The sequence below is a fragment of the Petromyzon marinus genome, chromosome 59, assembly GCF_048934315.1.
Source record: "Petromyzon marinus isolate PM22_M1 ecotype Great Lakes invasive population chromosome 59, UKy_Petmar_22M1.pri1.0, whole genome shotgun sequence".
Taxonomy (NCBI): domain Eukaryota; kingdom Metazoa; phylum Chordata; class Hyperoartia; order Petromyzontiformes; family Petromyzontidae; genus Petromyzon; species Petromyzon marinus.
This window is the reverse complement of record NC_133725.1, coordinates 9,033,289-9,105,088: the sequence shown is the minus strand read 5'-3', so window position 1 is coordinate 9,105,088 and position 71,800 is coordinate 9,033,289. Positions and strand designations below refer to the sequence as shown.

The following is a 71,800-nucleotide window of genomic DNA, read 5'->3' as shown; positions in this document are numbered from 1 at the left end:
TTGGCGGGACGACAACAAAGTGCCTCTGTTGTCTGTTCCCAGCCGCCTGCCCGCCTTGGTTCATGTGTTGCGTTTGCTTAAGTCTACACGCGTGTTGATGCCGAGATTCTAAGTCTGACAATATTGATATTCAGTTAGTTAATAGTTCCGAAGCGAATTAGTGATAACGAAATTACGAATCTGAGTGAAGTAGAAAATTAAAGTTAATAAACGGAGCAGTTAATCACCATGAAGAATGTCGAAACATGCGGTGTGGGATTACTTCACTAAAGTCGATTCTGATGCAAGCAAGGCACAGCAACCTGCTGGGTGATAATGCGGAAAAACTGTTGTTTCTTATCTACAACATTCGTTTGTTTGGATATAATTACTAAGTAAGTAACACCTAAAGATTTTATATTTAGTGACTCTTACTGCAGGCTCTGAATGATTAGTTCTAGATTTATTTTTAATTAAAGTAGCATTGCATCATGACATATTTCATAAACCTTGTGTTCGGTAACTTCGGTTATGTACCTTTCTGTTTCGGTTTCGGCCGAAAGTGAAGTTCAACTTTCGGTTTCGGCTTCGGTTTCGGCCGAAACCAGAAATTCAGTTTCGGTCGCCCTCTAATCTGCAAGCCATAAATGGTAGAGGTGACCGCATGGTTACGAGATCAAAGACTCTGAGCCAGAACCATTGCTGTTAAGGCCCCACCAAAACATATCCAAGCACCTTCCTGGGTATTTAATACGAGCAATGGGCCACTTGCAGAGACCGTGGATTTCGCATATCTGGGCAGTGTACTCATGGTAAGCTCGGGTTTGGCAGCAGAGGTTTAACTTCGAATCAATCAAGTGGCATTATCTCTGGGGCGCCATGGTGACTAGGAGATGTTAACTACCTCACCTGATATACAGGAGGTCGTGAGTTCGATCCCAACTCTCCCACCTGCTGTCTCTCATCATCATCACAGTGACTAGGAAATGGTAACTACCTCACCTGATGTACAGGATGTCGTGGGTTCGATCCCAACTCTCCCACCTGCTGTATATTTGGAGTTTGCGTGTCTCTCTCTCATCATCACAGTGGCTATGAAATGTTAACTACCTCACCTGATGTACAGGAGGTCGTTGGTTCGATGCCGACCCTGACGCCTGCTGGGTCCTCCGGTTTTTCCCTCCATATTTAGAAACACGCGTTTAAAGTATTTGGCTGTTATAAATTTTCACGTGATGATGATAAGCTAGCATTTGCGGACAGGTCGCTTCTGAAAAAGAGCTACATAGCTCAGTGGGCCTTACCTGGTAAAATAATAATAGTTCAGTTGATTTTTTTCGTGAGTAACGCTGTATGGAAGCTTCCTGGCTCTGTCGCTCCGTGCGATTCCTGAATTTCTGCCCCACGAGCCTACCCATGACCCAATCCGATTAATTGAGACCAACAACCCCAACTGGAACCCGCACATTGTGTTTCAATGATATCCCTGTTTGTTTGGATTCTGTGCAATTCTAGGTGTTGTAGCACTAATTGACCCAACCACCTTGATGTAACATTATAGTTGTCGTTCTACATTTGCATCGGCCATGCGAAGTAGCAAATACATCTCTAACTGAATGTAAAGACCTCTGGTCCAAAATATGAATTCTGCTCAACATTGAACCACACATTGAAAACATTACTTACTCTGCTAACAGCAGAGTAACTACATACGTCGCTGCTATTTAACTGATGAATGTGTAGTGGGTTCCCACGGAGACCGGAGACGTAACTTAGAGGCAACACGGCTTATTTAAATATCGTAACACAAGGCCCTTTACCCCCGCTACCTGGGAAGGTATGGCCTCCGGGCTGTCGTGCCCTACACTGGGACTACGGGCTCTGAGTCCTCTGGCTAAGGTTGACCTAGGGGAGGCTTTGCTGACCCGACCCAGCCAAGGTGCGGGTCTCGGCCACTGGCCCGCGCTCGGCCCCGGCCCCTAAAAGGACGTCGGGTCCTGGAGTCCCAGGGTGCGAGCCTCGCTGCTCTTCAGAGCACTCCTCGAGCCGTGCTGAGGTCCGTCTTTTATACCCACCTCGGGGACTCTTTGCCCCTGGTACCGCCCCCTTTCTGGAACCTTCCAGGGGGCTCTGGAATAACCCCCCAACCCCTCACTTGGGGGGGGGGGGGGGAACACGGCCTCTCAACGGTCTGGCTCTCTCTCTCCCTATCTCAGGGTGGCACCCCCTACAGACCCGTGCCCGCAACTACAGGTAAGTATACATAGGGCAGCGTGTGCCATGTTTTTCCGACGCTACATGTGCGTCTGTTTCAAGTGGTTCTTGTCGAATGCCGATTTACCTTTTACACCCCTGTCCTCAAGATGATATAAACCCCGCCCTATCACGCGTTTGGCTTCATTAGCAGACGTACTTTACAAATAATTATCTGTAAAACCGTTCGGAACATATTCTCCATCGGCCATTCTCTTCCCTCCCCAAGCCCTTCCACTCACTCCCGTCCCTCCCCCGTCGCTCTTTCCTGACCTACCCCGCCCACGCGCCTCTCTGGTTATGGACACTCATTAACTCATTATTCCTCGGCCCTCGCCCTACCCCTTGCCAACTAAATCACTCGGTTCTTGTAATCGCTTTTAAACTGTGTACAGCGCCTTGAATGGAGGCGCTCTAGAAACACGTGAAGCTGGACTCGGCCTTCTCCATCATACTCGGGACTGTAAATCGCTTCAATTGACGTCGTTTCGATATTCGTCGTCGCACCTTTCATGAACGCACCCCCAGCGTAAGCCGGGGTATCACTACATATGTATTTATTTCCGAATCGAGGTTGCCACTCAGCAGCCCCTACATCTACACAAAGCAATAGCTGTACACATTACACGCTGACTCTCCGCAGGTGAAGTTCAGCTACCCCTACATCTACACAAAGCAATAGCTGTACACATCACACGCTGACTCTCCGCAGGTGAAGTTCAGCTACCCCTACATCTACACAAAGCAATAGCTGTACACATCACACGCTGACTCTCCGCAGGTGAAGTTCAGCTACCCCTACATCTACACAAAGCAACAGCTGTACACATCACACGCTGACTCTCCGCAGGTGAAGTTCAGCTACCCCTACATCCACACAAAGCAATAGCTGTACACATCACACGCTGACTCTCCGCAGGTGAAGTTCAGCTACCCCTACATCTACACAAAGCAATAGCTGTACACATCACACGCTGACTCTCCGCAGGTGAAGTTCAGCTACCCCTACATCTACACAAAGCAATAACTGTACACACCACACGCTGACTCTCCCCAGGTGAAGTTCAGCTACATGCTGGCTTGGCGCCGCTCGTCCATGACCCCCTGCACGGACGACGACATCGCGGTCGGAGTGTACTTCTCCACGGGCAACCTGTGGCAATGCACCCAGGGCTGCAGCGAAAGCCGCACCATGAACATCGCGTGTATCGAGCAGAATAGCAACTCGGACTGGATGGTGGGCAAGGGGAGCTTCAACTTCACAGTCCCTGCCACGCAGCAGAGCATCATCAGGTGAGAGACACGTGGCTGATGATGATGATGATGACGATGTCATTGGTGACGATGATAACAATGGTCGTCACGTTGGTAGACACGTGGCTGATGATGATGACGACGATGTGCATGGCGACGATTATTACAATGGTTGTGACGTTGGGAGACACATGGCTGATGATGGTGATGACGATGTCCATGGCGACGATGATAAGCAACGGCCGTGACGTTGACAGACACGTGGCGGTGCCCTGATAAGAGAGGCGCGGGTGGAGTGGCTGTGTGAGGGTTGGGTCCCACGGGGGTTTTTTTGCAAACCCCTCGTAAAGTAGTCCAGCCCACCTGAGCTCCCAGCACAGCCATCCCACAGCACAGTCAACAACATTGAGGAACCACCAACCCTTACAAAATACACTTTAATAATCAACACAAGAACTAAACACAACGCAAAAACAATCACATGATCCGAACCACTCGCGTCACCTGAAAGCCCCCCAACCGCACAATGGAGTTGTGACTCGGGAAATTATTCTTGGCCTCAGACCCCTGGGCTAGACTCAGGAGCGGCTTGCAGCCTCAGACCCCCTGGGCTCTGATGCAGTGAAGACACGCCTCTCACCGGTTGCACCAGGGTGAATGTCTGAGAGACTCCTAGCCTCCGTACTCCGAGGCACTGTAGACGTTGAACGTCCATGGAAAGCCTGTTATTAATACACTTGGTATATTCTTGGTTCTTTCGGTAAAGTCACGTAGAAGGGAAACAATAAAATAATAAAAATATAAAACAATTAAATTCTCACGACGTTTCGACTGCAGCACAAGCAATCATCATCAGGTGTGAAAACCACAGCAAGAAAATTTGAAAAAAGTGGCGGGTTTTTTTTTTAACCGTTAGCACCACGGAGAGCGATTTGGCAGTTACTGTTAATGGAAGCCACTGTCAATGGCTTCCATTAACAGTATCGACAATGAAAAACACTCCAGTAGCAGCGTGCGACTGTGGTCATCCAGAACAGACCGTACAACGTATGACAAAGCAATGCTCCGATCCACAGATACGAAGGAGACATCACAGCGATACACTACTCCGCTGTTCCTGATGCGGTTATCTGGGCTTGACCCATCTTAATGTGAAAGTGTAGTTGTTGCTCTGCATCTACTACATCAGCAACCGTACGACAGGAAGTAGGTGGCAATGATAACAAACACCACAATGCTGATGCTATTGGTTGTTGTGGAACACGTGTCTGACCCACACGTGTCTGACCATAGCTTCGCAAGCTGTTGCTGGGTGCCCGTGACCATCGCCACTTCTCAGGGCACCTACGACCCTGGAAGCAGCTCGTTGTGGTCCATGATTGCCGTACTCAACCCGGGCACCCGGAGCGACACCGGCAGCCCCAACATCTCCCCCATGACCACCTCCAAGCCGCTCATCAAGTAAGTAGCGGGGCCAAGCGATTAGAAGACTTGTGGCAAGTTTATGTTGAGACAGGTTTATACAGGATGGCTCAAAAGTCAGGACACATAGGGTTATTATACAGGGTGGCCCAAACGTTAGGGCACATCGGGTTATTATACAGGGTGGCCCAAAAGTCAGGACACATAGGGTTATTATACAGGGTGGCCCAAACGTCAGGACACATCGGGTTATTATACAGGGTGGTCCAAACGTCAGAACACATAGGGTTATTATATAGGGTGGTTCAAAAGTCAGGCCACATAGGGTTATTATATAGGGTGGTTCAAAAGTCAGGCCACATAGGGTTATTATACAGGGTGGCCCAAAAGTCAGGACACATCGGGTTATTATACAGGGTGGTCCAAAAGTTACATTTGGTTATTTGATTTATTTTAACAAATGTTAAAATTGGCTTCCATTAACAGTAATGCACGATGCGTGATGTCTCTTTTGAAATGAATTTAGGACTTTAAAAACAACGATTACAGGGCATAATCTTTGAGCAATCAACTGCAATTATGTTTTGTGATCTCGATTTCATTCGGAGTTCTTGGTCAAGTTTTTTTAAACAAAGGATCGGAGGTGACCCCACAGAAAGAAGAAAAACAGATATTAGCAATGACAGTAGATTAATATGTTAACTTAAAGTTTCTTTAAAAACCCCATGTATCCTGCTTGTTAAAGAGGTTTGTGGTTCAAGTGTGGTGGGCACCGCTGCTTAATGCTGCACATGCATTGATCATGAAGGACGCCACGGTGGCTAGGAGATGTTAACTACCTCGCCCGGTATACAGGAGGTCGTGGGTTCGAACCTGACGCCTGCTCAATGTTTGGCCTCTGCACGTTCTCCCTGGAGTCGCATGGATTTTTCTCCAGGTCCTCCAAGTTTTCCCCTCCACATTTAGAATCACGCGTTTAGACTATTTGGCTTCTATAAATTTCCACAGAAGCCACTTCATTGAGCTTTCATTTGCGATAGCAAGGTCGCTTCTGAAAAATAACGACGTAGCTCACTGGGCCTTACCTGGTTAATTAACAAAAGTCAAGATGCATCATTTGCTTCACAGTGGACGTTATGTATCTCGTGGCGTCATTTAAAAAAATAGTAGCCCGTGTGTGTTGATGTCACGGTCCAAATCGATCAGCTGGAGAAAAAATAAATACTCAAGGTTTCTTAATTTGGAATAACAAATTAAATCAATACCCCACCCCGCCCCCAGGAGGTCTCCTGTGACTATCATAGAACAGGAAAACACTTCCCCCAACTTCCAGCAAACTGCCCACTTGCAGGCCCATCTGCGTACACCTTGTGCCCCACAGAGACAGCTGTCAGTGTGCCGGTTCCCTTGATTAGACAGGGGCAAGGCACTGGCACGGTTGACACGAGATGTTGACGCGAGGCGACGTGAGCCGCCGAAGCGTGCGAGCGCCCCGCAGAATTAAACACCGGCGGACGTGACGAACGTCCCGCAGGCTCAAAGTGGGGTGCACCACGGTGTGGAGCATCCCTGTGCTGGACACCGACAGAGATGTGGTGAAGTGTCGCTACGCCAACAAGAACAGCCTTGACGAGTGCGGGAGCATCTGCGGAGTCGCGCCCTTCGGAACTCTGAACGGGGTGCGTCCTGTCGCATCCATTACCCCTTTTCCCACTGGCACAATCCGAGCCGTGCCCGCGTGGGTACTCTCACGGTACAGGTGATGTTTCCACTTATTACTACTGAGCCAAGCTGCGACCCAAATGCTATTTAATGGTTTCACAAGGCATCGATCTGAATGCAGTCTGGGGCAGGGCTGCAGACGCATTTGTTACAGGTGACGTCATGTCAATACACCGACACACAGAATCACCTTGCCATCTACTGTACGTGCTTCTCGTCTCATTCATTGGGTGTGACATCGGTGGCATGGCTTGGCTGGTGCTGTGGAAAACCGATACATGTCACAGGTAACCGGATGGATCATAGTTCATTTAGTTCATAGTTCATTTATTTGGTATAGCCCTGTGAGCCATTCGGCTCTTGAATCGGGTGCAACCGCAACAAACAAAAAACATGAACAAGAAAACGTCTTAAAGTGATTATGTGACTGTGCAAACAGAAAATACAGGAAAAAAATATCAAAATATTCCTGAAATAGCACCGTACACCAACGCTGTGTGCAAAAATCCCAGTGGGATGCAAGTCAAATAACAACAACCACAAGACAACTAAGATTAAGGCCATCAGTCAACTCTGTACTACAATAAACAAAAACATGGCCAAAACAAAAAAAACTTTTCGAATCACCAAAATAAAAGCCATAAATCCAATCTAACAGTGATCATAGGGACTGTGACCGAATTTTTTACAATAAACTACATAAATTAATTATAACACCAAAATCTAGAGTCATATTTTAGGCCACTGAATAGCAGTGGCAGCTAGGGTTAGATCTTGACTTGCTCTATTTGATAATTATTCAAGGAATGTAATTGGGGAAAAATAACTTCCTGCTTTTATCCCGGAGAGAAGCATAGCACCTTGGTTTTGGAGGTATTCAGGACTAGTTTAAGAGAAACTAGCTGATGTAGTTTGGATGAGAGTTCAGAGCACTGAACTCAGATTCCCGGATTCAAATTCCGGTTTCAATCATGCATGATTGAAATAGGATCTCAAGTATAGCAAGCTGATGGTCTCGGTACGGTCACCGGTAATCGACGGGTTTCATAGACTGCATAGAGACCCATTGACACACAGTGGCCTATAGACGCATTTAGGTGGAGTTGACTTTTATCCAGGTTCACAAGTTTAGCAAGTTGATGGTCCCAGACCAGTCACCAAAGACTACAAAACATAACCTCGTAATATTGATTACACAGTCTAGATTTGAAGTTTTCGTGACTGCAGGGTAGGTATATAAAATAAATTAAATCACGACATTTCGATTGCAACACAAGCAATCATCATCAGGTGGGGAAACCACAGCAAGAAATGTTTTTTGCTGAAGTGCAATCGAAACGTCGTGATTTAATTTATTTAACTTTATACCAACGTGACTTTACCGAAGGAACCAAAGAGTATGCTTACACAGTCTTGATGTATAGCAGCAGAATGCACAATCACCCAGCGTTCGCCGTTATAACACAGAACGTTCACCGTTATAACACAGAACGTTCACCGTTATAACGCAGAACGTTCACTATTATAACACAGAACGTGCATCGTTATAACACAGACCGTTCCCTATTATAACACAGAACGTGCATCGTTATAACACAGAACGTTCACCGTTATAACGCAGAACGTTCACCGTTATAACGCAGAACGTTCACCGTTATAACACAGAATGTTCACCGTTATAACACAGAACGTTCACCGTTATAACGCAGAACGTGCACCGTTATAACACAGAACGTGCACCGTTATAACACAGAACGTGCATCGTTATAACACGGAACGTTCACCGTTATAACGCAGAACGTTCACCGTTATAACGCAGAACGTTCACCGTTATAACGCAGAACGTTCACCGTTATAACACAGAACGTTCGCCGTTATAACACAGAACGTTCACTATTATAACACAGAACGTGCATCGTTATAACACAGAACGTTCACCATTATAACACAGAACGTTCACAGTTATAACGCAGAACGTTCACCGTTATAACACAGAACGTTCTGTGTTATAACGGTGAACGTTCTGCGTTATAACGGTGAACGTTCTGCGTTATAACTTCACCGTTATAACGCAGAACGTTCACCGTTATAACACAGAACGTGCACCGTTATAACGCAGAACGTTCACCGTTATAACGCATAACGTGCATCGTTATAACACAGAACGTTCACCGTTATAACACAGAACGTTCACCGTTATAACAGAGAACGTTCACCGTTATAACACAGAACGTGCACTATTATAACAAAGAACGTTCACCGTTATAATACAGAACGTGCACCGTTATAACGCAGAACGTTCACCGTTATAACACAGAACGTTCACTGTTATAACGCAGAACGTTCACCGTTATAACACAGAACGTTCACCGTTATAACACAGAACGTTCACCGTTATAACACAGAACGAGCACCGTTATAACGCAGAACGTTCACCGTTATAACACAGAACGTTCACCGTTATAACACAGAACGTTCACCGTTATAACACAGAATGTTCACCGTTATAACACAGAACGTTCACCGTTATAACGCAGAACGTGCACCGTTATAACACAGAACGTGCACCGTTATAACACAGAACGTGCATCGTTATAACACAGAACGTTCACCGTTATAACGCGGAACGTTCACCGTTATAACACAGAACGTTCATCGTTATAACACAGAACGTTCACCGTTATAACGCAGAACGTTCACCGTTATAACGCAGAACGTGCATCGTTATAACACAGAACGTTCACCGTTATAACACAGAACGTTCACCGTTATAACACAGAACGTTCACCATTATAACGCAGAACGTTCACCGTTATAACACAGAACGTGCACCGTTATAACGCAGAACGTTCACCGTTATAACACAGAACGTTCACCGTTATAACACAGAACGTGCATCGTTATAACACAGAACGTTCACTGTTATACCACAGAACGTTCACCGTTATAACACAGAACGTTCACCGTTATAACGCAGAACGTTCACCGTTATAACACAGAACGTTCACCGTTATAACACATAACGTCCACCGTTATAACACAGAACGTTCACCGTTATAACGCAGAACGTTCACCGTTATAACACAGAACGTTCACCGTTATAACGCAGAACGTTCACCGTTATAACGCAGAACGTTCACCGTTATAACACAGGACGTTCACCGTTATAACACAGAACGTTCACCGTTATAACACAGAACGTTCACCGTTATAACGCAGAACGTTCACCGTTATAACACAGAACGTTCACCGTTATAACACAGAACGTTCACCGTTATAACGCAGAACGTTCACCGTTATAACACAGAACGTTCACCGTTATAACGCGGAACGTGCACCGTTATAACGCAGAACGTTCACCGCTATAACACAGAACGTTCACCGTTATAACGCAGAACGTTCACCGTTATAACGCAGAACGTGCATCGTTATAACAGAACGTTCACCGTTATAACACAGAATGTTCACCGTTATAACACAGAACGTTCACCGTTATAACGCAGAACGTTCACCGTTATAACGCAGAACGTTCACCGTTATAACGCAGAACGTTCACCGTTATAACACAGAACGTTCACCGTTATAACACAGAACGTGCACCGTTATAACACAGAACGTTCACCGTTATGACGCAGAACGTTCACCGTTATAACGCAGAACGTTCACCGTTATAACGCAGAACGTGCACCGTTATAACGCAGAACGTTCACCGTTATAACGCAGAACGTTCACCGTTATAACACAGAACGTGCACCGTTATAACGCAGAACGTGCACCATCATAACGCAGAACGTTCACCGTTATAACACAGAACGTTCACCGTTATAACACAGAACGTTCACCGCTATAACACAGAACGTTCACCGTTATAACACAGAACGTGCACCGTTATAACGCAGAACGTGCACCATCATAACGCAGAACGTTCACCGTTATAACACAGAACGTTCACCGTTATAACACAGAACGTGCACCGTTATAACACAGAACGTTCACCGCTATAACACAGAACGTTCACCGTTATAACGCAGAACGTTCACTATTATAACACAGAACGTTCACCGTTATAACGCAGAACGTTCACCGTTATAACACAGAACGTGCATCGTTATAACGCAGAACGTGCACCGTTATAACACATAACGTGCACCGTCATAACACAGAACTTTCACCGTTATAACGCAGAACGTTCACCATTATAACGCAGAACGTTCACCATTATAAAACAGAACGTGCATCGTTATAACACAGAACGTTCACCGTTATAACGCAGAACGTTCACCGCTATAACGCGGGTTCTGAGCGGTAGACGACAAACTACTTTGAGCTGCACGGCTGAGCGGTACAGCGATACAGTACGAGGAATGATACAGTAACACAGTGGCGGGATACCATCTCACTGGTGTGTGTGTGTGTGCTACATCACATCTCGTCAAACTTCATCAGGACATTATTTATGGGCGGGAAATTCCTTTCGCGAAACGCGTTTTTCGCTCAACACGGAACCTTTCAAGAATGCATCTACTACTACTACTACTACCGCGTTAAACGAGGACTTGCTATACTGCAGAGTATCCCAGAGTCCAGGGAACATAAATGTAAAAGTGTTGCATGAGAGCAGTTGATTTGAGCTAGGCTTGGCGCAAGTTCATTTAGTGCCTTGTAGGTTAATAGCAGAATGTTAAAATTTGAACAAAGAATGGCGTGGGGGAGGGCGGGGGAGGGGTCGATGGTGTGTTGGAGGAGTTGCTCGGAATAAGGAACAGCTGTCACTGGCCTGGAAAAAGACAATGATCAATCCGCCAAATAAGCGTGATTCAGAGATGTGGGAACACGACGGACACGTGGGGAAGGTAGCCAGAACTGGCGCCAACATTTGGCCATTTCTGAGAAGTTTGACCGACCGCACGTGTCAGCGAACGAACGAATGTGCGTCGCATTGTGGCGCAGGACGCATGCACTGTCACGTTCACGGTGCCCACCAACGCCTCGGGCCTCTGGGCCCTGGCGCTGATGATCGAGGACTTCCCACGCAGCAGCATCACCATGGACTCCGCCTCGTACTCCCCCAGCAGCCCGCTCTCCAGCATCCCGCTGCAAGTCCTCTTCGAGAGTGAGTGGGTTGCACACCCGTCAGGCGCATCGTCACGTCACGAAGGGGCCGTCCATAAATGACGTCACGCGATTTTTCGACGATTTTTGACCACGCCCCCCCCCTCGTCACACGGCGTCACAAGAATTCAGACCCCACCCCCCCCCCCCCTCAAATATGACGTCACAACGCTCTGTGCCCCCCCCCCCCCAAAAAAAAACAACATATTTCCATTTTGAAAATAAAACATGCTTCAAATCGCTTTAAACTATTGTCATTGTAGTGCGTGTTTAATGTGGCGCTGCACTCTGATGTTGTAGGATAAAACATTTATTAAAAAGTCTATTGAATTAAGTAGAACGTGTTGTCTATATTTATTTAAAGTTGCGCATTTTGATGTGACGTCACATTTCTCAAATTCCCCCCCCCCTCCCCTCGTCACACATCGTCACAAATGTCTGACCCCCACCCCAGGTGTGTGACGTCATTTATGGACGGCCCATAAGTGATGTGCTCCATAATTTTCAGATTAGTCAAAAAATATATATTATATATAATAAGTCTGAAATCGGGGCTAGATGTGAAATTTAGAATGATCCGATATTTTGTGGTTTATGATACAAGGTATGACATCACATTTCACGTAAAAAAACGTTTCCACCAATTGTGGCATCGGGTAATGTCACTACTTTTAGCAGAAAAAAAAACATCTCATGTTTCTTATTGTTCGGCTTTCATATGACACTGATATGTGATGTAAGGCAGTTAAAAATGCTGAGCCGTTTAAGTGCCCTGTACATAAAAAAGATTATTGGGTGTTTTGAAAACGCGTTATGATGCTAAGTTGATGCGTGCCATGTGCAGTCTTCTTTTCAGTTGTGCTCCTTGATTTGGTTGGTGCTTCAGCACTTGTTTTATACTTGTGTAAACAATAGTTGGTGATTCCTGTACTTCTGCCCAAGCTGACGGCAAGCTCTGAAGATGGGGATGTACTTCTCCAATGAATGTGACTGAATGAGTGAGGCTTTGCCCTCCACTTTTCACGACAAAAAGATACAAATCGTATCACCGGGGCTCGTCTTCATTTTTACCAAACCAATCTAAATTCCAGCAAAAGCAAGCAAAATGAATTGCAAAAGAGTTAATGCGTTTCTCATCATCATTACAATTCTCCGTCTATACTCTTTGGTTCTTTCGGTAAAAGTCACGAAGGTAGAAAAAATAATAGATCACGACGCTTCGTTCGCAACACAAGCCACCGTCTTCAGGTGAAGGCGGTGACTTTCCCGAAAGAACCAAAGAGTATGGATTCCTGAAGTCGCGAAAGCTTCAAATCAATCCTCTGTCTTGTGCCAATATGCTCAAGTGGTGCCACATCTTTCTGGCACCAATTTGTTTATATGGTCGCCAAGCCAACGCACTTTTACTTTTCTTGGTGTTGTCCATCCCACAACATGTGGTGTCCGAACAATGTCAGTTTCCTTCTCATCACCGTCAACATCGTCTGGTCTTCTTCTATGTGCTATCTTTGTCTTGCTTCTACGTTCGTCACTCTTTGGGTACAGTTTAGACACCATATCCTCCTGTAGCAATTCATTTCGAGTGCAAAAATATTGTCTGTCAGTCATTTTTTAAATGTCCAAGTCTCGCAGGCATACAAAGCTGCACTGGACACGCATGTTCTTAAGATGTTCAGTTTGGTATTCTAGCTGATTTGATTGCTTCTCCAGATGTTATTGAATCCTGCCATGACTCATTTTGCCTTTGCGATCCTCGCTCTGATGTCTTTCGTGCAGTCATCATCTTATGTTTGTAGACTTCCAAAGTATGCAGATTCCTTTAAATTCACAATCTTGCTGCTTTCTATTATAACTTTTTCTCTCAATGTCCTCCCTTCTGATTACCATTGCCCACATTAATCCTCAGCCCTGACTTATTCAGCGGACAAACACTTTCCTGCAGTACTATGAAGCTTTCTTCCATCAGATCTACATCGTCCACAAATCTCAGGTTGTTTATTATTTATCCTCGCACAAATATATCCCTGTGCCTTTGTCCTGAACGGCATCCATCACTCTTTCTAAGCATGTGACGAAGTTGTTTGGTGATAGTGGATCTCCCCATCTCATTTCTATTGTTGTTGGGAATCATTCTCCTGTTTCCTGTCCAAACGTGTACTGCTGACTTTGACCTTTCACCTATATATCCTGCAGAATCTGCGTCAGTCGTTTTCCCTACTCCGTGTGATCCTAATGTTTCCCACGTGATGTTGTTGTTTCGGAATTTGGATGCATTTGCTTCCTGATGGCGTCATAGCTGCTGCTCGATTGGGGACGCAGACCTTGTTGATCTGGGTGACGTCCGAGCTGGTGTCCTTTAATATTAGTGTACATTTCTAAAAGCTCGTAAAAGCTCGTAAGATTTTCCGGTGTCAGAGGTCGTTTTGCGTGATGTCCTAATGTTTTGCTCCTCCACGTGCTGGAAGCTTCTTCAGCACGTGGAGAAGAAAAACCATCGGGCATCACGGGCAACCATAAAAACCAGGCCAGGGAGCCGCAAAGCACTGGAGCACCATGAAAACCTTCGCACGTCTGTGGTTTGTGGTCGTGTTGTTTTTCTCTGGCAGTCGAGACTGGAAGTTCTTGCTCGGGTCCATTCTTCACGGGAGTGACGCCCCTGAACGGAAAAACGTTCCAAGCTACGCAGGGCGTCCTATTTGAGCTGGAGGTCGACATTTCCCTGCCCAGCGACGCGGCGGCAGGGTGAGTGGGGCTTCAGTCACCGAGTCAGTCCCATATCGGTGACGTGGAAGATCAGTCCCAAAGCCTCTTGCATCCTGCACGTTTCACAATTGTTTGTTTGGAACATTCAGGAGCCAAGTTTCGGGACAAAACCTCTACTAGCCGTCTAGACCAGGGACCCGTTGTCAGGCCTGACCCTTGCAATGTCCTGTGACGGCAAGCAAGGGGCCATCCTCCGTTGGAGTTTTTGCACGTGACACATTAACAAAACAGAACTATTTTTTTTTATTTTACCAGGTAAAGCCCACTGAGCTGTGTAGCTCTTTTTCCAGAAGCGACCTGGCCATCACAAATGATAGCTCGACGAAGTGGCTTATCATGTGGAAATTTATAGCAGCCAAATATTTTAATAGCACGTTGATTCTAAATGTGGAAGGACAAACTGGAGGACCCGGAGAAAAATCGACGCGACCACAGGGAGAAAACACGCAAACTCCAAATATACAGGCATCGGGGTCGGGATCGAACCCACGACCTCCTGTATACCAAGTGGGGTAGTTAACATCTCAAAATCGACATGGTCAGGGAGTGATCAGCTGGGCATCCGTCGTGGGCTTCGCTCCCAGAGAAGGGCAGGTGTAGAATAGATTAAAAAAAGTATGTAATAGGCAGATAAATAATAATATATCACGACGTTTCGATCGACACACAAGCAACCGTCTTCAGGTGAGAGAGAGAGAGAGACAGGCTGCTGAAACAAGTCCTTATATATAAAGGTGAGCTACTCAATAAGGTGAGCCTTCTTGTCTCGCAGTCTGTTAAAAGATTTAACAGTTGTGTGAAAACCCTCCCCGTAGAGACGGTTCAATCTTGATTTGAAGCTTTCGTGACTGTAGGAATCCATACCCTCCTCTTCTTACAGGGGGAGGGTTTTCACACAACTGTTAGATATTTTAACAGACTACGAGACAAGAAGGCTCACCTTATCGAGTAGCTCACCTTTATATATAAGGACTTGTTTCAGCAGCCTCTCTCTCTCACCTGAAGACGGTTGCTTGCATGGCAATCGAAACGTCGTGATCTATTATGATTTTTCTTCTACCTACGTGACTTTACCGAAAGAACCAAAGAGTATGGATTCCTGCAGTCACGAAAGCTTCAAATCAAGATTATATAATAGGCAAACATTTACATATGCAAAATAAGAAAAATATTGAAAGGTTAAACGGATTTTTAAACTGTAAAAAACTTTCCACAAAAAAGGGAACATTTTAAATCACAGCTAAAACAATGAAATATAAGGACTCTTCTACTTACGAACATTCGACTTACGAACTTTCAGAGATACGAACAAACCTGTCCGTATGTACAATTCCCTATTTGGACCGAGAGTCGTAAGTTGAACCGCCACGCAATAGATGGCGGTGGTGGCATCTACATGAAGAACCAGTCGCATCTACATCCACAGGAGATTATACAACTTTTAATTCCATTCCCAGTGTTTAGTGTACATGCCGTAGAACATGTTTGGAATCGACAGAAGCAAAGTTGAACTTTTGAACAAATCGACTTACGAACAATCCTCTGGAACCTAACTCGTTCGTAAGTAGGGGAGTCTCTGTACGAACACGATAAATTAACTGTAATAAAAAAATAAGAAGCAAAATTCAAGGTAAGAGATTTAGCATTTTAGCCATAAAACTACGCGCACCGAGAGGCATGCCAGCATCCTCTCCCACGTGTGATGAGCCAGAAACATCGTTCCAGAAAACATCAGCCGTGAAAGAAACCCCCTTGACCTCATGACCTGGACCTGCTGCTGCTGCTGTGTGTCTCTGCACAGCATGACGATCGTGCGCCTGGGAACCATCGCGCCCGTCGGGGTGCAGAAGGGTGCCGTCAAGGCTGATGCCGGAGACCCGAAGCTCTTCCACACGGCGCTGAGCTGGACCCCTGGCCGGGCGGACGTGCAGAGCCACCAGATCTGCTTCTACGCGTCCGACAGCAACGCGTGAGTAGCCGCTGCATGCCAATAGCGAGTCCGGTAGCATAACTGGCACTGTTTGAAAGGAGCAATGAGATGAGCGTGAATTACATTGCAAGTGCATCGACCAATGGTGTGCACTTGTCTGCATCACAAGTGGGACGTTGCAGGTCACGTGGCAATCTGCGACACAAAAAGAGGGCCAAGTGCGCCGATCTCGCGGCCACAAGTTGATGACTTGCTCGCAAATATCTTTGGGTTGGAGGACAAAATAAGCACACCCCTGCTTGCAGGCTCATGTCCCATTGATCAGAGAGGCGCTGTGTACACCTCACGCCGGAAAGGGTCAGCTACCACTTGGGGGGACCTCTTGGGTTACATTGCAGCCGGTCGTTAGTATGGTCGAGATGAGATTCGATGCAAATCGCAACAGGTCTGTGTTTAGTATAAGATTGGAGCTGTTTGCTGTTCGGGTTACGATTCCTTCAACTTGTGGGGCTCCCCATTGGTCCGTGTACAGCAAGTCCTCGTTTAGCGTGCTGGATGTGTTCCTAAAGAGTTGTGCTGCGTTAAAACGAAAAACCCGTTCGGCGAAAGCTGTACTACTGCGCGGACGCCGTGAGACGGAAGGACAAATAATTGAGTGTACGTCGCCGCTCAAGAAAGTAGTTCGTGATCGACAACTCATAAACCGCGTTATAACGGCGTGCGCGTTCCGCGTTGCAACGCGTTAGCTTACCCGCACGCGTTAACTCACCAAATGTGTGCCGTGTGTGAGCAGCCAGGAGACGGAGCTGCGCTGCGTCAATGTCGTCGTTGAAGGTGACCCAATCGCATCGCTCAACGCCCACGTGCACATTGATCCTCATCACAACTGGGACCCTGAAATTTGTTTAATCAATTGATTGATCCACCAATGATCGATCGATTCCTTTACTCCACCAAGTGTGTGTTGTTGTTGTTGTCGTTTTTGTAACTCGCTGACCCGCTTTCTTCTGGACATCTGTGAAGAGCTTCATAGCTCAACGGATTCCCGCAGGATAAAATATAGATTCCGATTCTGAACTCGACGGTAACGTAGAAAATAGCGGAAAGAGCTGCCACCTCTGTCCCTTTCAGATTGTTTAACTATCCGATTGGTGGAGCCATTGCCAGCATAGAAATAGGGGGGTTTGGGAACAAGTCTCACTTCTGTTCTCACGTGTACCGCTGGATGGGGGGTAATGGACGGGGCTTCAATGACTTAATTGGAGTCACGCTTGGTATTGTTATTGTTGTTGTTTAGGGGGTTTCCTGCCCTCAGGTGACTACGTGTGTCAACGATGCGCTGCCAAAAAAAGTAGTCGTCCAGGTCTCTCGAACCCTGAACTATTGCAGAAGTCGGATTATTGTTGTTGTCGCTGTTGTTGTATTGGCTCCTAAGACGTGGTGGCTTAAAAACGATCACCACTCGTGGATGACTCTCTCTGTAGATGTATCCGATAGTACGGTGAGAGGACACTGCCACGTGTAAGAAAGACTGATGTTACCTTACCCCTCCCCCAACAATAGAAGACTGGCATGTGGTAGTTGGGCATTTGCGATAGCGTAAATATAAATGTGTCGTTAAATCCGCCACCACCACTCGACACAGCCAATCACCTTCTCACCCACCCACTCACCTACTTAGTGGTCCATCGGCGTGGAAGTCACCCACCCACTAGCTCACCTACTCACCCACCTACTCACCTACTCATCCACCCACTCACCTATTCATCCACCCACTCACCCATCCACTCACCTACTCAGCAGTCCATGGGCCCAGAACTCACAACCGCTGCATCGTGTTTGAGACTCTTCACAGACATTTAACCAGTCCAGTTGACAATGCAGGAGAGAACAGTTTAATAATGCTTACAGTATATCAAAGCCCCGTCCGATACTGTGCATTAAGTTATAGGAGTTGCGCGTGAATAAATTTGCTTACTTGCCCAGGGCTGATAAAGTGTAAATGAAAAGTTCACTGCCTCAGGAGACATGTCCGAGTGTGTCGTGTGTCTTCTTTCGTCTCCACTCTAGGCACCGGCGGACCCATCGCATTCTCCTACGACAGCATCACCACCAACGACTGCCCCATCGAGTGGACGATCACCTTCAGTGACGAGGTGAGGAAAGGTCCGACGACGTTGCTGAACGTTAAATCGTTTCTCCCGGACACTGATCGAGGCTACAACTGCACAGGTTTTCGCGGTTGTGCCACACGGTTCTCTGATTTCTCAGGTTGTACCACGTGTTTTTCCGACGTTTCGAGCCATGTGCCGAGAGCTTCTTTAGTTTCTGTTCAGTTCCTGAAGAAGCTCCCAGCACACGGAGCGAGATATCAGATAACAGGGGACCGTTTCTAATTCATGGGTCTCTGTGTATGTCTTTGGGGTTTTGTGTGATGAGTCTATGGATCTCTGTGTGATGAGTCTATGGGTGTCTAATTTTCCGACCAGTGCTGCCTTCTCATTATACTTCATAGAGACAGCTGACACTTGCAGTCCCCTTGTCTCGACTGCGGCAGGGCATTAGAATGGTTGAAATGTAATTGTCCTTGATATCGGGTCAGTTCTGCAACCAAATTACTTTCGAAATCACACAAATTAATCGAACAAAATTCAAATCTGAATGTGTAAAGCAACATTCACACAAGGCGTCACAGCCGCTTTACTTAATATAACCCAACTCTGCTTCATCACCAACAGCTGCTTTGTCTACATCTGGGCGAGTCGTTGCGGAACAAGGAAAATGGACCAGCGTATAATTCAGGATCGTAACAAGCAATCACTGTTGGCCAATGTGCAGCACGTGATGATTAACCACGTCGCTACAAATCGCAGTGCAGATCGATGTTTACAATTCGAGTCCGTCTCTACAGCTGCTTGTCAACGTTTGCACAGACGTCCACACATAAGTGATTCAGTTTCATGCACGCAACCAGGCTGTGGCAACCAATCTCTCAGCTAGGTGTGGACCTGACTAAGGCACTTCGAGTTAAACTATTTATATTTTCTCAGGTTAGGCTCACTGAGCTATTTTGCTCTTTTTTAAATAGTTTCCTTGCCGCAAATGATATCCCAACGAAGTGGCTTATTACGTGGTAATGTATGGCAGCCAAATACTCTAAACGTGTGATGTTGGTTAGAAAAGTTAAGGGAAAAACCAGAGGACCCGGAGGAAAATCCACGCGACCACGGGGGAGAAACACGCAAACTCCAAATATACAGCAGGCGTCGGGGTCGGGATCGAACCTATGACCTCCTGCGTACCAGGCGAGGTAGTTAAGCGAGCGCCCTACATACACGCCTTGCTCACTCTGCCGCGCTCCCTACTCCACCCCCCCCCCCCCGCAGATCGCCCTGCCCACCGTGTCGAGGTACTTCCGCTTCTGGGAGCTGCGCAGCGGCCGTGAGGTGTACCGCGTGGACGGCACCACGGTCACGCTGCTGCCCAACGGCACGGCGGTCCGCTTCACCACGCCGCCGTCCGTGTTCGGCGGCGGCGTCCCGCTCTACGTCACCGTGGACGAGGGCGCCGCCATGATGGTCGTCAACGGCTCCGTCGTCACCAGGAGCAACGCGCGCAGCCGCAAAGACTGGGTGTTCACGGTGCGCAAGAAGGTCTACGGTGAGCAGCGCCAATCGCTCGAGTGGCGGCGCGGCACAGGGCGTGGTGGTGAATCGGTCGATCGATCGTTGATCGATGACACTTTATTGACTACAGCGCCGTTTGCAATAAAATTGCCGCGGATCACTTCACAAGTAAACGTGACGTCACAATGATTGACTGGACCAAGTTTCAGTCCCCTCCCATGGCTATCTCCCCCGTTCTTTTTCCGATCAGAGCCACTGTTGTTGAAATAAGTTTGGAATTGATGGCAGGTGGGTTATAAACGTTCAGAAACGTTTTGTTGTATTCCGTGCACTTTACCCACGAGAATATATTTATGCTGGTTTCCAGCCTCCTGAAATACAATAAAAAATGTTCAAACACCAAATAATTACCTTTTACAAGGCATCAAGTCTGCATTAACCACACACACTTGTGGAAAAACATGCAAACAAACATGCTATTTTGTGTTTGAACATCTTAACAGCTGTTTTATTGCCATAAAGGGTAAGGGCCTATTCTTATTTTTCATCATTCTTGATATTTGCAAAGAGGTCACCATAGATACAAAAACAAATATTGACCGGGATAGTCATAACCCTGCTACCCGAAGTATATACGGCATTGTATACCTGCCCCAACCCTGGTTGAGAAAGTGGCTGTCTCTTGAAAAAAACGCCATTTAAGATGGGTGGACTGTTTCTTTATGTGGGTGATTCAGGCCATTGACATTTAAAGAGATGATCCTTGCGGGGGGAGGAGGGGTGTCGCAGATATTGAAAGTGAGGGGGCGACTCGGGTCCATTGCATCAGGAATTACTGCCGGGAACACAGCCGGGCCAAAGGGAAGTATCCAAGCTGTCCCGATTGGGACACAACAGCTGTGACGCACTAGAGAAAAATGTGGAAAGAAAACCCCACTTCACAAAACTTAGGAGGGGAACATACAAATAGATGCCACTGGGCTCAAAGCCGAGCCCAAACGTAGTCAACCATGGACTCCCGATGACACCAACGTGCAGCGCTCAAGGCCGGACCCTATTACCAAACGCGACCCGTAACAAGAGAAAGTTTAGTTTACCATTCAACACAACAAAATAACCACCTGCAACCAGATTTTAACAGTCAGGAGAGAGAATGGGAGACGGCCTAGAGAGAGAGAAGAGGGAGAAGCCGAAGGGGGAAGAAGCCGTAGCGCCAGACCCGACCGAGAATGTGAGCGGGGGAGCGGGAGAGGCTGGAGGACCGCATGGCCGCCTCCCGTTACACGCCACCATCCGAAGACTTCACAACGCTGCCCGGGCACCGATGTCGTAGCTCCGGGTTGTCCCACGCAGCCGAAGGCCAAAAGGTCCCCGTCTTAAGCATTCCAACTCAGGATCGGCCTCCAATCCCATTCACACCTTGCAGAATCTGCTGCACTTCTTTAATCCCCGTTGCTTCATCCACCATCAGAAAATTCATCCTTCTTTCCGCAACATGGATTCGTAGCTTTGCCGGGTAAAGCAGCTGGGAGCGTATCCCGGCTCTCCCCACCAAGTCCCTGTGCAAGGGCAGGGGAAGATTCCTCTTCTTGGCATCTGCCGGGGTGATAAAAACACGGTTGGCCCTCCAGAAGGATGCCCATGCCTTTTGCCGTCCAAGCTGCCTTCAAAGCTTCAGAGGTGCCTTGGCAGATCGCAAACAGGATCAGCAGGGGACGAGGCCTCACGTTATTCGACTCCATCAGGTCCCTCCCAACCGGTATTCCTGTACTATCCCCTCCGACTTCACAGGCTGTGCGCCAGGAGATTCCAAACTTCTTCGAGCTTCGGGCAGGTGCTGCTGAATGGAGGCGAGAGCACCTTGACTCCCTCGGGGAGGCCGTGGGCTTTAAGTTGGCACCCACGCCACTTAGCATCCAGCCTTGTTGTTAAGCATCCTCAAGCTTCCATCAGCGTGGCTTCGTGGGTCCTGCCCATCTCACTCTGCTCCTCCAGTGTTTTTTTTTTATCACGGCGGCCTCCTGCCTCTCCATCCTCTCCCAGACTTCACTTATCTTCTCGTTGAGAACCTAGAGAAGGGCTGTATTCCCCTCCGTCTTTTCCAGGAGGGCTTGTAGAAACTCCCTGCGTTCCTCCACACCGGAGTCTCTGATCTCGCCTTGATCGGGGAGGCCAGTGGGGACGAAGCTTTGGATTATTTCCCCTGGGGACCTGTCCGCCATGAAGCACGAGGATAGGGGGAGAAGTCCCCCTAACATAGTCACAGGATCAGGCTCGAGCTGCCCACAAAAGGCCCTAGGCCTCGATGGTCTGTGAATTGCCCTGGGAGGCTAAATAAAGGAAGGAAATCTACAAATCTAGGGCCCCTTCCGGGCACATGAAGCTAGGAAAAAAATATAGAAAACTATGAAACAAAGAAACAGGTGGTTTAGTGGACAAGACGGGTCGCTTTCTAAAGTAGGGGTTGTAGTGGCCCGTTCAGCGCTGCCCACTGAGCCATGAAGTCAACGGATATCCAGAATCAGAATCTTTATTTAGACTGCAGGAATCATATGAGCTACGAAGCTCATTTTCACAGATGTCCAGTAAACTCGCAGTCAAGAGGTCGCCAGTTCACTTCGATCTCCTGGCATGGCAGTTGAAAACCCCCCCACAATGTAATGTATGTTGAACCTTCTTTCACACCGTACGTAGCCAACCATTCTAATTGGAGGTGCTCATATACAGTAAGCGGGTAAACCATAGTTAAAGGGTCTCTGCTCCCGACGAAGGATAGATTTTCCTGTGTTTGGCCCCTGTCCGAAACGTGCGGAACAACTTTTACCACCTTTTCTCACCTCTGGCTGGCCTTTCCCACTGCAAAGGCGTCTTGCAGTGCAGTTTTCATCCAACCACAGTTAGTCACTCAGCAGACCATGTGTGGCGAGGGTACAGTGTGGATAATTTTCACCTCCTCCAAGACGTCTGGCCAGCATTGAGGAGTAGACCAAAGTACTCTCGGGATGGGCTCCCCCATAGTGGAAGTCCCCTTTCTGCCAGTGGCGGTTTGGGCAAAAAAAATATCGGGGCTGTGCCTCCTTTACCTTTTCAACATCGCACGCTCTCTCTCTCTCTCGGGTTTCGCTCCCCACCCTCCCCCCCCACAGCCGAGTGCTATGCTGTCGGCGACCCCCACTACAGCTCGTTTGACGGGCGCCTCTTCGACTACATGGGCACCCACACCTTCGTGTTGGCGTCCAACTGCCTGGGCTGGCAGCAGCAGCCGACAGCTTGGCGAGTGCTCGCCAGGAACGAGCACCGGGGCCGCGCGGACGTGGCGTGGACGCGCGAGGTGCACACCGAGGTCTACGGCCACACCGTCTCCTTCCTGAAGAGCGGCGCCGTCCGGGTGAGTGTGCGAGAATGCGACAGCGTGAGAGGGAATTGAGATCACGGTGCGTCTGTGAGATATGCAGACGCGCATCCGCCCAGATCATAGCAGATGCACGAATGGAAAATTAAAAAAAAACTGTCCAGTAGTGTGCGGCTGTGGTCATTCAGAACAGACCGTGCAACGTATAATGAAGACGTAAAGACCGATACACAAATACGACGGAGACATCACAGTGATACACTCCACTACTAACTCGGTTATCTGGCTTGGCGACCTGAATGTTAAATTGTTGTTGTTGCTCTGCATCTACAGCAGCCATACGATGAAAGGAAAAAATCTGTTCTGTCTGTACGGGGAGTGGTAGCGTAGCGCTGCAATACAAACCTAGCAGAGACCCGAGTTCGATTCCCACTCACAGTGATTATCTGAACTGGTCCTGGGCTTCCCCTAGGTCGACTCAGCCTCAAATGAGTATCTGGTGTGATATGTAAACATCGCCACTTGGGAGACAAAGGCAGCCAAGCAGGCGTGGTCCTGGCCACCCACCTCCTCGTGTGCCGCTCTAGCCTTCGTCAGTGCTGCTACATGCCCCGACAGTCTGTTCAGGCTATAAAGGAGATCTTTATCTTTGCGCATCGCAGCTCGACGGGCAAGCCATCAACCTGCCGTACTACGAGCCCAGGGAGAGGTTCCGCATCACCAGCTCTGGGGGCTACGCGCGTCTCACCACCGACGCCTTCTTCAGTGTCGAATACGATGGTGAGGAGGTTCGGACCGCGTTTGTCTACTCCAGGGATTTTTAACCTGGTATGACTTGGCGTGGAGTTTTTGTTATTCCCACGGATTTTGACTAATTAAACCGCGTGACATACGGCTGGCAAAACGAAAAACACATCGGCAAGTGACTTTTCGACGGTTTCTACTTTGAGTGAGCAAACCGGGATCCGATTTATGACGATGCAATTCATGACCCACGGTGGGGTTCCGGCAATGCGTTGTGATGTTGTACGAGTGCGAACCCCCGGTACTCCCCTCCTGACGTCGCGAGGTTCCCGTTTATGTCGGCGCTGCCAGCGTACGGGAACTACTTTGTGGGGTAGAGGAGTCGCGCGTGGCGGGGCAAAGTGGCGCCATCCCAGCATCGCTTGCGTCCCAGCTCAGTCTTCATTCCATTGCGCCAGAGTTGTTCCACGTGGGAAACCAAAATTTCGACAACGTGAACCAAGTGTCGTGCTTTTGTGGTGCAATTATTCTGAACCGTGCATGAAAAATGGCCAGCAAGTGAAAAATGGTGGATCTGATAGGAAGTGTTATCTTCTTAAAATTTATATTCTTTGATGAGTATTTATATTTATTGCAATGTATTTGTATTTCTTTTATATTATGTTCCTGTATTTTTTCAACTCGTAATGGGTTTTTTTTTGTCTGGTAAAAAAAAATGCCCACTGGAACGTAACCTGCGACTTTACATGATTTCTTATGGGTAAAATAGGTTCACTTAACGTCGCTTCGCATAAAGTCACATTTTTCAGGAACGCGGCTAAAAGACATTAAGTGAGGACTCCCTGTGCTGGGCTAGCCCACCGGTGAGTTTAACAATTATCCGGCGCAGGGCAGTGTGGAACGAGTTCTTTTGTATTTGGTGTGGGGGAGTAAAAATGGTAAACATGGAAAGATGTAACGTGGTTGACTCCCAGAAATTCGGTAGCTTTAGATTCGCCTTTATATTATGGTGAAGTTTCTGATTTTAAGATTTATTTCCAAAATACAAAACCTAAGTCCAGCTATTATAATTTCGATGATCTGGAAAAAATGTTTTGGCTCGTATTGACCAGAAAAAACGACAATTTCCAAAATTTCCCCATGAAATATGATGTCACTTCACGTTGGACGGCGCCACTGTTTTTTGCGTAAATACATTTTTAATCAGTAATACAAATCTAAAGTTGCCCTTGAGAATCTTAAACCTGAAACGAATCCATAATTTTCCGTACAGATACGGCAGGGCTGTGATTGTAAGCTGTATGTCCCCCATGCCTCACCCCCCACCACAGGCCGGGACAGGGTGGTGGTGTCTCTGCTGAACCGCGACGTGTACCGGAACGGCACGTGTGGCGTGTGCGGGTTGTGGAACGGTGACCAGAGCGACGACTTCACGATGCCCGATCACTCCCAGGCTCCCAACGCGGCCACGTTCGGCAACAGCTGGGAGGTTCCCGAGAAGAAGAATACGGAGAGGTGCCATGTGGAGACTCACAAAGACAGCGGTCCCCTTAACAGGCTGGATAGCATGAACGGGCCACGTGGCCGTAACGGGCTGCATGGCCGTAAGGGGCTGCTTATCATTAACGGGCTGTTGGGGCAAGTGCTGTTAGCGAGTAGCACCTATGAAGGTCGGCATGGCACCCGAGGGAGTAAGTGGCCACTGCCATGGCCTGGCCGCCTTTGTCTCCCTCGTGGCGACGTTTGCACATCTAGGGGAGGTCCAGGAATGGTTCAAATACTCGTCACTGGTGTCATGGGACCTTTTTTGCCAGTATCAAATAATGAAAAATAAGAATAGTTTTTTTCTGGCAATAAAACCGTGTTAAGATGTTCAAACACCAAACAGATACCCTTTGCAAGGAATCAAGTCTGCAGTTATCACAATAACTTGTGGTGAACATGCAAACAAACCAGCGAAACGTCGTGCTAAAATTTTAAATGATGTTGATTCACTCTTCAACACACCGGTGGGCTAAAGTAGTGAACTATTTGTCTTTTGTAAACGTGACACATTTTTTACTGTTTGGCCGTGTCGGGTGGTGGAGGGTTACGACACATTTATAAATAACGCGATCTAACCCAAAAACCTTTATTATGAAAACATGTTCTCATATTATATGCATTGTCTTTGAAGCTGATTGGCCTGCATCAGAGACAGCCTAGGCATTTGAAGTGGGACAACTTCTTAAGTTCAGCCACCTCTGTGCTCCCAGCAGTTACGAATGGATGCAACTCAATGAGGCGATCGACGGGTTGCGGTGTAGTGGGACAAAGCGTGGGTGCTCTTTTGTCGTGGTGGCGAGACGTTGACTACCTCGCCTGGTATGCGGGAGGTCGTGGGTTTGCATGTTCTCCCCGAGGTCGTGTGGATTTTTCTCCGAGTCCTCCGGTTTTTCCCTCCACATGTAGAATCAACATCATGCGTTTGCAGTATTTGCCTGCTATAAATTGCCACGCCATGATTAGCCACTTTGTTGAGCTGTCATTTGAGATGGCCAGGTCGCGTCTGTATAAAAGCGATAGAGCTCAGTGGGCCTTACCTGGAAACATAAAAAATTGTTTAGTTTCTCCAAGACGTTCTGGTCAGTGTCGAGGAGTTTGCCTACATAATAAACCAGAGGGGGCTCTCAATCTTTGCTGTCTCTCTCTCTCTCTGTTCCTCCTTCCCCTTGTGCTCAATCCACACTGTCGGTCTTTCTCTTTTTTCGCTCCCTCCCTTCACTGGAACACTTCCCCCTCCACATTGGGCAGTCAGTCACTTTCACTCACTAGTTTCCGCTCCTCACTCAAAATTCACTCTTATTGTTCCCGAGCTCACCCCAGGAACCCCCCTTAATCTCCCCCTCATAACGACCACCACCGTTAGTTCCCTCTTTACATTCTCATTACATGGCTATCACTCATTCCGCATTCATTAAATCCATCATCATCATTTACTGTCATAAAATTTCTTTCACGGAATTCACACATCATGGATTCACTTCCACTGCTTATCTTTCATCTATTGTATTAGTCTCATCTCCACCATTACATTCACACACACAGGGATTATACTGTTCTTAATTCTCGGCAAAGAGCCATGGTTTAGGCGCTATATACATTCCTTTAAAATCTCCTCTGTCGTGGGGGACACTTCCACCACCAGTTGTGTAAATCAGCAAATGCAAGGCTTGCTCCTGTAGCCATTATATATACTGTCCAAGGACTACGCGACTTACGAATGAGGTAGGTTCCAGAGGTCTGTTTGTAAGTAGATTTGTTCGTAAGTCCAGCTTTACTCTTGTCGATTCCAAACATGTTGTACGGCATGCACACTAAACACGGGGAATAGCTTAAAAATGGTATAATCTCCTGTAGACCTAGATGCCACTGGTTCTTTACGTTCTGCAGACGTAGATGCCAGCACCGTCATCTATTGCGCGGCGGTTGAACTTACGACTCTAGGTCCGATCAGGCAACTGGAACACACAGACAGGCTTGTTCCTATACTCTTTGGTTCTATTCAGTAAAGTCACGTAGGTAAAAAAGTTAAAACAACAAAAATCACGACTTTTCGGCCACAACACAAGCGGCCTTCATCAGATGAAGGGACCAACCTGTCCAACGGACAGCGTTGGAGTGAAGAAAGCCAAGCGGTTGGTCGCCTCCCTTTAAGCTGTGAGGGGGCAAACAGCAAACGCCCTGACAAAGGGAATTAGCATGAAACGCACCACTGACAAAGCTTGGAATTAGCACAAGATGATAATATACCACCCTGGAAGTTTGGAATACGACTACTAGAATAAATATACTGTATCATTGAAATTTAGATTTGAAGCTTTCGTGCCTGCAAGGATCCATACTCATTGGTTCTATTAGGTAAAGTCACGTAGGTAAATAATAAAATAACAAAATCACGACCTTGGAAATTTGGAGTGCTACTATTTGAAATAAATATACTGTACCATTGAAATTAGTTTAATGTTTGGTTCGATTTAGAACATCTTTCCAATGGTTGCTTAATTTGAAACCATCTTCTCGGTTGAAATTGTGTTTGTGTTTGTAAATCTGAATTGCCTCGTGGACAAATCTCTGATGATAACCTGTCGGTTTGCAAAGGACCTTGGTATCGGAGAAAATTATATCGTGATCACCCACAGCGTTGAAACAATGATCAGCTACGGCAGAAGAATTCGTTCTGCCGTGTTTCAAATCTGATTTGTGCTCGCGAATTCGGTCAGAGACATGTCGTTTCGTCTCCCCGATATAGCAATCACCACAAGTGCAGCTGAATTTGTAAACCCCGGGGTACTGTAAATCAGGAATGACATTCTTCACGGATGGGATCAGGTCACGGATTTTGTGTACTGTATTGAACCGGACCAGGATCTTGTGTTTGTTTAGAATTTTGGAGATCTTTTTCGTAACGCCTGCTATATATGGTAGTGTGATGGTTTTGACCGGAGTATCAAGTGGTTGTTTCTGTATGGAGGGAGAAACAGCTTGGCGGATGGTATGGTCAGAGTATCCATTTCTCTTGAGGGCCAGATGTACGTGTTTTAATTCACTGGCCAGGTGGTGTTGGTCCGAAATGCAATGAGCCCTGTGGTATAACGTTTTGATGAGAGAATTCTTTTGAGTCGGGTGGTGATGGGAATCAGGTTTCAAGTAGGAATCTGTGTGGGTGGGTTTCCTGTAGACAGAATGTCCCAATGAGCCATCAGGTCTCCTCTCAAACAGAACATCCAAGAACGGCAACTTGCCATCTTTCTCCACTTCCATGGTGAATTTGATGGCGGGATGTCTGGAATTGATGTGGTGTAGGAAGAGGTTCAAAGCTGGGAGGCCATGTGGCCAAATGACGAAAGTGTCGTCTACATATCTCTTCCACAGGGAAGGTCTGAGGGTGGAAGTCTGGATGGCGTCTGATTCAAATTTCTCCATGAAAACATTGGCTATCACTGGTGATAAGGGAGAACCCATGGGGGTACCCTCATTTTGTTTGTAGAAGGTGCCATTCCAAGTAAAGTAGGTATTGGTGAGGCAGTGTCTAACCAGCGCAGGTGTATCGGGGTCTAGTCCATGTTGTACCAAATTTTCAATTATTTCAATGGTATCAGGTACTGAGACCTTGGTGAACAGAGAGACCACATCGAAGCTGACAAGGATATCGTCGGGGGACAGTACAACGTCTTTGACCATAGAGACCAATTGGGCAGAGTTAAGTACTGCTGAGGCGGTCTTGCCAGTGAAAGGTAGCAAGGTATCTGACAGAAAACGTGCTAGCTTATAGGTAGGGGAGTTGATCATGGATACGATGGGTCGTAGTGGGGTGCCTTCTTTATGAATCTTGGGGAGACCATAAAATCTAGGGGGTCTTGCAGCAGAAGGTTTTAGGGAGGGACGTTTAGTTGGTTCGATTAGGGAGGTCGAACTTGTGATGATCTTGTTGGTTTTTATAGTTAGGCTATTAGTAGGGTCATTTTAAATTTTTGAGTAACTTCCATCGTTGAGTAGGTTCTGGATTTTGTTGTTGTACGAATCTTTATCCATAATTACAGTGGCGTTGTCTTTGTCGGCTGAGAGGATGACTATATAATTTCTATTTTTTTTAATTCGCGAGTTCAGAGCGTTCATTTTTTGCTGATGTTGCTAATGCATTTCTTAGCATTCTTGAGAATAGTGGCTATTTCAGCTCTCGCAACGTCTGCTTGGATGTGCCCAATGCCTTTGAGAGCTACATCGACCTGAGAGATGATATCATCTACAGGGATATGTTTCGGGGTGACAGCAAAATGTAGCCCTCTAGCCTGTACTGTTTTCAGATTGTCCGAAATTGGGGTGTTACTCTGATTAATGACGGTTTTGTTGACGTCTAGTTTTGTTATATGAGGGACTGGGTTCTTTAAATCAAAATTTAGAAATCAGGTTAGCTTTGCATTTGACTGATAGTGAATCGGCAGAAGAAGCAGTCATGTTGTCTACGTGGTTCCAATCAGAAGGCGACATTTTTTGTGTTACCGTTAAATGTGCTTGTAGGAGAGTCCTGTCTAAAGTATCGAGTTCAAAACGGAGTAGCCTTATCCTCTCTGAGATTAAAGAAAGGCTAGTCTTAAACAGAATCTGTTTAGAATTTGGTGAGGACACAGCAGCAGAAGTGAGTGTGAAGGCGATGGGTATTACCTTGTGGTCGCGGCATCTTTTGAGGAAGGTTAGCGTCTCGATGAGCTGTGACTTCTTGTCTCGTTGTCTGTTAAAAGCTCTAACAGATAGGTGAAAACCCTCCCCGTAGAGGCTATCAATTCTAGATTTGAAGCTTTCGTGGCTGCAAGGATCCATACTCTTTGGTTCTATTCGGTAAAGTCACGTAGGTAAAAAATTAAAACAACAAAAATCACGTCGTTTCGGCCACAACACAAGCGGCCTTCATCAGGTGAAGGGACCAACCTGTCCTGCGGACAGCGTTGGAGTGAAGAAAGCCAAGCGCTGGTCGCCTCCCTTTAAGCTGTGAGGGGGCAAACAGCAAACGCCCTGACAAAGGAAATTATCATGAAACGCACCACTGACAAAGCTTGGAATTAGCACAAGATGATAATACACCACCCTGGGAGTTTGGCATACCACTACTAGAATAAATATACTGTACCATTGAAATTTAGATTTGAAGCTTTCGTGCCTGCAAGGATCCATACTCTCTGGTTCTATTAGGTAAAGTCACGTTAAGCTGCGAGGCTTGTTCCCATCTCTGAAAGGCCGTAAGTCGAATGTTTGTAAGTAGAGGAGTCCCTCTATGTATGTTCTGGTTCTGTTCGTCACCATGAACGTTACCAACCACCGCCCCCCCCCCCCCCCCAAACAGTGGGAACAGCGACACGGGAGCCTTGTCCGGTGCTATCCTGGACGCCGGCAAGATGACGATCGCGTCCGGCCCACAGAACTGCGGGCTGCTTCGTGGCATGGCCGGCACGCTGGCCCCGTGCTTCACGTCCGTCGACCCCGCGCCGTACTTCGCCGACTGCGTCTTCGACATGGTGCTGTCTGGCCTGGATGCGGCGGTGCTGTGCCGGTCGCTGGAGGCATACGCGGCGGCCTGCAACGCGGCCGGCTTCTCGTTCGCCAACTCGTGGAGGAACGGCACCGGCTGCGGTAACTTTTGCCGAATAAAACGAACATTTTTAAAACATTTAAGCAGATGGGGCGCCACTCAGCCGTGTTGCTCTTTTTCAGAAGGGACCTGGCCACAAACGATAGCTCAACGAAGAGGACTATCGTGTGGAAATTTATAGCAGTGTTTCTAAATGTTTAGGGAAAAACCGGAGCACCCGGAGAAAAATCAATGCAAACTCCAAATATACAGCAGCAGGCATCAGGGTCGGGATCGAACCCACGACCTCCTGCATATCAAACAAGGGAGATAACATCTCACCACCGTAGCGCCGAGTAGGGAGGGGGGGGGGCATTGCAATTCCAGTGTCGTCTGTCTAATCGTAGACTGGCATTTGGAACATGGTGCCGACCTTTGAACGTTGAGCTGCGCAAAATTAACTGTCCCCTGGGCTTTGTATTGCGATGCACTAGCTGCTACACCGCTGCTCTGCCCATTAAAAAAAAAACACGCAAGCGTATGAATGCACACGTATATTTTATAAAGACACAAGAGAATAAAAATATTCCCCATATATCATTATTAGACTGTTGGGGAAAGTGCGGTTTGCGAGTGGCAGCGCCTATAAGGGCTGGCACGGTACACAAGGGGGTGGGTGGACAGCTACCACGCCCGGCCCCCTTTGCGGCGATTGTTGACTACACACCGCACTCCGTACTCATCAGCCAACGGGAATCGAACTCAGATTGGCGGGTTCGTAGCGCAGTGCGCTACCCACGTGCACTGTATAAAGCAACAACCGCCGTTCGCCACAAAGTGGCGTTGAAGTCACCACGGCGCTTGTGCAACGCTAGGTGCACTGTGAGGCCGACTCGGCCTCAAATTAGTACCCGGTAGGCGATGCGTAAACAACGTCGCCGCTCAGGAGACAAAGGCGGGCAGGGCACCTAACCCCACTCGGGTGCCGTCAGGCGCCACCGCCACTCGCTAACAGCACTCGCCCCAACAGAACATTGAGGCTAACCGGGTGGGGGGCGGGGGGGGCGTGGAATCTTCTTCTCTTTTGTAGAGGCGAACTGTGGTGCTGGCACGCGCTTCAGCTCGTGCGTCACCACGTGTCCGGCCACGTGCTACGATCCCGCGGCCCCGGCGGGGTGCGCGGACCCCTGCGTGGAGGGCTGCGAGTGCACCGACAGCACGCAGCGGTGGGACGGCGATCGCTGCGTGCCGCCGGCCCAGTGCGGGTGCCGTGACGCGGACGGCCGCTACTACAAGGTGAGTGGGCGGCCGCCGCCGCTTCACTCGCATCATGGACTCCTACACTCCTCTCGCACTCAAAGCCATTAGAGACCACGTGTCTGGGAGGCTCAACTGGAACACAGAAGGTCGATACTACTAGGGGAGTGCCACCTCTGCTTCACTCCCACCCGAAACTGCCACACTCCTCCGAGACTCACTGCCAAAAAGTGACCACGTTTCTGGGAGGCTCAATCGATACACAGACTGCCGCTACTAGCAGGGGAGTGGTGGTGCCCTCCTGCACTTAGGCAATCACGGACTCGGTCAGTTAGTCCTTGCCCCCCCCCCTCCCACGACCTCCCAATGCGCACACACTATCACGAACATTGCCAACAACAACAACTGCCATCTGCCACTGAGTGATGGTGACATCACCCCAGCGCTTGTGCCATGCCTGTTTAACCCCTTATATGCAAAAACAACCCCCTACCTCCTCGTGGTGCCGGACAGGCAACGCTGTCGTGTGCAGTGCTGTGGGGGGAGGGCCAATTCCGATTGGCCTTTTCCCTCATGGCGTTTGTGATCACCACAGCGGCCAAATGGGGGCTCTGGACGGGTGCAAGGGGCTAGTAACTCCCCCATCTTCAATTATTTACCACTAAACCAAAACGGAAAAATGTACTTTATAAGCTCGTGCCGGGGGCCCAGGGGGGACAGGCGTCTATGACGTCTCCTGGCCAAACCCTATTTGGTGGAGCCAGGAGACTGAATCCTTACCCTCGGGGCTCCTCCAGAAACAACAAAAAACCACCACGTGTGGCCACATCCACACAACATCATGGATGCATGCTGGGTCCAAGCAAGAACATCTGCTGGACTACATAGTGATGGAAGAGCGGATGCAGGTCCATGTCCTTGACACCAGGACCTACTGTGGAGCTGATCTGCCCACTGACCATCGACTTGTCATCTGTAAGATGCGCCTGCCATTCTTCCACTCCAGTGGTGGGTGTACACCCAGGACCCCATTCAAACCCTTAGTGGCATGGTCTCATCTAGCTGATGAAAGTTGCAAGCGAGAATTTAATCATCGCTTGTGGCTGGGGTTGGCATCGTGCCCCACTCCTGATGTCGAGGGTAAATGGGTGAGGTTTAGGACTGTGGCTCATGCCGCCGCAATGGCTGCTTTGGGTACGCGGTCCAGACCTCCCCAGAGACCCTGGCTGACAGAGGAGGTGTTCAAGCTGCCTGAGAAAAAGCGACAGGCCCACTCTCGTCGGCTACAGCATCCCACGTCGGAGAATGAGGAGGCTTACGGCAGCCTTCGCTCGGAGGTTTGGAGAGCCGTGAGGCGCTGCAAGGATGGGTGGTGGTTGCAGGTTGCTGAGGAGATGGAGTCTCTCTCAATGGCCCGCGATCACAAATTGATCTCTAATTCCATACAAAAAGTAACCTGCAGCTCCACACCTATTACCATCATTAGGGGAAAGAACGCTGATTCATTCTCCGACCCTCAGGAACAGGTTTGCAGATTTGATGAGCATTTCTGTGAGGTCCTGGGGGAGAGGACATCCCTCAGACTGGATAATGTGGGACAAAGTGGGGATGACCCTGCCGAGGCTGCGGTGCCTTAAATATTGGAAGAAGTCACCCCCTGTGAGTGGCTGGCTGAGGTGCCATCTGTTGAGGAAGTACTGGAGGCGATCCAGAGGGAGGGTGGCGTTGGTGCACAGACTGCCCTACATGAAATCATAACAACAGTCTGGACCACTGGACGGGTTCCGCAGGATTGGAAGGAAGCCCTGGTGGCCCCTCTCTTTAAGAAGGGGAACTGCACAGACTGTCACAACTACAGGGGCATCTCACTCCTCAGTTTTCCGGGAAAGGTCCTGGCAAGGATTATTCAACATCACCTTGCTAGGCACGCTGAGGAGAGACTTGCGGAGCCCCAATGCGGTTTCAGGAAAGGGCGGTCCTGGACAGATGCCATAATTTCTGTCCGTCTGCTATAGCAGAGGTGTAGGGAATTCCAACAAGACCTACATCTCTGCTTTATTGATCTGGTCAAGGCCTATGATACCATCAGTAGGCCTGGCCTCTGGGTTGTTCTTCATGCTTTCGGAGTCCCTGACCCTCTGCTCACGATCATTAAGGACCTCCATGATGGTGAGCAGGCCTGGGTAAAACTACGTGGCAAGGGAGTCGGAGCCATTCCCTGTACACCTTGGGGTGCGACAGGGATGACCTCTGGCTCCCACATTATTTAACATCTATTTTGACCACGTAGTTCGTGAATCCTTCAATAGCTGTACCGGAGGAATTTCCATCTGGTACAGATACAATGGGAGGCTGATCTATGCCCGGGTGCGGTCAAGGGATGGCTCCCTATTGCTCAACCATGTTATGTATGTTGATGATCTGGTAATTGCTATTCACTCAGAGGAGGAGTTGAAGGCGCTGCTGCTGAACCTGCCACTAAGAGGTGAGGCCTTGCCATCAGCCCCACCAAAACTAACCACCTGCCTGGGTATTTTGTACCATCGGACACTCCACCCCCACAACTCCCAATTGGTGATAGGGCAGTTATGGAGAGAGTGGAGAGTTTCCCATACCTGGGCAGTGTGCTCATGACCGGCTCCGGTTTAACAGCAAAGGTATCACTCCGAATCAGTCGAGCGGCATTATCTTTTCATCGGTTGCGTAACGCTCTGTGGAAGCTACCTGGTCTGTCGCTCCGCACAAAGCTTCAGGTATTCCCAGCCACAGTCATTCTCTCCCTTCTCTATGCTTGCGAAACGTGGACCCCCCCAATTGAACATCTTGATCGGTTAGAAACATTTAGGCTGGCCTGCCTACGACCCATCCTGGGTTTAACCAGGCTGGATTGTGTGAGGAGCTCACAAATCCTTGAAAGATCTGGACAGAGTCCCATCGGCGAGCTCCTCTGGCAGGCAAGACTGCATTGGCTGGGTCATGGAGACCGCATGCCCAGCCACTGCATGTCTAAGCAGCTTTTGTTCGGCCGGATCAAAAGGGCTAAATGGACATGGCACGGGCTAGAGAAGAGCTGGCGTAATGTGGTACAGGAGAATGTGGAGCTGAGTTGAAGGCAGTCACCCTGCAAAAACAACGGAGGGCCGAGGAGCGAGACTCACAATAAGAGGCGGAGCGCCGGGTGGCTAAAGCACAACAAGTTGGCACAGTAGGGGGCACAGGTGGTGTATCAGTCAGTTGTCTCAGTCAGTCGACCCGTGGCACCTGGGTCTGCCCCGTGGACCTCCTGCCAGCGGGCTTTCCACACTTCACGTGCCCATAGCCTGGCACAAGCGTCGTGGTGACGTCACCGCCACTTAGTGGCGAATGGCGGTTGTTGTTATTATGCAAATATAAGATGAAAATTATGGGTTAGGGTTATGAGTTAGGGTTGTGGTTCAGGTTATAGATTCATGATTAGGGGTTATGGGATTAGGGGGTCGGGTTTATAGGGGTTAGGTCATGGTTTTGGGTTATGGGTGAGGGATTCAAATTTAGTTTAGGCATAGGTTTAGGATAGGGTTAAGAGTTAGGTTTTGTGGACATGAGTTAGCATTAGGGTGTATGAAATACGGTTTAAGGTAAGGCTTAAGGACAGTCATAACCTAAGGCCGCTCTTCTCGCCCCACCCAACTCCCTTCTCCACTGCCCTCCGCCCGCGTGCAACCCCACCTTGTGCAGCTAAACGAGGCGTTCTGGCAGCCCGGGTGTGCTGTGCAGTGCAGGTGCGCTTCCCCCGGCAGCATTCAGTGCCAGCCAAGCTCCTGCCCCCTCACCTTAAACTTCTGTGGCACGGACAACGAAGGGGTGCACGGGTGTCACCGCAAGAGCCGTGAGTTCCCGTGTGGTTTTTTTTTCTTCAAAAAATGTTCTTCATTATCTCACGGTCCATCGTCACCCGGCACCGAAATACTGAGCTGGGCGTCGTTGAGCCACGGGTGTGAACCTCGGTCAAATTCGTGTGTGCGTGCGTGTGCGTGCGCGTGCGTGTGTGTGCGCGTGTGTGCGTGCGTGTGTGTGGGGAGCGGTGATGTAGCGGTTAGCGCGCTGCGCTACGAACCTGGCGACCCGGGTTCGATTCCCGCTCCTACATCTCTGCTCCAAAGCTTTATCAACCCGAACTGACCAGTGTGGCAGATTACGGTTAAACAACCCCCACAATCAACACAGCGTGGGGAGATTGACACAAGCGCTGTGCATGTACATCCCATGGTTAGTGTACTGCATATTCCGCTACTTTAATGGTAAATATTGTGGCACAAAGAAGTGCATTATTTCTTTAACGTTTTGTAATGTTATCGTTGTTGATGTTGTTAATGTTATTGTCATAGTTAACACCATCGCTGTTAATCGCATTGATGACGATTGGTATTTTTCTCGATGTGATTGTTGCGGTGGCTCAAGTGGAGTGCACCGCCTGGGGTGACCCACACTACGTCACGTTCGACGGCCGCACCTTCGACTTCATGGGCACCTACACCTACGTCTTCACGCAGGTGCGCGAGCCTCGCCCCGTGACCTATCCAGGCCTTTACTTGAGTGCCTGGAGAGGGAGCTCGCCATTCACAGCCTCACACTCAGCAGACGAAGTCTTATCAGGCTGGTGGGTAACTCATCTTGTTTCTAGATTGACCACTGGAGTACAACGGGGCTCTGTACTCGGACCCCCCCCACGCTCTTTTCTGATTACGTTTCGCCAACCGGCCACCTCATTGAGAGCTTCAGTAGCAATTTGCCGCACCCATGAATGACGATTCCCAGCTCTCTTCAGCCATAGCTCCTGCTAGGCACATGCGGAACCTGGGACGTTGCATCTCTATTCTGGAGCACTCGTTCTAGTTGAACGATTTTCTTCTAAACTCATCTAAGTCTGGACACCAGGCAACTATTCGATCCAACCACAATGTTTGCGCATTTTTGTTAAAAAACGCATATGCGAAACAGAATCAGAATATTTATTTTCCTGGAGGAATCTGATGAGCTATAAAGCTCTTCTTCACAGATGTCCAGTCGGGGCACGGGGTAAGATCGTCACAACAATAAAACAGCACAACAACAACACGATAGTAGTGCACAGTACAAGAGAGGTAAACAAATCACACAAACAAATACAATACTAAACCATCCCCATCCAAGGCAAAGCCAATTGAGATATTAACTTATTTTTCAAAAGCGACCTGGCCACAAATGATAGCTCATCAAAGTGGCTCATCATTCGGACATGTATAGCAGCAAAATTATCTAAATAATAAACTCATAAGGAAATGTGTTCTCTCATTCATCGGCGGCGTATATGCGAAGCAACGCATAATGCGATTCCTCTGTAGCCCTTCGACAATGACCAAAGCAATAAATGCTGACTAAAATTAAACCCGCCGTACGTGTATGTACACGCACGCACACGCAGCCGTGTTCTGGAGGCGGCTGGAGCGTGCAGGTGAAGAACGAGTTCATCGCTGGCAGCTGGTCCATCGCCTACACCCGCGACGTCTTCATCGAACTCTACGACCACCGCGTGCACTTCGGCCTCGGCTGGAGGGTCTACGTGAGTCTGGGCCTCATCCCGACCGCCGGCCAGGCTAATTTTTTTTTATACCTGCTTAGCTTCCGAGCTGCGCGTAAAAGTGGCGTGCGGGGTGGGGCGCCCTCACTCGGGGACGCTGGCCAAGTCGCTCAAAATGAGCGAGGTGGCCAGGAGACAGCAGGCTCGCGATGGATTATTGAACCCATCTGTACGGCGTTTTTATTGTCATCTCCCCGAATGCCCCGGTGGGTTTTGTCCGCGCGCCTTTCAGCTTCCACCCACGGCAACGCCAAACTCTCATTCGTGGAATGGAGGGGTGCTGCCATGGTTTAATGGTTAGCACACCGGACTTGCAATCCAGCGGTCGCCGGTTGGGTTCGGGGTAAAGCTTAGGTACTTCCACCTTTTTTTAGAGGTCTGGCTAGCATGGAAGTGTAGATCTAAATACCCTCAAGAGCGGCTCTCTAGAGCTTCCTGCAGTGACTTACCGTTTTTTTTTATAGCAGTGGCCGAACAAGCAATTACAGGCCTGCACCTTTTTTTTTTTACTTACGTACAATGTGGCGACGATAATTAAAATTAAAGGATGAAGCAAATAATGGGCACCGCTTTGCGTCCGTAACGAAAGCAACAATGCCTGGGAACGTTTTACAAGTAGGGTGACGCTGAGTGTGCGCGTGTGTGTGAGCGGTAGCGTCATGATTAGCCACACTGAGCTAGGAAGACGCTGAGTGTACGCGTGTGTGTGAGCGGTAGCGTCGCGATTAGCCACACTGAGCTAGGAAGACGCTGAGTGTACGCGTGTGTGTGAGCGGTAGCGTCGCGATTAGCCACACTGAGCTAGGAAGACGGCGATCCAAGTTCGATTGCCGCTCACAGTCACCAGTGACTAAGGCCGTAGCCATGGAGTCAACATTGCTCTGTTTCAACTTTTTTTTTACCATTTCTTGTTTCGTTGTATGTAATGGCAGAGATTAGGGATTAATAAAGTACAAACATAACCACAATCGTATAAACAGAAATCTACGCATTGATTTATATGAGGACAAGTCCAGATATTGTGGCCAAAGTTTAGCAAATTGTTGTTTTTATTTACATAGCATAGCAATTATTTTGTTTATAGCAATATATTGGGGGGGGACATTTTGAGCATATTTTAATATTGACGATTATGTTCCTAAGCCCTGGGCATCCCTTAGTACGGGTGCTGGCCTCGTGTGCCATGCCGGCCTTCGTAGGTGCCATTCGCTAACAGCCCTTGCCCCACCAGTCTTCTCTTTCTGTGAGATTACCATTGTTGCAATTGCCGTGCCAAAGAGAACTTCCGCAATGTCCACGGTAGCAGCGGTGGCACCGACAAAACCTTGTTTGCCACAGCTGGACGGAGTCGAGATCAACGTGCCGTACTACTACTCCAACGGCAGCGCGGGGTTCTCCGTCATTCGCTCGGGGAACTTCATGCGCCTGTGGAGCTACTTCGAGCTGGAGGTTCTGTACGACGGGGGCAGCCACGCCGTGGCACGCCTCCCCACCTCCTTCGCCAATGCGCTGTGCGGCCTCTGCTCCAACATGAACGGGAACCCCGGCGACGACTTCGTGATGAGGGACGGCACCCGCGCCACGTCGGCCTCCGACTTCGGCAACAGTTGGAAGATAACGGAAGTCGGCTCTCCCGAGACGTGAGAGAGAGTGTGTGTGTGTGTGTGTGAGAGATGACATCCTGCCTTGAGGAATGGTGGGGAGCGGTGGTGCAGCGGTTAGCGTGTTGCGCTACGAACCCCGGCGACCCGGGGTTTGATTCCCGCTCATGGCCAACACCAGTGACGATTATCTAAACCGTTCCTGGGCCTCCCCTCAGGGGCCGTCCATAAATGACGTCACACTCCTAGGGGGGGGGGGGTCAGACATTTGTGACGATGTGTGACGAGGGGGGGGTTGAGAAATGTGACGTCACATCAAAATACGCAACTTTAAATAAACATAGACAACACGTTCTACTTAATTAAATAGACATTTTAATAAAATGTTTTCTCCTACAATATCAGAGTGCAGCGCCACATTAAATACGCAAATATGGTTTTGGGGTGGGAGGGGGCAGAGCTTTGTGACGTCATATTTGAGAGGGGGGTCTGACTTTTTGTGACGCTGTGTGACGGGGGGGGGGGGTAAAAAATCGTACAAAATCGCGTGACGTCATTTATGGACGGTCCCTAAGTCGGCTCAGCCTCAAACGAGTACCTTGTGCGGTGTGTAAACATTGCAATTGGGGAGACAAAGGCGGTCGGGCGTGGTACTAGCCACCCCCTCGTGTACCGTTCCGGCCTTCATAGGTGCTTGCTAACAGCACTTGCCCCTGTGGTCAGCTAAGGCTACACGGGGGATCTTTGTCTTGAGGAATGTTCCACCCCTTATGGTGAATGGAGTCAACATTCGTCCACTGGAGCACAGGGATCCTCCTCCACAGCCAGAATTTAGTCATTCCACGTGGCCAGCCACAGTGGTCTGTTGTCTCTGGAGGAACACTGATGGGGGGTGGGGGGTAAGGGAGTTCAGTCTACTTCATGACATCAGACAACAGGGAGTGGCTCTTCTTTTCTTCAAAAGCATGAAGGGGGGGGGGGGGGATAGGTGCAAGTCCCAGGCTTTTGTGGGCTCAATACCCTGTCAACAAAAGGTGGGTTAACGGTGTGGTTATGTATGATCCCACTAAAGATGAACATATGTGGAAAGGATGCAGGAAAGGATAATGAATGGGATGTCTTCTACGTCCTTCCTGCCCGAGGTGCTGGCTAAAGTGCCCCTCCCCCCCGGGGTGGAGTCATCTTATTGACGCCAAGAGTCGGGCAGTGGTGAGTCTATGTGCAGCATGGGCGAGATTGGTTCAATGACAACGGTGTGAGGCTGCTCGGCTTCCGTGCAGCCCATGGGCACGTAATCCACCAGCACGACGTTTCGGCACCAGCGCATCCGCGCGACGTCACGGATGCACTCCGGGATCTGCCGCCTGCCAATTGTCTCCCCCGCGGTTTTTGCTGTTCCCAACAAAAAAAAAATAATTCTCACAGCGGCTCCGACGACGCAGGCGACGGCAAGGCCCCGGGCCCGACCGACGTGGCCGCGGCGTTTGGTAACGACAGGTGCGGCGTGCTGAATGACTCCACGGGCCCCTTCGCCGCCTGCGCCGGCGCCGTCGACCCACGGCCCTACGTGGACGGCTGCGTGTTCGACCTGGCGCTGCAGGCCTCCGCCGGCACCGCCCCGCTGTGCCGCGCCCTCTCCGCATACCACGCTGCCTGCGTCGAGGCCGGCGTCGCCCCGGGCGGCTGGAGGAACGAGACGCTCTGCCGTGAGTCGCCCGGCATCGTATCGACCGTCCGGCATTGCACCCTGAAGCAGTCGGGGGCCAAGGGGTCCCCCCAGGTGGCGGCTGCCCCTATGTGGCATCAGGTGCACTCACGGTAACTTCGTGGTGTATTTGTTACCGCGCTGACGGGATTCGATTTGATCTCCTGGCTCGGTAAGTGAAACTGTGGTGCAGGTTTCTGATTCAAATTTGATCTCCTGGCTCGGTAAGTGAAACTGTGGTGCAGGTTTCTGATTCAAATTTGATCTCCTGGCTCCGTAAGTGAAACTGTGGTGCAGGTTTCTGATTCGATTTGATCTCCTGGCTCGGTAAGTGAAACTGTGGTGCAGGTTTCTGATTCGATTTGATCTCCTGGCTCGGTAAGTGAAACTGTGGTGCAGGTTTCTGGAATCAGCACCGCCAGCGGTATGAACGGGTACAGCACAGCCAATCGACTGGTCACGTGTAGGGAAAGTGTGCGAACTTCCGCCTCTTTTTTAAGACATCTTGCATCATGAGAGTAGGCCAAAATAACTTATAGAAGGCTTCCTAGAGCCCTTACAACAGCAGTGGTATGAGAAAGTAAACTAAAATGAAAACTTTTTTTTTATTTTACCAGGTAAGGCCCACTGAGCTACATAGCTGTTTTTCAGAAGTAACCTGGTCACAAGTGACGCAGTGGCTTATCACTTGGAAATCTATTGCAGCCAACTACTTTAAGCACACATTTCTAAATGTGGACGGAAACACCGGAGGACCCAGAGAAAAATCCACGCAACCATGGGGAGAGAGACATGCAAACTCCAAATATACAACAGGCATCAGGGTTGTTATCGAACCCACGACCTCTTGTATACCAGGTGAGGTATTTAAGATCTCCTAGGAACCGTCACTCCCCAGTGTTGGTTCTATAGGCAGTGTTAGTCTCTGTGCATTGTTGAGTGTGTGGGCAGTTTCGAGTGTATGGGCAGTGTTGAGTCTATGCGTAGTGTTGAATCTACGCGTAGTGTTGAGTCTATGGGCAGTGTTGAGTCTATGGGCAGTGTTGAGTCTATGGGCAGTGTTGAGTCTATGAGTAGTGTTGAGTCTATGGGCAGTGTTGAGTCTGTGGGTAGTGTTGAGTTTATGGGCAGTGTTGAGTCTATGGGCAGTGTTGAGTCTATGGGTAGTGTTGAGTCTATGGGCAGTGTTGCGTCTATGGGTAATAGACTCAATACTCTTGGGCAATAGAGAAGAGGTGAGCTTCAACATCCCGGCCACCGCGGTGCCCAATTTCCGGCAGGGCTGCCTTCTTGACTTTCACCCCCACCCCACTCCTCCCACCCAGCCTCCCCAGCGTGCCCCGGCAGCGGCTCGTACTCGCACTGCGCCTCCCCGTGCCCCGCGACGTGCGCGCGGGGTCCGGGCGAGGGTCAGTGCGCGGGAGGCTGCGTGGAGGGCTGCGTCTGTGACGCGGGCTACCTGCTGGAGCACGACCGGTGTGTGCGCGCGGACCAGTGCGGGTGCATCAACAACGGCAAGTACTACAAGGTGAGACGTGTGTTTGCGTGTGTGCGTTTGTGTGTGTACCAAGGCCGTAATTATAATATTGGGGGGGGGGATGTGTCCCCCCCAATATTAAAATATGCTCAAAATGCCCCCCCCCCCAATATATTGCTATAAATTTGATTTCTGTTTATATGATTGTGGTTATTCTTGTACTTTGTTTATCCCTAATCTCTGCCATTACATACAATGAAACAAGAAAAGGTTAAAACGTTAAAACAGAGCAATGTAAATACAATACACTATTAGACATTATTGTAAAAAAATACATAAAAAGTCAATCCTATGTGTTTGTGATTTTTTTAATCTTTTAGGCAGGAAATTCGTTTTCAAATGTAGATTTTTTTCTGGGGGGGGGGGGACCCCCAGACCCCCTTAAAGATTTGGTCCCCCCCCAATGTTGACTCTATGGCTACGGCCTTGGTGTGTACATGTACCAGATGGTACAGATACAATGGGATGCTGATCGATGCCCGGCTGCGATCGAGGGATGGCTCCCTTTTGGTCAACCATGTTATGTATGCCGATGATCTGGTGATTGCTGCTTACTCAGAGGGGGAGTTGAAGGCGCTGCTGCCGAACCTGGAGCGTGCCACTAAGAGGTGGGGTCTTACCGTCAGCCCCACCAAAACTAAGCACCTGCCTGGGTATTTTATGCCACCAAACACTTCACCCCTGCAGTTCACCATTGCTGATGGAGCAGTTGTGGAGAGAGTGGAGAGTTTCCCATACCTTGGACAGTGTGCTTACGACCCGCTCCGGTTTGACAGCAGAGTTTTCACTCTGAGTCAGGCGGCTTCGTAACGCTGTGTGGAAGCTACCTGGTCTATCGCTCCGCAAGAAGCTTCGGGTCTTCTCGGCCGCAGTCATGCCCTCCCTTCTCTATGCTTGTGAAACGTGGACCCCTCTAATGGAACATCTGCGCCAGTTAGAAACATTCAGGATGGCCTGCCTACGATCCATCCTGGGTTTAATCAGGCTGGATTGTGTGAGAAGCTCACAAATCCTTGAAATATCTTGACACATTCCCATCAGTGAGCTCCTCCGACAGGCAAGACTGCATTGGCTGGGTCATATAGCCCAAGCAGCTTCTGTTTGGCCGCATTGAGGAGGCTAAACGGGCACGACATCGGCTGGAGAAAAGATGGAGTGATGTGGTACCGGAGGATGTGGAGCTGAGCGGACTTGCCGATGACCGGTACCAGCGGTGTCAATATTGGCCTCTATGGAGGAGGCTCGTGAAGGACTCTGCTACTGGGCAGTTGGAGGCAGTCGCCCTCCGACAACAACTGAGGGCAGAGGAGCGATGCTCACAACAACGAGCGGAGTGCCGGGCAGATACAATGCAGCAAGTTGGCACAGTAGGGGGTACAGCTGGTGCATCTACCAATCCATGGCACCTGGGTCTGTCCCGTGACCTCCTGTCAGCGAGCCTTCAACACTTCACTTGGCCTCAAAGTGCACATGGCCTGGCACAAGCGTCGTGGTGACGTCACCGCCACTTAGTGGCGAATTGCGGGTATTGTGTAGCGGTTAGCGCGCTGCGCTATGAACCTGGCGACCCGGGTTCGATTCCCGCTCACGGCCAACATCAGTGACGATTATCTGAACCGGTCCTGGGCCTCCCCTAGGTCGACTCAGCCTCAAATGAGTACCTGGTGGGGTGGGTAAACATCGCCACTGGGGAGACAAAGGCGGTCGGGCGTGGTGCCGGCCACCCATCCCCTCGTGTACCGTTCCGGCCTTCATAGGTGCTCGCTAACAGCACTTGCCCCTACAGTCTGTTAAGGCTATATGGGGGATCTTTGTACGTGTGTGTTGTGGGGAGCAGTGGCGTAGCGGTTAGCACGCTGCACTATGATCTTGACGACCTGAGTTCGATTCCCGCGCATGGCCAACACCAGTGACGATTATCTGTTCAGGCTACACGGGGGTTCTTTCTCTTTGTTTTTGTTGTTGACGTGCGAAAAACAACCCCAGAAGTTCCTGGAGGCTAGGAAAAGAGGGTGCAGTGGTGGCTAGGAGATGTTGACAGCCTCGCCTGGTATACAGGAGGTCGTGGATTTGATCCCGACCCTGACGCCTGCTGCTGTATATTTGGAGTATGCGGTGTCTCTCTCCACATTTTGAATCAACGTCACGCGTTTAGAGTCTTTGGCTGCTGCTATAAATTTCCATACGATGATGGCCCACTTTCACCGAGCTATCATTTGCGATGGCCAGGTCGCTTATGAAAAAAACAGCTCCATAGCTCAGTGGGGCTTTACCTGGTGAAATATTTTAGTTTAGTTTAAGGCCTCCTTATTCATTATCTTAAGGAAAATAAATAAATGGAGTGCCGCTGTGGGACCCCCTCCTCCTACCTGTGAGGTTCGACGCAAATTATCCACGGCACAAAAAACACGCAAGGCACACAACGTGTGTCACGTGGGGTGCACGTGCAGCTCGGGATTTCTCCTTATTCTTCCATATACAATTCCTTAACACGGTCCGTTCTCCTGTGACGCCGCATGTAGTTTTCATAACGCGAATTGGATATAACGAGATGAATCTATTATGGGGAACACGCTTTTATAAAACGCGGATGCGAATTGTACATATAACGCGATCGAGCGAACGGAGCTACGTCACAGGGCGAGTAGGAGTAAGCGGTCGTACGGATGCCTCGGCGTAGCATCGTGACGCAAGGCAGTGGGATGCTGCTGGATGCTTCTAGATGCTACCCCACGCTCCTCGGTCTTTGTTCGGCCTGCGTACGCATCTCACGTGTTATCGCGTACTGTGCTTTACTCCCTACATTATATATTGATGATTAACGCGGTGTTCTTCGAGAATGCAACTATCACCGCTACGTTATAGGAGACCACATACTTGATTGTATTGATAATGCACCTCCCATCACCTCTCCCACGCAGCCTACAGCAGTCTAGCCAAGGTGGACTCACAGTCGCGGCTGTCCCACAAGGTGGTTATGGGTAATGTTGATGACGATGACATTGATGAGGATGATAAAGCAAATGTAAACGATGATATTACGTTGGTGATGACTCGAATGCTGATTATACTTCTGCTCTTGATGATGATGTTGTTGATGATTCCGTGTGTGTATGTGTGCGTGTCTGCGTGCGTGCGTGTATGTGTGCGTGTGTGCGTGCGTGGGCGTGTACATGCTTGTGAGCTTGTGTGTGCGCGGTGTGTGCGCCCGTGTGTTTGCTTGTGTGTGTGCGGTGTGTGAGCGTGTGTGCACGCATGTGTGTGCGTGCATGCGTGTGTGCGCCAGCTGGGAGATGAGTTCATCTCGGATGACTGCAGGAGTCGGTGCGTGTGCGAGGCCGGCGAACTGGAATGCGACGCCTTCTCCTGCCCTGCCCTCCACACGTGCGGACTCACGGACGACGGCAAGATCGGCTGCAACGCCCTGGAGGGTGAGGTCATCGTCGTCACATTGATCATCGTCAACATCCTCACTCACATCTCCAACGTTACAATCAATAAAAACAACATCATCATCATTACAACCATTCTGTACGTGGGCATGAGTCTGGCAGGAGGGGGAAAGTGTTGCCCTGTGGCTTTTCACAATTAAGTTTTTTTTTGTTTAAATTGGCAGCTGTTTACCGGTTCGGTCTTCTTCCTCCATGTGTAACCACCCTCCCCCACTCAACCCATGCCCCCTTCCACCACCCCCGGACCTCCAGGCCACTGCCAGGCGTCCGGCGACCCTCACTACGTGACGTTCGACGGGGCCTACTTCGACTTCATGGGCACGTGCGCGTACACGCTGGCCGCCCCGTCCGCGCGTTACGCCGGCTCGCGGCTCGACGGCGCGTGGCGCGTGCTGGTGGAGAACGAGGCGATGGGCTCTCGAGCTGCTGTGTCGTACACGCGCGCCGTCGAGGTGCAGCTCGGCAACCACACCAGGGTTAGACTCTTGCCCGGGGGCGCCGTCCAGGTAAGGGTTTTTGGCTTGGCAGTTTGTTTGCATAAATAAAACACACACACACAGACAATTTCAACGAACCGAGTCGACAAAAAATTCCAGACACGGATGTGCTTGTTTTGAATCGCAGATGCGTGGTCATTTATGTTGAACTTCTTTCGCACCGCCGTACGTTGTCAACCGTGCTCATCGGAGGTGCGTGGTAACTGAAGCATATTCAAAGTAAAAAATATATATCAATGTCATTGATACTCTTTGGTTCTATTTGGTAAAGTCATGTAGGTAAAAAACAAATTAGAAATAAAAGAAAAGAAACAATTAAAACACGACGTTTCGGAGGCAACACAAGCTTCCTTCATCAGGTGGGACCAGTCACAGCCAAAATCACTGCAGCGAGTGATTTTGGCTGTGACTGGTCCCACCTGATGAAGGAAGCTTGCGTCGCCTCCGAAACGTCGTGTTTTAATTGTTTCTTTTCTTTTATTTTGTATTTGTTTTTTACCTACGTGACTTTACCGAATAGAACCAAAGAGTATGAATTCTTGCAGTCACGAAAGCTTCAAATCTAGAATGTCATTGATGCCACCAAATCTAGCTGTGGATGTGGTTGGTATAGGGAATAGACCAGAAGAAAGCCACTCATTCGCAGTGTTGCCATGGGCCATCCTTGAGGTTTTTCTGCCACCCTAAGACGTGGGAAAGCAGTGGTATCCCAAACGAGAACCTTGATGAAGAGCCGATTAATGGAACAGCCCTGGTTTCTCTCTGCTGCCCCGGAAAAAGTGGGGATCGCTCTCAACCAGTGTCTCCACAACATCACGTGAAAGATATTTCCTCCTTAAATACAACTATCGAGGACCCCACCAAATTGTGATTCTGGTGAGGTGCTATACCGCAAGGCGTGTCAATGATCACTGCCCCGAAATAACCACGCTGTATTCTGGTGGAGTAAGTGGACCCTTCCACTCAGCTACCGGCACTTGCCCTCCCGGATTACCATGGAATGGCTCACAACGTTCAATGCATACTTGTAGCCCGTTGCCTTTTATGTACAAACGCCATGTGAAAGAAGGAGTAATGAACAGATTACCCACGCTCCCACTAGCCCTGTGGTGGCTGACTGTTCGGGCCAACTTTTCAGAACGGTCTTCCAGAAGACAGCTTTCCACAGATTCATTACCCCCCAGAGGACAGAAGGACCACCACCAGCTGTTTCAAATACATTTCCGGAAGACATTTTTAAGTTGCGCGTTCATAAACGCCTCATTAAAGATGAATCTTGGGAGCACCATATTACCTTGATCATTAAACACGATGAACAATTTTTTCAAAATTACCCCAAAGTTTGGCGTGCGGCTTGCTTTCTGGAGTTTCTTAAAATCCAGAGAATATGTTAAACATGAAGCGATTATAACGACGAATTACCATCGCCCCCCCCCCCCCGGCAGCTGAACGGCGAGACGGTGAGCTTGCCGGCGCTGCTGCCCGGCGCCACGGTAGTGCAGCTGGGGAGCCTGGCGGTGCTGTCGGCGCCGGCGGCCGGCCTCACCGTCAGGTTCGACGGCGTCGCCTACGTGGACGTGGGGCTCAAGGCCGACTTCGCGGGCGCCGTCGAGGGGCTGTGCGGCAATTACGACGGGGACGCCGGCAACGACTTCACGGGGCCCGGCGGCGAGCGTCACAGCACGCCGAGCACGTTCGGCAACGCCTGGCAGAGCGAGGCGTCCGCCAGTAAAGCAGCGTGAGCGCTCGCACGCACAAAGACGAAGATCCCCCCCGTTTGGCGTGTAACAAATTGTTTGGGGGCAAGTGCTGTTCGCGAGTAGCAGCACCTATGAAGGCCGGCGCAGCACGCGAGAGGGCGGGTGGCCAGAACCACCCCCAGTGGCGATGTTTACTACACACCGCACCAGGTACTCGTTTGAGGCTGAGTCGACCTAGGGGAGGAGGCCCAGGACCGGTTCAGATAATCGTCACTGGTGTTGGCCGCGAGCGGGAATTAAACTCGGGTCGTCGGGTTCGTAGTGCAGTGTGCTGGCCGCTAAACTACCGCTGCCCATGCGCTCGCACACACATGGACACACTTTCCCATTTACAGGATTAGTCTGGCAATCGGGCCTGGATATTGAAACTGTTTGGATTGTCCGGAAAAGAAAACTATTGTTTCAGATTAATCCAAAGATGTAACGTTAATGTCAGGCCATCGCAGGGTAGCGATGTCACCTCCATGATGTCACGGGGAGTGACGCCACCGTCATGACGTCACACCAATGCTATTCCCGTTAAAAGTGGTGTGTAACGCGTGGCATCGGCTGACGTGATTTTTGTTGGCACAAATTACACGTTACATTATCACGCAATCTAAGATCCGAAATTGTGCTTGAAAATTCGAAAATTTTACTTAAAAAAAAAAGTCAAACGCATTCATAACGCACGCAGCTGTCGCGTCCCCATGGGCACGGGGAGAGCAGGCTGGACCTGTTCTAGCCACTGGGTCATTTGTGCCCCGGCCAAGATTATTCCAACCAAGCGGTTGTCTCATATTTGGCGAGCGTTGTGGCTCACTTTGGGGCCATCTATAAATGACGTCACGCGATTTTTGACGATTTTTTGACCCCCCCTTCGTCACACGACGTCACAAAAAGTCAGACCCCCCCCTCCTCAAATATGACGTCACAAAGCTCTGCCCCCCCCCCAAAAAAATATAAAACATGCTTCAAATCACTTTAAACTATTGCCATTTTAGTGCATATTTAATGTGGCGCTGCACTCTGATGTTGTAGGAGAAAACATTAAAAAGTCTATTTATTAAGTATGACGTATTGTCTATATTTATTTAAAGTTACACATTTAATGTGACGTCACATTTCTCAACCCCCCCCCCTCGTCACACATCGTCACAAATGTCTGATCCCCCTCCCCCCCCAGGTGCGTGACGTCATTTATGGACAGCCCCTTTGCCAAGAGCAGCCGTTGCACTATCCCGCCAGTCCACGCTACGATAACAGTGTTAACGTCACAAGGCCTCAGATGGTTTATTTGGGACCCCTGTGCTCCCCCTTTCGATCCGCCCACTTTCTACCCCCAACCCCAACGAAAACATCTCCTTCTTTCTCTCTCTACAATGATTGCAGCTGTGGGCCAGGCAACAGCCACGCGGTGATGCCCGGCGACGCGGAAAAGGCGTCGGCCGAGGCTCTGTGCGACTACCTGCGCAGCGGGCAGTCGCCCTTCGCCCCGTGCTTCGCAACGGTGCCGCCCCGGCCGCACTTCGCCAACTGCGTGTTTGACCTGGCCGCCGTGACGGACACGGCGCTGCGCTGCTCGCACCTGCAGGGGTACTTCGCCACGTGCCTGGCGCGTGGGGTGCTGTTCGCGGAGTGGAGGGCGGCCGCCAACTGCAGTGAGCGACATTTTTCCGTCTCACCAGCGTCGTCGTCACCACCACTACCAACGTCGGCACCACTGCCACTATCCGCAGCCATTACCGGCGTCATCAATTGGCACTGGCGTGGCCGAACGGTAGCGCATTTGTCACTTGCGGCAGAGGTTCGCGGGTAGAGCCCAGCGGCAGTGTTGGTTCAGAGTATTTGGCTACTGCTATGCATTTCCACGTGATGATAAGCCACTTCGTTGAGCTATCGTTAGTGGCAAGGTCGTTTCTGAAAAAAAAGTGCTATATAGCTCCGTGTGGCTTACCTGGTAAAATACAAATAAAGCATGTTTTAAATAGTTGAAATACTGATAGGTATTAAAGATCCCGTGACGTTTTTCGGAAAAAAATAGATCATGTATGCAGGCATCACAGTCAAAACTTCCTCGTTTGATAAATTACTCTAAAATCACCTAATTTGGAGAAAAACCAGAGCAACATCACCCCGTGTTGGCAGACTCATGCCCATGTTGTGGCGTTCTCCTTACACTTGCCAGCTGGCACCTTGGATCCCCCTTGGCTAGACTCTAGCGGATACCTCGAGATGCATGGGAGGGAGTGGAATACAAATGAGGTGATCATCATGATCGTGTTCGATGCAAGAAAGTTCGTATTGCAGGCCACTCATTATTCATTATCGGCTCTTCCATTGCGGCAGATACTGGCGAAGCCTGGTGTGAGTGTAACCTTAGTGAAAGGGTTATCTCCGTTAGCTCACAATCTGTGTGTGTGTGTGAATGCTGCTCGTAAATGACAGCACGTACTGTGTGTTAGTTTGTATGTGCGGGGAGCGATGGAGTAGCAGTTAGCGTGCTCCGCTGTGTACCCGGCGACCCGAGTTCGATTCCCACTCAAGGCCGATACCAGTACTGATTATCTGAACCGGTCCTGGGCCTACCCCTAGGTGGGCTCAGCCTCAAATGAGTACCTGGTGCGGTGTGTAAACTTAATCACTGGGGAGACAAAGGCGATTGGGCGTGGGACCGACCTCGTGTATCGCGCCGGCTTTCAAAGGTGCTCGCTAACAGCACTTGCCCAAACGACCTGTGGAAAAAAAGCGCTTTCACGGGTTACCTTTAATGTTCGCGCGCGCGCGTGTCTTTGTGTGCACAGCGCTGACGTGCCCGGCCCGCAGCGCGTACACCGCGTGCGCCCCACCCTGCCCGCCGTCGTGCGGCGTGCCCGCGGCCGCGTGCCCGCGGGGCCGCGTCTGTGCCGAGGGCTGCGTGTGCGACGCCGGCTTCTTCCTGCAGGGCGGCACGTGCGTGGCGGCGGCGGACTGTGGGTGCACGCACGGCGGCGTCTACAGAGACGTGAGCTCAACACGGTCACACTGAGATTAACTTTGAGCCATTCGCTCGCCCTACGTTCACCGCGAGCACGGTCCCAACTGCATGCATGACGGAGTCTACAGAGACGTGAGCTCAACACCAACATGGTTACACTGAGATTAACACTCACCCTATCACGAATCATTGCTGGGACATAAATACGATTGTACTGCATCGCCAGTGGGACACTGCAAGTGGACGCAGGAAAGTAAAACGACACTAACGCTATATCTGGGACACTTTTTCCAGTATCAAGATTTTTAATGATAATTTTTTTTAAACCAATTTTGGCATGAATACACGAGGTGTTAACATGCAAAAGCGAGACACCTTTTAACTATTACAAGGCATCAAATTCGTATGCCTTGTAATAGGTATATATGGTTAATGCGGTATGTGTGGTTAATGCAAACTCGATGCCATTTGTGTATTAGGTATCTGCATGCATCATGGCAGATAAGGATACCTGATGCACAAATGGAAAATTTAAAGCTCTCCAGTGGCAGTGTGCGACTGTGGTCATCCAGATCAGACCGTACAACGTCTAATGACGCAATGACACAATGACGCAAATGCAACACGGGTTCTATCTTTCAAGATGGCCACCATTTTTTCCGCTCATGTACATTTAGACACGGAAATTGATTTGAGTGATCTTAGTGTCTGAATACTACACTGAATCACATCTGTGTTCCGCTAAAACTAAATCCGCGATAAGTAAATTACTCCAGTGTACTTTTGATGTCTATTAGACTTGTGTATATCTCATTATCAGCCTTGCATCAGTCATATAGACCAAATGATTAGAAAATTACAGATACAATCACTGGGTATAGTAAATCTACCACATTTACCTAACTTCATCAAATGAGGTTCTTTGGTGTGGCACAAGTTTAAATGTGCACATGCAGTTTTATTATTTTTCTCTCAATAGTGTAAGTTCGTAATGTTTTTACAAGGTCCTTATTTGCTCTAGGTTTCAACGATACGTATATGTACACGGTCGGAATCAATATTTGATTCCGGTCAGTGAGTGGCTGGCCGGGCTCTTGAGTTACCTTGTTTGCACATGAGCTGCGTAGATAATGGAGGTCTGCTAGAGGCCTGCTCAGCGTGACATAGTTACATTTTACAGGTAAGGGACCTACATTTGTGAAAGGTAATTCCAAATAGGTTAATAACTTTCGACGACAAAATGCATAGGTGATTAGTTTGAACACAGAATTGTATTGCTAACTTCATGTATTTAGTATGTGTGTAAAGAAGCTCCTTCGCAGGTTCCATTTTCAAGGGGAAATTGTCTTTATTTCCCAAGAACGTATATACAAGGTTAGAATATGACGATCACATTTCACAAAGGCTATGAATATCTGCAGCCCTGGTAGTTTCCACTCGATTAATCTTGATTTGAAGCTTTCGTGACTGCAGGAATCCATACTATTTGGTTCTTTCGCTAAAGTCACGTAGGTAGAAAAAATAAAATTATAATAAGTCACGACGTTAGCCGCTAATTTCGAAATTAGCTGCTATTTTCGCCTGAGGACGACCGCTTGTGTTGCGATCGAAACGTCGTGATTTATTTTAATTTTATTTTTTCTACCTACGTGACTTTACTGAAAGAGCCAAAGAGTGTGGTTTAATCTTGAACAGTCTTTCTTGATGGTGTCCACCATTTAGATCTCGAACAGTTGGCTCCGATGTCGTCCACCTCTAGTCGCCGATCAGTCCCCGAGCAAGCGCCCCGAGCGTGGGCCTCGCTCCCCCTTTGATATTCGTTTGGGCCCACCCCTCACTGCCCTTGGTCTCCCTGCAGCTTGTAGCACTGTGACAGGACCTTCCAGCCACCTGTCTTTGGCCATCTCCACTCGCCCTTCCAGAGGCTTCCCTCCTACAGTACCTTGCGCCTGTTGTCAGCCATCACCCCACTCGAACCCTACATGTGTATTTAGCAGGGTATATACTGTATTGAACACTGTATTGGTTGAGACATCATTTACATGGTGCTGTACACTCTGTTCTCCTATAATGTGGTTGTTGCATTCCTGAAGAAAACCGCTTTATGGAAAAATCGCGTTATAATAAATAATATTGGGTAAAGCACCGCCCGCGATAGCATGCGAGATGCATACCCAGGCTGAACAAAAACTGAGGCGTGTGGGTAGCATCTAAAAGCATCCAGCAGCATCCCAATGCCTTGTGCAATGCTACGCCGAGGCAGCCGTACCACCCCTCATTCCTACTCGCACAACGCAGTTCGATTCACTCGATTGCGTTATATATCCAACTTGTGTCCGCGTTTTAAAATAATGCGTTCCCTAAATACATTAATCGCGTTATATGCAATTCGCGTTGCGAAAACCACACGTAGCAGGAGACCTGACTATGTCATTACTTAATTGTGTGTCCCGTCTGTGCGTGTCGTGCGGACTCCCAGGTGGGAAAGTCGTGGTATAGCCACGACTGCTCGCGTCGCTACAGGTGCCGCTCCCAGGGGGTGGTCGTGGAGGAGGCAGGCGGATGCCACGGGGGAGAGGCGTGCTTCCTCAAGGAGGGCCGCTTGGGCTGCCACCCAGGTACGCCCTATCCCACCCCCCCCATCCCACTCTCTTGCCAGGGCCACCCACACAGGGACGCCTTCACTCATAACCCCCTTCTCGACTGGCGCATACAAGCTGAGCTAATGCCGGGGCCACTCAGGGTGTAGGTGTTTTTTTTTTTTTTTCCCGCTGGCACAATCAAGCCACGCAGGCAGGGCGTGGTGCTGCCTATGAGGTGCCAGGTGTTTTTTTTTTTCCACTGCAGAAGCTGAGCCATGCTGCCAATGTCACAAGCCATGAACGGGTCAGGACGCGTGTAGACGACGCAGCGATGTGCTGCGTTCCTCGCAGTGTGCCGACTGACGTCCCCTCTTTCTCCTTCTCTTCCCCCGTAGCGGAGGTGGCGTTGTCGTGCGAGGGAGAGCGCATGTCGGCGCGAATCCCGCGCGTGCTGGTGCTCAACTACACGGCGAGTGACACGCAGCTCAACGACCCCACGCCGCCCGGCTGCTCCCTCGTGGACGACGGAGACTTCATCACCTTCGACATCGGAGTCGCCGACTGCGGCGCCGTCTGCCAGGTGACGGAAGATCACATTCAGCACGTCCATTGATTGACCGATCGTCGATGGATCCACGAATTGACTGACTGACCAACGATTATTTTTTAATTGACAAATAGATAGACTGGTTGACAAACGTGTGGACCAACCGACGAGGTGGAGGAATGAAATGAGCTCTTGTGCAGTTGCTACCTGGATTGTTGCATCGCGAGGACTGCGATGCCTTGAGGAGACCTTTATCTAAAAGTGGATTAATCATGGCTAACCATGGTGATGTGTTTTTATCTCTCCCGCACCATGCCCCTTCTTATTTCTCCTTTGCCCTGTGATCCTTCAGGAAGTGGACAAGTCAATAATTTTTTCCCAGACGGTGATGCTCAAGGCAAACAACAGAAGCCAAGTGATCACGCGCAACTTCCATGACATCCAGGTTCTCATCAAGTACGTGCGTTTGTTTGTGTAATATTTGCTAGCTAACAGCACTTGACCAAGCTGCCTCTGTAAGTTACACGGGAGATATTTGTGTTTGTGTGTGGGCATTAGTCTGTGTGGGCTTTACCTCCTCGGTGGTTTCAGACGGTATAGCTGTGGTGGATGCAATCAATGCCTTGGAGGGAAAGCCAATTCAATCGGCTGATCCCCTCATGGGGCTTGTAGCCATCACAGTGGCCAACGGGGGCTCTGTATTAGTGCGAGAGGCACGTGCCAGATCAGCTCAATAACAATGCAGCCCATGGGCTTGTAATCACCAACGCGCTGTTCCGGCATCGGCACATCCACATAACATCGTGGTTGCACTCCAGGTCCAAGCAAGAACATCTGCTGGACTATATAGTGTTGGAACAGCGGATGCGGGCCCATGTCCTTGACACCAGGACCTCCTGAAGAGATGATCTACCCACTGACCACCGGCTTGTCATCTATAAGATGCACCTGCTATTCTTCCACTCCGGTGGTGGGTGTCCATCTAGGACCCCATTCAAACCCACAATGGCCTGGTTTCAGCTAGCTGATGAAAGTTATAAGTGAGAATTTCATCATCGCCTGCAGCTGGGTTGGCATCGCCCCCACTCCTCCTGATGCCGAGGGGAAATGGGTAAGGTTTAGGACTGTGGCTCAATCAGCTGCTTTGGGTACGTGGTCCAAACCTACCTAGTGACCCTGGTTGATGGAGGAGGTGTTACGACTGGCTGAGAAAAAGCGACAGGCCTACTCCCACCATCTACAGCATCATACGTCGTAGAACGAGGAGGCTTACTGTAGTTTTTGCGCGGAGGTTCGGAGAGCCGTGCGGTGCTGTAAGGATGGGTGGTGGTCATGGGTTGCTAAGGAGATGGAATCCGCCTCAGTAGACAGGGATCACAATTCACTTTTTTATTCCATCAAAAAGTAACTTGCAGGGCTACACCTATCACCATCATTAAGATTAAGAACAGTGATCCAATCTCCGACCCCCAGGAACAGGCTTGCAGGTTTTCTGAGCATTTCTGTAAGGTATTGGGAGAGGAAAAATCCCTGAGCCCAGAAAACATCATGGAGCAAAGTGGGGATGACCCCGCTGAGGCTGCTGTGTCTCAAATGTTGGAAGAAGTAGTTACCCCCTCTGAGTGGCTGGCTGAAGTACAGAAGGCGATCCAGAGTAAAGCTAGGCAAAGCACCGGGCAGAGATGATTTCCCAAGCGAATTGCTGAGGGAGGGTGGCGTTTGTGTGCAGACTGCCCAAAAATGACATCATAATAACAGTCTGGACCACTGCACGGGTTCTGAATGATTGAAAGGATGCCCTGGTGGTCCCCATCTTTAAGAAGGGGACCCACACATACTATAATGACTACAAGGGCATCTCCCTCCTCAGTGTGCCGGGAAAGGTCCTGGAAAGGATTATTCAGGTCTTATCAAGCATAGCCATGCCTTACCTTTTCTATGCTTGCAAAATGTGGATCCCTTCAAATGTGAGGTCACAAATCCGTGAAAGATCTGGACACAGTTTCATCGGTGAGCTCCTCCCGCAGACAAGGCTGCGTTGGCTGGGTCATGTTGCCCGCATATCCAGCCACCGCATGCCCAAACAGCTTTTGTTCGGCCGGATAGAGGAGGCTAAAAAGGCGCGGCACACGCTAGAGAAGAGATGGAAATGTGGTACGAGAGAATATGGAGCTGACTGGTACCAGAGGTGTCAAGATTGGCCTTTGCTGAGGAGGCTAGTGAAGGACGCTACTGGGCAGTTGGAGGCAGGCGCCCTCCGGCAACAACGGAGGGCAGAGAAGCGATGCTCAGAACAAAGAGCGGAGCGCCGGGTGGCTAAAACACAGCAGGTTGGCACAGTAGGAGGCACAGGTGGTGCATCTGCCGGTCATCTCAGTCAGTCAACCCATGGCACCTGGGTCTGTCCCATTACCTCCTGCCAAGAGGTGTTTGACACTTCACGTGGCCTTAAAGTGCACATAGCCTGTCACAAGTATAGTGTTTATAGCGCTGTGGTGGGTTGCGAATGGCGGTTGTAGTGTGTGCATGTGTACACTGTACAGTATTTTCTTTTAATTACCTGTCTCGTTATTGTTCTCCATATTAACGGATGAAAATATCTAAGTTGTGTTGAAAAGTGTTATTTTAGTAGGATTTGGATGATAAAATATTTTCTTAGGACCGCATCTTGGGTTGAGTAATGGGACCTTATAGAAAAATATATTTCAACATACAGTAAAACCTTGGATTGCGAGCATAATTCGTTCCGGAAACGTGTTTGTAATCCAAAGCACTCGTATATCAAAGCACTCGTATGTCAGTTGTGATCACGTGACGCTCTGCAGACAAAGTGTACTACACGTGCTGCTCGTATTGCAAGACCCTCGCTCGTTTATCAAATTAATATTTATTTAACATTTTCGCTCGTCTTGCAAAACACTCACACACCAAGTTACTCGCATTCCAAGTTTTTACTGTACATTACAATTTTTCACTGTAAGTTCAGGTTTTCAGCCCAAACATATATCGAGGTAGGCCCATACAGCCAAGAATAAAAATGTGCAACAATTACCTTATGGGAAACTAATATCGCGGTAACCGCTATATATCATGAAAATTATTATTGTACCATTAAAAATTCTATCTCGGCAACCCTCACAACCTGTCTCCCTCTGCCCTCCCTCCCTCGACCACCCCTCCGATCAACACGGTTGGCTACGAACGGTGCGAAAGAAATTCAACATTCATACACCGCACATACTTTCCCTACCCCTTCACTCAGATGTGTGTATGACAAGCGCAAGGGTCTGGCCGTCAGCTTCACTCCGGACACGAACAGCATCTTCATCAGAGAGGAGGGCCTCGGAGAGTTCGTCTTCACCATCGACATCTTCACGACGGACGCCTTCGCGCTTGCCTACAGGCAGGGCTCCTCACCGCTCATTCTGACACCTTCCCGCTGGTAGACCCGAGTAGAGGTGGCACCTGACGAACGGTAGCCACAGTCACGACGAGGGAGACGTACAGGATGTGGCGTGCCGGCTGCGGAATGATCTCTACTGAATCATTGACCCGGACAGGTAAAGCTGCAGCCCTGCAATTTCCTGCTCGTGTCACTGCTGGCAGAACGGCCTCCACTTAGGGGGAGCACTCGCGAGCCCCCCTGAAGGATATTTGTTTGACCAACTGGCTTGACTTCTGGGAATAGGTGGGAGTACGCACACTGTACCCAAACACATGAGATCTGCCCATCGATTAACTATGGTGCACCCATTATTACTGCAAGTCCAGGGCGCTTATCGTGACACCATAGACAGAGCCGGCTGAAGTGAACCCCCGTGTCTGTAGGAGGAACGACTTCCCGGTGCACTACAACGAGAGCCAGGAGATTTATCTGCAACTCGCCGTCAACTCCACCCTGAGCATCGCCCTCTTCGCCGAGAATTGCTACGCGACCCCCAGCGGTGACCCCCGTGACCCCATCCGATACGACCTCCTGAAGGATGGGTGAGTGAGAGGGGGGCCATGCCTTGGCGTTCCGCAAGCTTGAGAGTCCGGGATGCTCATCCGGGAGACGTGGTGGTGGTGAGATAGTGATGTGGGGGAAGGACAACACACTAAACACAAAAAAAGCAATTCTAAAGAAATTAGTTTTCAATCTAGATTTAAAAGTGCATAGCTCCAATGGCTTGCTAACATCGGCAGGAAGAGCATTTCAGACGGCCGCAGCAGCACATCTAAAAGCGTTAAATGCAGTGACGGTCTTTGTTCGATGGTTAATCAATAGCTGCTGCGAGCATGATGCTGATTTATTCTCCTTGACGAAATCAGCAGTGTATTGTGGTTCATTTGTGGCAAGTACTTTGTGTGTAATGAGTGCGACTTTAAAATGTATTGTTCGGCAACCAAAAGACAATGCAGCTTAGCGAGCATTGGACAAACATGGTCGGACCTTTCAGTACCCGTCACGAGATGTGCCAAAGAATGTTGTACACGCTGTAGCTTGGCAATGTTTTTGCCAGACGTCCCGTAGAATAGTAAGTTTCAATATCGAGTCTTGTCGATACGATGCTACACGCCGCCGTGTTGGCTGTTTCACGACTCAATAGTGGTTGAATGTATCGTAGAGCTCTGATTTGGAAATTGCAGGAGCTGACACGATTTTGCACGTGGTGATCAAACGTCATATTCGAGGCTCTCCATATCACTGCGGTGTACAATTGTGTATCATCAGCATGAAGACACATCTATGTGGAGGAGCACTCACGTGACACTCGGACCTTGGCTCTGCACCCGACCTTGTTCAATGTAGTCGGTGTGAGCTTACCTGTGATGAATCACACGGAAAAGTATTGTGCTCTCTCGGACGTGTTGCTGTAATTACTGTGGAGAGCCAGGTGGACGATCAGAGATAAGGACACCGAGCCTCACATGCATTGCAGGCCATGCCCAGCAGTGTGTAGATCGTTCAGAGTGCGGGGCACACCCAGCAGTGTGTAGATCAGGGGTGGGCAAATTTTTTGACTCGCGGGCCACAATGGGTTCTAAAATTTGACAGAGGGGCCGGGCCAGGAACAGATGGATGGAGTGGAGTGTTTGTGTGAACTAATATAAATGACGTGTAAAAATCATTACATGAAAGGATTTGGCCTTTAACAGGTAGCAAAGCATTTATTTGCAAGGCAATTTAGCAAATTGCACGAACATGAACAATACAAAAACATGTCGTAACGTGACTGATCAAACATCATGAAAACATCTGAGGCCTGCGCCCAAACCAACTATCTCACTTGAACTTCTTTATTATCTACATTAACAGGTTACAGCGGCCACACAGGCTGTGTGTCGGCGATTTGGCTCCAACCTCGCTGCAGCAACACATCATCACTTTCAGTTTCAGCTGTAACAGTGTTGTTGATCTCCCATTTTTGCCAGTGCATCCAAGTCTGGAGTTATTTTGGTTGTGGCAATTCTCGGGATAGATCTGAGGTGCTGATACGTTAACTTTGATCTGTGACGGCCCACAATGCATTGCGAGATGATGTGCCCTTTCGAGCCCTATACACCACACTCCCGGTCAAAGTGCGCCATCTAATTGGGAAATGGGGGCATTACACGAGAAAGGTAAATTTAATTTAATTTAATAATAATATTTGGACAAGTTCGGCGGGCCGGATTAAAAAGCCCAACGGGCCGTATGCAGCCCAGGGGCCGTACATTGCCCATGGCTGGTGTAGATCGTTCAGAGTACGGGGCACCCGCCCCCAATTTAGATTCGGGTGGACTCCGTACTGAGGGACTGAGCCGAGGTGTTGTGTAACATGGAGGATGGTATAGCGGTGTGTCTGGTAATTTTTTCAGGCACGCAAATGCTCCTCAGAAGAGCACTTTGAAGTAGAGTATCGCCTTTTCGCAAACCTCTGGTGCTCATCGGTTGTGGCGTCGCCCACTTCTCAGGAGGACAGAACACAACACAGAATATCTACTCCTCGTCTACGAACTTTATTATTTCATTGTCTATTTAGCCGACCTATCCCCTGGTTAGGATTCATGGGAGGAGAGGGACAGGGTGGGCCGGCTACAACTTAGCAACTCACTGCATGAAATCCTGATAATAATGATGATGATGCTAAAGGTGATGATACTGACGCTGCTGATTTCTGTCTCCCAACAGCTGCCCCATCGACCCCACGTGGAGGAGCTACAGGAACTTCCTGAAGAAGAATCAGTTCAGCTTCATGGTGTTCAACTTCATCGGCAACTTCCACCAGGTCTGCCCGCCCAAGACACGGCCATTATGAGCCACCTGAGAGAGGGGTTACATAAAGCAAAGCATTGAAAAAAAAATAAACGAAATGATGAACGAAGTAAAGTTCTGACTACACCGAGCATCTTCTTGTTTCCTCTGATCGTGAAAAAAGAGAGAGAATGAGGCTTCTGAAAAGCACCGTAGTGTAGCCTGCCCATCCTGTCTCTCTCTCCTGCCATAATTGTAACGAGATAACAGGCCAGCTGATGAAACGCATTCGCGTTGGGTTGTCATCACTGTGAGCCAATCAGATGTGAAGACCAGAGGAGGGGGTGGGGGGGGGGTCAATATAGTCATATACATTACAATGTGTCTCTTTTATTAGTTGGGTTATTCACAGTAAATCAACATACATAATGTATGTACATTAGTTAATGCATTAGCTCTGTCCAGCAGAGTATATCTGTATGTACATTCTGGGCTCCACGGTGGCTAGGAGATGTTAACTACCTCGCCTGGTGTACAGGAGGTCGTGGGTTTGATCCTGACCCTGACACCTGCGGTATATTTGGAGTTTGCATGTCTCTATCCTTGGTTTTGTGGATTTTTCTCCGGTTCTCCCTCCACATTTAGAATTTAGAATTAACATGCGTTGACAGTATTTAGCTGCGATAGATTTTGACACGATGAGCCACTCGGTCGGTGTGTGACCAGCAGCCTGAGCACCAGGCGCCATGGTGGCGAGATGGTAGCTACCTCGCCTGCCACGCAAGAGGTCATGGTTTCGATCCCGATCCTGATTCGTGAATGTTTGGAGTTTCATGTCTCTCTACCCGTGGTCGCATGGATTTTTCCCTGGGTCCTTCAGTTTTTCCCTCCACAGTTGGAAACGTGCGTATTTGGCTGCTATAAATTTCTGCGTGTTAAACCACTTCGTCGAGCTATCATTTGTGATGGCCAGGTCGCTTCCGATAAAAGAGCTACACAGCTCAATGGGCTTTACCTGGTAAAAAAAAAAAAATAGTTAATAGTATGTATATTACCAACCGTTGGGCCCACATATCGTTTGTGTATTAGTCTCTTCCCGCCCCCTGTTAACCCACCGCCGTCCCGCTCGGCCGGCAGGTGTTTGTCCACTGCGACGTGATCGTGTGCAAGGTGGACGAGCCCAACACCCGCTGCCAGCAGGGCTGCCTGCGCACCGTGGGGGGCTCTGCCAGGCGCAGGAGGAGCGCGCTGGAGGACGCGGTGCAGTCGGAGGTTCACACCGTCTCACGGGGCCCGCTGGTCTACGGGGAATCGGCGAAGCGATCGCCTGGAGGTACCCACCACCCGCCCAGAGATAGACAACAATACAACAGAACCAACGTGATGCCGCCGCCGCCGCCATACCATCGGGCAACCTCTGTTGACTTGCCGCACGGTGGTAGCTCGTCTTACCAGCTGTACGCATGGATTGTGTCATGTTATCCCAACGTGCGTTGGGTTCCCAGAAGTATTAAATTAGTTATCGTAATGGTGGCGTCCATAAGCCCCCGATCAGACAAAAAGGGCTTGGATAACGACTGCTGGAGCGAGTGCGATTCAGTTAACCGGCCTGGAATGCCAAGGCGAGACACTTTGGCACTGGTTTGTTTTTCCCCAAGTTTGGGCGACTGTTTGATCATGGAAAGTCCCCAATAGTACCAGAGCTCTATACTAAAGTTGTGCGCAGTGAGACAAATGGACAGAGCTGATGCATTAACTAAAGTTGGAAAGCTTTAAACTGCATATCTATTAAAATGTCAAGTTGACATTGGAAGTGATGAGTGGCTTAGATTCGCGCAGTCAAACCGTGAAGACGATCTCGTGATGCCGTGCCGCCTCCTCTTCTCCCACCACCATCTCGCCCTTGACCCCAACCCCGCAGTGAATTTGACCCAGCTGCTGACCCCGCTGGCCCTGGTGTTTGCCGCTCTCTTCGTGGGCGGATCCTTGATTTACCACCGCAGGCAGCAAGGACGCAGCGGCGGGTACAGCCGCCTGCCGCTGGAAGTCTCCGGGTGAACGGAGAAAGGAGTGGAGGAGACACGGAGAGAGGGAGGAGACACGGGGAGAGAGAGGAGACATGGGCAGAGAGGGAGAAGGGATGGATGGGAGATGGTGAACGTTAGTCCCTGAGCCAAGATCATATAATATACGTGTCAATGCAAATCGAGGGGACGTAACTTTATTGGCTCAACATTCCGTACGTGGCCATGAACATGTATCAATATTTTAAATGAATGAGTTATAAAATAATCCACTTTTATTCAACTGTTTTACTTCATTTGACTCCTGTGTCGTGGTCAAATCTTGTAATCTACATTTCGTCCACTTCCCGTTGTCCAATCTATCCCTAATTGTGCACACGTACTCAGATCCTGTGACAATGCATGCCTGTATAAAAATCGGCATCAAATAATCAATTAATTGGCTCCTTGAAAACAATAAACTTTTTGTATGGACGACGTATTAATTATATATATATTTGTGGTGGTCAAAAACGCCGTCGGCCCTAAACTCTGGAATCGCCTCGCCTAAGAAGCAGGCGCCAAGCGTTGATGTGGGAGCATCATTCACGTACTTCTCGATGGTGAGTTAAACGAAGTTGTGAAAAAAAGTGATTAAACTTCATTCCTCTGTATGCCGTGGTAAAATCTTGTAATCAAAATGTCGTCCAGTTCCCCTTGTCCACTCGACTTATTAAACTTCATCCCTCTGTCTGTCGTCAAATCTTGTTATCAAGATGTCGTCCACTTCCCGTTGTCCAATCGAGTTATTTACATTTTAGTGCACTTTTAAATACAACCGTTGTTTAAAAAACATTTTTAAGGAGTTTATTTTCCATAAATGCATAACAGATACTGTTTTGCTACATTGGCCGGGCCATCCGACCGATGGATCAGGGACACTTGAATCTACGATGGTGGCTGCACAGGGGTGATTTTGAGCTGTTGTGATGCTCTGCTGTAATAATGATTGTGGTGTTCACATTGCACGTGATTTACGTATTATCCTCAATGTACCTGTGTGGTGGCGGTGTTCTATTTAAGCAGGCGCTGTATTCTTTAGATTTTGAGATTTATTTTAATCTGGTGGGTGTGTGTCCAGCAGCCTGAGCACCAGGCGCCATGGTGGCGAGGTAGCTAACACCATGCAAGAGGTCGTGGTTTCGATCCCGATCCTGATTCGTTAATATTTGGCATTTTCATGTCTCTCTACCCGTGGTCGCATGGATTTTTCCCCGGGTGCTCCAGTTTTTCCCTCCACATTTAGAAACGTGCGTATTTGGCTGCTATAAATTTCCGCGTGATAAACCACTTCGTTGAGCTATCATTTGTGATGGCCAGGTCGCTTCTGAAAACGAGGTATAAGCTGAGTGAGCCTTTCCTGGTAAAATACAAAGTTATTTTGTTTTTACTTGTGCAGTTATAGAAATTAAGTAGGCTGAGACTTGCCCTGACCCAGATTCTATAGGGGATTTACACAAGAGAAATCACGTAAGTTACAAGAGAGCTTAGGGGTTGTTGAGGCCACCTGACTCACGTCCTCGCACAAAGACAAAGATCCCCCGTATAAACATAACAGACTGCTGGGGCAAGTGCTGTGAGCGAGTAGCAGTTATCAAGGTCGGTAGGGCGCACGAAGGGGTGGGTGGCCAGCACCACACATGCAAGCAGACGTCCCCACACAAAATAACACACTCGAACAATTATGTGCATGCACTCTCATACACTCGTTTAAATGTACGCAAAATCAAACACGCATTACTTGGCTAAAAACAACAAATATCCAACTGACCTCGGCCACAGAACCGCTTAACACAGGGGTCGGGAACCTTTTTGACTAAGAGAGCCATGAAAGCAAAAAATTTGGAAATTTATTTCAGTGAGAGCCATATAATATATTTTAAAAGTGAATTCAACTAAATGTCAGTATAATAAGCCTCTGAATTTATTCTTTTAAATAATGTTGTTATAACACTCACCATTAATGCGACTTCTGGTGCTGCATGGATTTGCTGATGTCTTTGTAGTCGGGTTGGTACTTGGTGAGGTTAAGCTTCATGCAAGCGTTGAGGCTTTCATCCGTTAAACGTGATCGTAGGTTGGACTTGATGTTTTTAAGATGTGAGAATGACTGCTCACATGCATACGTAGATCCAAACATGGTCAATACAGCAATACTCACACGCTGCAGTGTGTGGTATGTGACAGGAAGCGCGTTCCAAGTTTTGAGAATCAGCTGGTCTTCGGGTTGGAGTTTTTTCATTTCTGTCCACATGTGCTTGCTCGCCAACTCCGCTTTCTGTCGTGTGATTCTTTCCAAATCTTCATTCAGTGACTTGAACTTATTCACCCACATGTCTGAGGCCTTCAGGTCAGCCACTTCTGCTTCAAAATCTCTGACGGAGACACCAGGGATGTAATTCAGGTCGGCTGTGTTCAGTGAACACTCGTTTGGATGGGTGATGAACTTAAAAAGACGAGTGTGCTCACGAAATTCTCCAAAGCGTGCTTTGAAGGACTGTAGGAGACTGGATGTGCAGCCAGCTAGCTGGTGGAGATCAAGGTTTTGAATGGGCTCACTTGCTGTGCATGCATCTTTAAATTGGCTCAGTTTTTCAAAATGTAGTAAACGACCTGTTTCAAGATCCGTGATGAAAAGCTCCAGCTTGTTTTCAAAAGCAAATACAGCTTGTTGAAGGGATAACACTGTATTTCCAATGCCTTGCATTTTCACGTTGAGCTGGTTCAGATGTTCAGTCAGATCTACGAGATAGTAAAACTTGAGGAGCCACTCGGTGTCGGCTAGCTCAGGATGCCCGACGCCTTTCATTTCAAGGAAAGTCCGGATTTCGTTCAGGCAAGCCGCAAAACGGCTAAGCACCTTCCCTCTTGACAACCAACGCACATTGCTGTGCAAAAGCAGACCAGGATAGTTATTTACAACTTCATCCAGCAGTGTTTTAAACTGGCGATCATTTAAGGCTCGGGCAACAAAGTTGATCACACGAATGACCAGCGACATCACTTCGCCAAACTGCCTGTCACACATCTGAGCACAAAGTGCCTCCTGGTGTATAATGCAATGGAAACTTAGGATGGGTCTATTTTCATGTTAACGGAGAAGCGCCACAAATCCTTTGTTTTTCCCCACCATACACGGAGCACCATCAGTACACACTGAGAGAAGTTTATCCATAGGTAGACTTTTTTCTTGAGCAAACTCCATGAAAGACTTGAATAAATCCTCACCTCTTGTGGACCCTTTTAATGGCAGAACAGCAAGACTTTCTTCGCGCAGTGTGTCACCAACAGCATATCTTGCAATCACGCTGAACTGCGACAAATGGCTCACGTCTGTTGACTCATCCAAAGCCAGAGAAAAGAACGGCGCTGCATTTATGTCCTTCACTTGCGTTTCCTCCACTTTGTTTGCCATCACGATGGTACGATCATGAACAGTTCTTGCCGACAGAGGCATGTCTTGTATCCGTTTGATTATCTTGTCTTTGTTCGGAAGATCATCAAAAAGTTCATTGGCTACATCCAGCATGAACGTTTTAGCATACTCGCCATCTGTGAATGGTTTTCCGTTCCTCACTATTGCTAAAGAACCAGCAAAGCTAGCCGAATTATAGTCACCTTGCCGGGTCCATACGCGGAGTTGCTGCTGGCTAGCTTACACCCTGCTCAGAAGCTCTTGGCACGCTTTCTTTCTGCTGTCTCCCGCAGGGTATTTTGATGCAAAGGTAGCGTGGCGCGTGTCGAAGTGCCGCTTTACATTCGACCGTTTCAACGATGTAATTTTGTCATTGCAAATTAGACACACCGCAGAACCCGCTCTCTCCACAAAGGCGAATTCTTCGGTCCATTCGTCCTGAAATGTACGATACTCGTCGTCTTTTTTTCTTTTCGCCATCTTCTTCGTCGAAGGGTTAGCTTTGAGCTAATGACCGAGCAGACGCAGTCTCAGACTGATTCAAAAGGGGGCGTTTACCTGTTTTACCCAGCAACGGCAAACGTAGGCCAGTATCATCCAATTAAAATAATGGACAATTGCTCCTGCAGCCCTGAACAGGACATGCGCAGTGAAAAATCGATGGATGGATTAAAACAAGTGAGAATATTTTGTTTTATCTGCGAGCCATATGCAATCATCAAAAGAGCCACATCTGGCTCGCGAGCCATAGGTTCCTGACCCCTGGCTTAACACATGGAGCGGTGATAGTGGCCATCTTGCATAGGGACTTCACGGCAGCCATATTACATGAGGATTTTATTCCTGGCAGCTGATTGGCTGGTGCAGCAGAAGTGATCCCTAGCTACCACTGATGTGTGCCACCCATTACAATCTCGCCTCCAACGTGCACAAACACATCTGCGTTTTGACCTCTGCAGTTTTAGAGCCTACACCAATCGCTGTCTGGTGGATATTCCCCTTTTTTCTGATTTGTATAACTAGGCGTTGGTAACATGTTCGGGGTATTATTACTTTATGGAGCCTCATAATCTGGGGAATGCAGCAATAACATTTTCTGCATTAACTTCTGATTGTATGTTACTGCACTGAGATGTTTTGAGGTGGGAAATTGTATTGTTTTTAATACACATGCACATTATTTGAAGGGTAAAACTGGTCACATTTTGTTTCTTTCCGCCTCTCTCCAAGTGAATCATGATTGTGTTATTGACATCATTAAATGAAGAATAGTAATTACAGCTTAGCTCAAGGCACTTTAGATCAATGACATTGCGGTGGGTGGGGGGGGGGGGGGGCTAAGTTCAAAATAGGAAAATAAATGCTTTTATAAAGCGCATTTTCGAGGGAAATTTATCTTATCGTAATTTATTCAAGGCGCTTCACAGGGAAGAACTTTACACCGTGTGTGTGAATGTAATGGTCGAGATGAGGTAAATACAACAGATGAGAGGGAAGAAATGGGGGCGAGTCTGTGATAACGCGTGAATTTGATGAAAGCGAAATTGATGACAGTAAATGATGAATGGGTTTGAATGAACGCAGAATGAGTGATAGCCATGGAATGAGAATATGAAGAGGGAACAGTAACGGTGGCGGTTATGAGTGGGAGATTTAAAGGTGTAGCGGCATCGTTGAGCGCTGTACGCGATTGCCACTACTTTCAGCCTGTAACAACGGCCTCGAGTCAACAGGGAGCAGGAGGGAGTCTAAGGGTGATGAGTCAGGCCGTTGGGCTCAGGTAACAACCCTAAGGCAGCTCGGGACCACAGGTACAAACCCCCAGACCTCCAGAAAGAGGGCTGGGGGATAACGTCACTCCCCAGGCCCTTCCAGACGGTTCCAGAAGGGAGGAGTGGCTCGGGGCGGAGTGAGCCAGAATCCAGTATAAAAGACGGTCCCCTGAACGGGACCGGCTGTCGTCAAGCAGAAGACCCGAAGACCAGCCAGAATAGGACCCTGGGAACCCCCGGACCCGAAGTCCTTGTCAGGGACGGGACCGAGTGGGCCAGTGGTTGGGGCCTGAGGACCTTGGCTGGGTCGTGTCAGGATAGCTTCCCCTAGGTCCCCCTAGCCGGAGGGCTTATATATAGAGAATGGTCCCAGTGATTAGAACACGCTAGCCTGGAGACGATACCTCCCCAGGGTATCGGGTGGAAGGGGCCGATACCCCTTTGTGTCAGGGACTTTGTGTTACTGTTGCTTTAACTAAACGTGCTGCCTCCAGAAGAGTGAAGTCCTCTCAAGTTTGTACCCACTACAAAGGGATTGTAGGTGAGCTAGGGAACAATAAGTGAGTTGTGAGTGAGCAGTGGAAACTTAGTGAAGGTGACCATTTTAATGTGGAGGGGGAAGTTTGTTCAAGTGGAGGGGGGAGCAAGAAGAGAGAAAGCGAAAGCTTGGATTGAGTTCAAGTTCACTCGGCTGTGGAAAGGACCTATCCTGTTCTAGGTCTTGCCACAGATGACGGTGCAGGTTGCAAAGGAATCGTCGCACTTTGACCGTCCGCAGCGATCGGCTGTGAAGCCCTTTTGTTGATCCACCCAGCAGAGCTGTAAGTAGTGAGGAGCCACTGTGCAAGGGGACCAATGGCCCACATTGTCTCCAGCTGTGCGGTGCGTCAAGGCATGCCGAGCGGACTGGTTGCCCTGCATGTGCTTGAAGAGGAGGAAGCTGTCACGTGGCTCTGGCTACGTGGGGCTGACGTCCACTCAATATAACCATTGACGAACATTTATTTTTCTTTCTTGCATATCTGGCGCATTTAACTGTGCGACAGTCGCGTGTAAAAGCATTCGCTGAATACATAAATAAACGGAGCATTTTCTTCTTTGGTTCTTTCGGTAAAGCCACGTAGAATGAAAAGAAAATAATAAAATAAAACAATAAAATTCTCACGACGTTTCGGCCACAACGTAAGCGGCCGTCTTCAGGTGAAAGGTACAGACCTGTCGGGACGACAGAGCTTCAATGAACGATGTTAAGATTCGTAGCGACTGAGCATTGCTCAGAGCAACAGCACTGCCGAAGATGAACCCCTCCCCGCGCCTTTTCCAGGCAAGGTCGGGCTTCCACGTGGCGTCAGGCCGCAGCTCCTGGGCGCGCTTCTCTCTTGCCCTCACCAATGTCGACAGGTCCTCGTTCGCAGGAGGAAGCGACGGCAGGGCTGATTGCGCGCAAGTGACTTAGGCACGGACGATTGGTGCAGCCGCCACCGTGTCTCCGTGACTTTGTGGCCACGATGTTAGTGAGCCACTCTGCTGTAAGAGGTGGTGGCCCAGCTGTGCTATTTAGTGAGCGCCGGGCGTCGACTTAGGGTAATTAATTAATTAAGCGTAAGGCAATGTCTCAGCTTTCTAACACTTCTGGAAATTAACTTATTATTTGTTGTAATTATCTTTAATCACAAACTTATCCAATCACTCCTATATATATATCATTTACAAGTGTCTGCCCAACTGTCACGTTATGTATCCCCGCATAGCCTTGAACCGATTGTGGGGCAAGTGCTGTTAGCGAGCACCTATTAAGGCCAGCATGGCACACGAAGAGGGGCACAACTATGGGAGGAGGGGGGGGGGTGGAATGTGGCAGCGTAATGCGACGCATAGGGGCCCAGTCAGCCACAAAGGAGCCCCGCATCAACAGATATTGCAGTAACAACATGATAAGATTTTTTTCAAGTATTTGTCGTGTAATAGCGCCGGCTGCTGACAAGCAGCAGCAACTGGGGATGACAAACAGTACACACGCTGGCGAGCATATACACGGGTGTGTCGGCAGGGCGGAGGAACTGGGGCATGGGTCATCGAGGGCCCTATCTGAAATCCCCTCGAACCTGCTAGTGGGTTCGAAAAGCGAGGCACGGCCAGGGCGGAGCCAGGCCGTGCTGGAAGCATAAAAGGGGCCGAGAGCGGGAGCTCGAGGCTGCCGGTTTTGGGATTGGATCGTCTCGTCGCCATCGTCACTGCCGTCTTCACTCTATATTGCACTGCTAGATAGTTGTGAGCTGTCTCCGTCTTAAAGGGAGTGCTCCTAATCTCAGCTTGTTACCTGTATAAAAGACAGCTGTCCACAGAAGCAATCAATCAGATTCCAAACTCTCCACCATGGCCAAGACCAAAGAGCTCTCCAAGGATGTCAGGGACAAGATTGCAAAGCAGCTTGGTGAGATGGTGACAACAGTTGGTGTGATTATTCGCAAATGGAAGAAACCCAAAAGAACTGTCAATCTCCCTCGGCCTGGGGCTCCATGCAAGATCTCACCTCGTGGAGTTGCAATGATCATGATAACGGTGAGGAATCAGCCCAGAACTACACGGGAGGACCTTGTCAATGATCTCAAGGCAGCTGGGACCATAGTCACCAAGAAAACAATTGGTAACACACTACGCCGTGAAGGACTGAAATCCTGCAGTGCCCGCAAGGTCCCCCTGCTCAAGAAAGCACATATACATGCCCGTCTGAAGTTTGCCAATGAACATCTGAATGATTCAGAGGACAACTGGGTGAAAGTGTTGTGGTCAGATGAGACCAAAATGGAGCTCTTTGGCATCAACTCAACTCGCCGTGTTTGGAGGAGGAGGAATGCTGCCTATGACCCCAAGAACACCATCCCCACCGTCAAACATGGAGGTGGAAACATGCTTTGAGGGTGTTTTTCTGCTAAGGGGACAGGACAACTTCACCGCATCAAAGGGACGATGGACGGGGGGGGCATGTACCGTCAAATCTTGGGTGAGAACCTCCTTCCCTCAGCCAGGGCATTGAAAATGGGTCATGGATGGGTATTCCAGCATGACAATTACCCAAAACACACGGCCAAGGCAACAAAGGAGTGGCTCAAGAAGAAGTGGCCTAGCCAGTCTCCAGACCTTAATCCCATAGAAAATCTGTGGAGGGAGCTGAAGGTTCGAGTTGCCAAACGTCAGCCTCGAAACCTTAATGACTTGGAGAAGATCTGCAAAGAAGAGTGGGACAAAATCCCTCCTGAGATGTGTGCAAACCTGGTGGCCAACTACAAGCAACGTCTGACCTCTGTGTTTGCCAACAAGGGTTTTGCCACCAAGTACTAAGTCATGTTTTGCAGAGGAGTCAAATACTTATTTCCCTCATTAAAATGCAAATCAATTTATAACATTTTTGACATGTGTTTTTCTGGATTTTTGTTGTTATTCTGTTTCTCACTGTTAATATAAACCTACCATTAAAATTATAGACTGATCATTTCTTTGTCAGTGGGCAAACGTACAAAATCAGCAGGGGACCACATACTTTTTTCCCTCACTGTACGTACTACTCGTATTGCAAG

General features: G+C 49.0%; 2 protein-coding genes across 3 annotated transcripts; both read left to right on the top strand.

Annotated features, from left to right (window-relative positions):
* The first annotated feature begins 16,307 nt into the window (after positions 1 to 16,307).
* On the top strand, positions 16,308 to 27,632 carry LOC142905812 (uncharacterized). Its single transcript, XM_076052951.1, has 7 exons — positions 16,308 to 16,474; positions 17,229 to 17,269; positions 18,506 to 18,591; positions 19,822 to 20,095; positions 23,208 to 23,449; positions 24,076 to 24,193; positions 25,489 to 27,632. The coding sequence occupies exons 1-7, from the start codon at positions 16,308 to 16,310 to the stop codon at positions 25,989 to 25,991; spliced, it is 1,431 nt and encodes a 476-aa protein (XP_075909066.1). The 3' UTR covers positions 25,992 to 27,632.
* Positions 27,633 to 32,138: 4,506 nt separating this feature from the next.
* Positions 32,139 to 67,137, top strand: LOC116955416 (zonadhesin-like). Of its 2 annotated transcripts, XM_076053089.1 has the most exons (20): positions 32,139 to 32,558; positions 36,237 to 36,387; positions 36,960 to 37,051; positions 37,963 to 38,100; positions 39,457 to 39,758; positions 41,145 to 41,425; positions 42,750 to 42,952; positions 46,248 to 46,392; positions 46,666 to 46,919; positions 48,356 to 48,648; positions 50,042 to 50,310; positions 51,454 to 51,653; positions 54,106 to 54,244; positions 54,604 to 54,788; positions 55,108 to 55,211; positions 58,018 to 58,158; positions 58,584 to 58,742; positions 60,910 to 61,006; positions 62,110 to 62,305; positions 62,894 to 67,137. In XM_076053089.1, the coding sequence occupies exons 3-20, from the start codon at positions 37,022 to 37,024 to the stop codon at positions 63,028 to 63,030; spliced, it is 3,273 nt and encodes a 1,090-aa protein (XP_075909204.1). In that variant the 5' UTR covers positions 32,139 to 32,558; positions 36,237 to 36,387; positions 36,960 to 37,021; the 3' UTR covers positions 63,031 to 67,137. The 2 variants fall into 2 exon arrangements, with proteins under 2 accessions (XP_075909204.1, XP_032832375.2); XM_032976484.2 differs by lacking the exon at positions 32,139 to 32,558 and having other exon boundaries at positions 35,724 to 36,387.
* Positions 67,138 to 71,800: the final 4,663 nt, after the last annotated feature.

Bases quoted from the DNA above. Each gene is read 5' to 3' on its own strand.
- LOC142905812 (XM_076052951.1), top strand. From the start codon at position 16,308: ATGACGATCGTGCGCCTGGGAACCATCGCGCCCGTCGGGGTGCAGAAG. The intron at 16,475-17,228 runs GTGAGTAGCCGC...GTGTGTGAGCAG, and splicing joins TACGCGTCCGACAGCAACGC to CCAGGAGACGGAGCTGCGCT. The intron at 23,450-24,075 runs GTGAGTGTGCGA...TGCGCATCGCAG, and splicing joins TGAAGAGCGGCGCCGTCCGG to CTCGACGGGCAAGCCATCAA.
- LOC116955416 (XM_076053089.1), top strand. From the start codon at position 37,022: ATGGGCACCTACACCTACGTCTTCACGCAG. The intron at 48,649-50,041 runs GTGAGCGCTCGC...CAATGATTGCAG, and splicing joins GCGTCCGCCAGTAAAGCAGC to CTGTGGGCCAGGCAACAGCC. The intron at 55,212-58,017 runs GTACGTGCGTTT...CCCTTCACTCAG, and splicing joins GACATCCAGGTTCTCATCAA to ATGTGTGTATGACAAGCGCA.